Source organism: Hesperophylax consimilis, chromosome 23, assembly GCF_061612785.1.
Source record: "Hesperophylax consimilis isolate HC1 chromosome 23, BYU_Hcon_1.0, whole genome shotgun sequence".
NCBI lineage: Eukaryota > Metazoa > Arthropoda > Insecta > Trichoptera > Limnephilidae > Hesperophylax > Hesperophylax consimilis.
In genome coordinates this window covers 223,849-295,937 of record NC_142858.1, presented here as the reverse complement: position 1 = coordinate 295,937, position 72,089 = coordinate 223,849, and positions in this window count along the sequence as shown.

Genomic DNA, 72,089 nt, shown 5'->3' with positions numbered 1-72,089 from the left:
TCACAAAATCTCCATAAAGTTGTATTTTTAGAAAAATTAGGATTTTTAGTGACGCAAATTTCAGACTTGGGTTCGAACTTTGCAAGCAGTTTTCTCAGGTTTTATGGGACCAAACGGGCTGAAATATTGGAATAGTGATAAGAATCGTTATCCAAATCGAACTCAGTCACAAAATCTCCATTAAGTTGTATTTTTAGAAAAACCATCTTTTTTATTGAGCCTAATTTCAGCCTTGGGTTCGAACTTTGGAAGCAGTTTTTTCTGGTTTTAAGGAACCAAACGGGCTGAAATATTGGAATAGTGATAAGAATCGTTATCCAAATCGAACTCATTCAAAAAATCTTCATAAAGTTGTCTTTTTAGAAAAACCATCTTTTTATGGAGCCTTATTTCAGCCTTGGGTTCGAACTTTGTAAGCAGTTTCCTCAGGTTGTATGGGACTAAATTGGCTGAAATTAAGGAAAAGTGATAAGAAGCATGGTACAAATCGAAATCAGTTACAAATCTCCATTAAGTTGTATTTTTAGAAAAATTATGATTTTTACTGACGCTAATTTCAGACTTGGGTTCGAACTTTAGAAGCAGTTTTCTCAGGTTCTATGCGACCAAACTGGCTGAAATTTCGAAAAAGTCATAAGAATCGCTAACCAAATTGAATTCAGTCACAAAATCTCCATAAAGTTGTATTCTTAAAAAAATTTTAATTTTTTTGGACGCTAATTTCAGACTTGGGTTCGAACTTTGGAGGCAGTTTTCTCAGATTCTATGGGACGAAATTGGCTGAAATTTAGGAAAAGTGATAAGAAGGATGGTACAAATCGAAATCAGTCACAAAATCTCCATTAAATTGTATTTTTAGAAAAATCATGATTTTTACTGACGCTAATTTCAGACTTGGGTTCGAACTTTAGAAGCAGTTTTCTCAGGTTCTATGCGACCAAAATGGCTGAAATTTTTGAATAGTGATAAGAATCGATATCCAAATCGAACTCAGTTACAAAATCTCCATAAAGTTGTATTTTTCGAAAAATCATGATTTTTATGGACGCTAATTTCAGATTTGGGTTCGAACTTTAGAAGCAGTTTTCTCAGGTTCTATGGGACCAAACTGGCTGAAATATTGGAATAGTGATAAGAATCGTTATCCTAATCGAACTCAGTCACAAAATCTCCATAAAGTTGTATTTTTAGAAAAACCATCTTTTTTATGGAGGCTAATTGGAGACTTGGGTTCGAACTTTAGAAGCAGTTTTCTCAGGTTCTATGCAACCAAACTGGCTGAAATTTTGTAATAGTGATAAGAATCGCTATCCAAATCGAACTCATAGTCATAGTCATAGTCATAAAATCTCCATAAAGTTGTAGAAAAATTATGATTTTTATGGACGCAAATTTCAGACTTGGGTTCAAACTTTAGAAGCCATTTTCTCAGGTTCTATGGAACCAAACGGGCTGAAATATTGGAAAAGTTATAAGAAGCATGGTACAAATCGAAATCAGTCATAAAATCTCCATAAAAAAGTATTTTTAGAAAAATTATGATTTTTAGTGACGCAAATTTCAGACTTGGGTTCGAACTTTGCAAGCAGTTTTCTCAGGTTTTAAGGGACCAAACGGGCTGAAATAATGGAATAGTGATAAGAATCGTTATCCAAATCGAACTCAGTCAAAAAATCTTCATAAAGTTGTCTTTTTAGAAAAACCATCTTTTTTATGGAGCCTTATTTCAGCCTTGGGTTCGAACTTTGTAAGCAGTTTTCTCAGGTTGTATGGGACTAAATTGGCTGAAATTAAGGAAAAGTGATAAGAAGCATGGTACAAATCGAAATCAGTTACAAATCTCCATAAAGTTGTATTTTTAGAAAAATTATGATTTTTACTGACGCTAATTTCAGACTTGGGTTCGAACTTTAGAAGCAGTTTTCCCAGGTTCTATGTGACCAAACTGGCTGAAATTTCGAAATAGTCATAAGAATCGCTAACCAAATTGAATTCAGTCACAAAATCTCCATAAAATTTTATTTTAAGAAAAATTATTATTTTGATGGACGCTAATTTCAGACTTGGGTTCGAACTTTTGAAGCAGTTTTCTCAGGTTCTATGGACCAAATTGGCTGAAATTTAGGAAAAGTGATAAGAAGCATAGTACAAATCGAAATCATTCACAAAATCTCCATAAAGTTGTATTTTTAGAAAAATTAGGATTTTTAGTGACGCAAATTTCAGACTTGGGTTCGAACTTTGCAAGCAGTTTTCTCAGGTTTTATGGACCAAATTGGCTGAAATTTAGGAAAAGTGATAAGAAGCATGGTACAAATCGAAATCATTCACAAAATCTCCATAAAGTTGTATTTTTAGAAAAATTAGGATTTTTAGTGACGCAAATTTCAGACTTGGGTTCGAACTTTGCAAGCAGTTTTCTCAGGTTCTATGGACCAAATTGGCTGAAATTTAGGAAAAGTGATAAGAAGCATGGTACAAATCGAAATCATTCACAAAATCTCCATAAAGTTGTATTTTTAGAAAAATTAGGATTTTTAGTGACGCAAATTTCAGACTTGGGTTCGAACTTTGCAAGCAGTTTTCTCAGGTTTTATGGGACCAAACGGGCTGAAATATTGGAATAGTGATAAGAATCGTTATCCAAATCGAACTCAGTCACAAAATCTCCATTAAGTTGTATTTTTAGAAAAACCATCTTTTTTATTGAGCCTAATTTCAGCCTTGGGTTCGAACTTTGGAAGCAGTTTTTTCTGGTTTTAAGGAACCAAACGGACTGAAATATTGGAATAGTGATAAGAATCGTTATCCAAATCGAACTCATTCAAAAAATCTTCATAAAGTTGTCTTTTTAGAAAAACCATCTTTTTATGGAGCCTTATTTCAGCCTTGGGTTCGAACTTTGTAAGCAGTTTCCTCAGGTTGTATGGGACTCAATTGGCTGAAATTAAGGAAAAGTGATAAGAAGCATGGTACAAATCGAAATCAGTTACAAATCTCCATTAAGTTGTATTTTTAGAAAAATTATGATTTTTACTGACGCTAATTTCAGACTTGGGTTCGAACTTTAGAAGCAGTTTTCTCAGGTTCTATGCGACCAAACTGGCTGAAATTTCGAAAAAGTCATAAGAATCGCTAACCAAATTGAATTCAGTCACAAAATCTCCATAAAGTTGTATTCTTAGAAAAATTTTAATTTTTTTGGACGCTAATTTCAGACTTGGGTTCGAACTTTGGAGGCAGTTTTCTCAGATTCTATGGGACGAAATTGGCTGAAATTTAGGAAAAGTGATAAGAAGGATGGTACAAATCGAAATCAGTCACAAAATCTCCATTAAATTGTATTTTTAGAAAAATCATGATTTTTACTGACGCTAATTTCAGACTTGGGTTCGAACTTTAGAAGCAGTTTTCTCAGGTTCTATGCGACCAAAATGGCTGAAATTTTTGAATAGTGATAAGAATCGATATCCAAATCGAACTCAGTTACAAAATCTCCATAAAGTTGTATTTTTCGAAAAATCATGATTTTTATGGACGCTAATTTCAGATTTGGGTTCGAACTTTAGAAGCAGTTTTCTCAGGTTCTATGGGACCAAACTGGCTGAAATATTGGAATAGTGATAAGAATCGTTATCCTAATCGAACTCAGTCACAAAATCTCCATAAAGTTGTATTTTTAGAAAAACCATCTTTTTTATGGAGGCTAATTGGAGACTTGGGTTCGAACTTTAGAAGCAGTTTTCTCAGGTTCTATGCAACCAAACTGGCTGAAATTTTGTAATAGTGATAAGAATCGCTATCCAAATCGAACTCAGTCATAAAATCTCCATAAAGTTGTAGAAAAATTATGATTTTTATGGACGCAAATTTCAGACTTGGGTTCAAACTTTAGAAGCCATTTTCTCAGGTTCTATGGAACCAAACGGGATGAAATATTGGAAAAGTTATAAGAAGCATGGTACAAATCGAAATCAGTCATAAAATCTCCATAAAAAAGTATTTTTAGAAAAATTATGATTTTTAGTGACGCAAATTTCAGACTTGGGTTCGAACTTTGCAAGCAGTTTTCTCAGGTTTTAAGGGACCAAACGGGCTGAAATATTGGAATAGTGATAAGAATCGTTATCCAAATCGAACTCAGTCAAAAAATCTTCATAAAGTTGTCTTTTTAGAAAAACCATCTTTTTTATGGAGCCTTATTTCAGCCTTGGGTTCGAACTTTGTAAGCAGTTTTCTCAGGTTGTATGGGACTAAATTGGCTGAAATTAAGGAAAAGTGATAAGAAGCATGGTACAAATCGAAATCAGTTACAAATCTCCATAAAGTTGTATTTTTAGAAAAATTATGATTTTTACTGACGCTAATTTCAGACTTGGGTTCGAACTTTAGAAGCAGTTTTCCCAGGTTCTATGTGACCAAACTGGCTGAAATTTCGAAATAGTCATAAGAATCGCTAACCAAATTGAATTCAGTCACAAAATCTCCATAAAATTTTATTTTAAGAAAAATTATTATTTTGATGGACGCTAATTTCAGACTTGGGTTCGAACTTTTGAAGCAGTTTTCTCAGGTTCTATGGACCAAATTGGCTGAAATTTAGGAAAAGTGATAAGAAGCATGGTACAAATCGAAATCATTCACAAAATCTCCATAAAGTTGTATTTTTAGAAAAATTAGGATTTTTAGTGACGCAAATTTCAGACTTGGGTTCGAACTTTGCAAGCAGTTTTCTCAGGTTTTTATGGGACCAAACGGGCTGAAATATTGGAATAGTGATAAGAATCGTTATCCAAATCGAACTCAGTCACAAAATCTCCATTAAGTTGTATTTTTAGAAAAACCATCTTTTTTATTGAGCCTAATTTCAGCCTTGGGTTCGAACTTTGGAAGCAGTTTTTTCAGGTTTTAAGGAACCAAACGGGCTGAAATATTGGAATAGTGATAAGAATCGTTATCCAAATCGAACTCAGTCAAAAAATCTTCATAAAGTTGTCTTTTTAGAAAAACCATCTTTTTTATGGAGCCTAATTTCAGCCTTGGGTTCGCATTTTGTAAGCAGTTTTCTCAGGTTGTATGGGACTAAATTAGCTGATATTTGGGAAAAGTGATTAGAAGCATGGTACAAATCAAAATCAGTCATAAAGTTGTATTTTAAGAAAAATCATGATTTTTACTGACGCTAATTTCAGACTTGGGTTCGAACTTAAGAAGCAGTTTTCTCAGGTTCTATGCGACCAAACTGGCTGAAATTTCGAAATAGTCATAAGAATCGCTAACCAAATTGAATTCAGTCACAAAATCTCCATAAAATTGTATTTTTAGAAAAATTATTATTTTTATGGACGCTAATTTCAGACTTGGGTTCGAACTTTTGAAGCAGTTTTCTCAGGTTCTATGGACCAAATTGGCTGAAATTTAGGAAAAGTGATAAGAAGCATGGTACAAATCGAAATCATTCACAAAATCTCCATAAAGTTGTATTTTTAGAAAAATTATTATGTTTAGTGACGCAAATTTCAGACTTGGGTTCGAACTTTGCAAGCAGTTTTCTCAGGTTTTATGGGACCAAACGGGCTGAAATATTGGAATAGTGATAAGAATCGTTATCCAAATCGAACTCAGTCACAAAATCTCCATTAAGTTGTATTTTAAAAAAACCATCTTTTTTATTGAGCCTAATTTCAGCCTTGGGTTCGAACTTTGGAAGCAGTTTTTTCAGGTTTTAAGGGACCAAACGGGCTGAAATATTGGAATAGTGATAAGAATCGTTATCTAAATCGAACTCAGTCTAAAAATCTTCATAAAGTTGTATTTTAAGAAAAACCATCTTTTTTATGGAGCCTAATTTCAGCCTTGGGTTCGAACTTGGGAAGCAGTTTTCTCAGGTTCTATGGGACCAAACTGGCTGAAATTTTCTAATATTGATAAGAATCGCTAACCAAATTGAATTCAGTCACAAAATCTCCATAAAAAGGTATTTTTAGAAAATTTTTAATTTTTTTGGACGCTAATTTCAGACTTGGGTTCGAACTTTGGAAGCAGTTTTCTCAGGTTCTATGGGACCAAATTGGCTGAAATTTAGGAAAAGTGATAAGAAGCATGGTACAAATCGAAATCAGTCATAAAGTTGTATTTTTAGAAAAATCATGATTTTTACTGACGCTAATTTCAGACTTGGGTTCGAACTTTAGAAGCAGTTTTTTCAGGTTCTATGCGACCAAACTGGCTGAAATTTTGAAATAGTGATAAGAATCGCTATCCAAATCAAATTCAGTCACAAAATCTCCATAATGTTGTATTTTTAAATAAATTATGATTTTTATGGACGCTAATTTCAGACTTGGGTTCTCGAACTTTGGAAGCAGTTTTCTCAGGTTCTATGGGACCAAATTGGCTGAAATTTAGGAAAAGTGATTAGAAGCATGGTACAAATCGAAATCTCCATAAGTTGTATTTTTAGAAAAATCATGATTTTTATGGACGATAATTTCAGACCTGGGTTCGAACTTAAGGAGCAGTTTTCTCAGGTTCTATGGGACCAAACTGGCTGAAATATTGGAGTAGTGATAAGAATCGTTATCCAAATCGAACTCAGTAACAAAATCTCCATTAAGTTGTATTTTAAGAAAAACCATCTTTTTTATTGAGCCTAATTTCAGCCTTGGGTTCGAACTTTGGAAGCAGTTTTTTCAGGTTTTAAGGGACCAAACGGGCTGAAATTTTGTAATAGTGATAAGAATCGCTATCCAAATCGAACTCAGTCACAAAATCTCAATAAAGTTGTAGAAAAATTAAGATTTTTATGGACGCAAATTTCAGACTTGGGTTCAAACTTTAGAAGCCATTTTCTCAGGTTCTATGGAACCAAACGGGCTGAAATATTGGAATAGTGATAAGAATCTTTATCCAAATCGAACTCAGTCACAAAATCTTCATAAAGTTGTCTTTTTAGAAAAACCATCTTTTTTATGGAGCCTAATTTCAGCCTTGGGTTCGCATTTTGTAAGCAATTTTCTCAGGTTGTATGGGACTAAATTGGCTGAAATTTGGGAAAAGTGATTAGAAGCATGGTACAAATCAAAATCAGTCATAAAGTTGTATTTTAAGAAAAATCATGATTTTTACTGACGCTAATTTCAGACTTGGGTTCGAACTTAAGAAGCAGTTTTCTCAGGTTCTATGCGACCAAACTGGCTGAAATTTCGAAATAGTCATAAGAATCGCTAACCAAATTGAATTCAGTCACAAAATCTCCATAAAATTGTATTTTTAGAAAAATTATTATTTTTATGGACGCTAATTTCAGACTTGGGTTCGAACTTTTGAAGCAGTTTTCTCAGGTTCTATGTACCAAATTGGCTGAAATTTAGGAAAAGTGATAAGAAGCATGGTACAAATCGAAATCATTCACAAAATCTCCATAAAGTTGTATTTTTAGAAAAATTATGATGTTTAGTGACGCAAATTTCAGACTTGGGTTCGAACTTTGCAAGCAGTTTTCTCAGGTTTTATGGGACCAAACGGGCTGAAATATTGGAATAGTGATAAGAATCGTTATCCAAATCGAACTCAGTCACAAAATCTCCATTAAGTTGTATTTTAAAAAAACCATCTTTTTTATTGAGCCTAATTTCAGCCTTGGGTTCGAACTTTGGAAGCAGTTTTTTCAGGTTTTAAGGGACCAAACGGGCTGAAATATTGGAATAGTGATAAGAATCGTTATCTAAATCGAACTCAGTCTAAAAATCTTCATAAAGTTGTATTTTAAGAAAAACCATCTTTTTTATGGAGCCTAATTTCAGCCTTGGGTTCGAACTTGGGACGCAGTTTTCTCAGGTTCTATGGGACCAAACTGGCTGAAATTTTCTAATATTGATAAGAATCGCTAACCAAATTGAATTCAGTCACAAAATCTCCATAAAAAGGTATTTTTAGAAAATTTTTAATTTTTTTGGACGCTAATTTCAGACTAAGGTTCGAACTTTGGAAGCAGTTTTCTCAGGTTCTATGGGACCAAATTGGCTGAAATTTAGGAAAAGTGATAAGAAGCATGGTACAAATCGAAATCAGTCATAAAGTTGTATTTTTAGAAAAATCATGATTTTTACTGACGCTAATTTCAGACTTGGGTTCGAACTTTAGAAGCAGTTTTTTCAGGTTCTATGCGACCAAACTGGCTGAAATTTTGAAATAGTGATAAGAATCGCTATCCAAATCAAATTCAGTCACAAAATCTCCATAATGTTGTATTTTTAAATAAATTATGATTTTTATGGACGCTAATTTCAGACTTGGGTTCTCGAACTTTGGAAGCAGTTTTCTCAGGTTCTATGGGACCAAGTTGGCTGAAATTTAGGAAAAGTGATTAGAAGCATGGTACAAATCGAAATCAGTCATAAAGTTGTATTTTTAGAAAAATCATGATTTTTACTGACGCTAATTTCAGACTTGGGTTCGAACTTTAGAAGCAGTTTTCTCTGGTTCTATGCGACCAAAATGGCTGAAATTTTTGAATAGTGATAAGAATCGATATCCAAATCGAACTCAGTTACAAAATCTCCATAAAATTGTATTTTTAGAAAAATTATTATTTTTATGGACGCTTATATCAGACTTGGGTTCGAAATTTGGAAGCAGTTTTCTCAGGTTCTATGGGACCAAACTGGCTGAAATTTTGTAATAGTGATAAGAATCGCAATCAAAATCGAACTCAGTCACAAAATCTCCATAAAGTCGTATTTTTAGAAAAATTATGATTTTTATGGACGCTAATTTCAGACTTGGGTTCGAACTTTAAAAGCAGTTTTCTCAGGTTCTATGCGACCTAACTGGCTGAAATTTCGAAATAGTCATAAGAATCGCTAACCAAATTGAATTCAGTCACAAAATCTCCATAAAATTTTATTTTAAGAAAAATTATTATTTTGATGGACGCTAATTTCAGACTTGGGTTCGAACTTTTGAAGCAGTTTTGTCAGGTTCTATGGACCAAATTGGCTGAAATTTAGGAAAAGTTATTAGAAGCATGGTACAAATTGAAATCAGTCATAAAATCTCCATAAAAATGTATTTTTAGAAAAATTATGATTTTTAGTGACGCAAATTTCAGACTTGGGTTCGAACTTTGCAAGCAGTTTTCTCAGGTTTTAAGGGACCAAACGGGCTGAAATATTGGAATAGTGATAAGAATCGTTATCCAAATCGAACTCAGTCAAAAATTCTCATAAAGTTGTCTTTTTAGAAAAACCATCTTTTTTATGGAGCCTTATTTCAGCCTTGGGTTCGAACTTTGTAAGCAGTTTTCTCAGGTTGTATGGGACTAAATTGGCAGAAATTAAGGAAAAGTGATAAGAAGCATGGTACAAATCGAAATCAGTTACAAATCTCCATAAAGTTGTATTTTTAGAAAAATTATGATTTTTATGGACGCTAATTTCAGACTTGGGTTCGAAATTTAGAAGCAGTTTTCTCAGGTTCTTTGCGACCAAACTGGCTGAAATTTCGAAATAGTCATAAGAATCGCTAACCAAATTGAATTCAGTCACAAAATCTCCATAAAATTTTATTTTAAGAAAAATTATTATTTTGATGGACGCTAATTTCAAACTTGGGTTCGAACTTTTGAAGCAGTTTTGTCAGGTTCTATGGACCAAATAGGCTGAAATTTAGGAAAAAGGATAAGAAGCATGGTACAAATCGAAATCATTCACAAAATCTCCATAAAGTTGTATTTTTAGAAAAATTATGATTTTTAGTGACCCAAATTTCAGACTTGGGTTCGAACTTTGCAAGCAGTTTTCTCAGGTTTTAAGGGACCAAACGGGCTGAAATATTGGAATAGTGATAAGAATCGATATCCAAATTGAACTCAGTCACAAAATCTCCATAAAGTTGTATTTTTAGAAAAATTATGATTTTTATGGACGCTAATTTCAGACTTGGGTTCGAACTTTAGAAGCAGTTTTCTTAGGTTCTATGGGACCAAACTGGCTGAAATATTGGAATAGTGATAAGAATCGATATCCAAATTGAACTCAGTCACAAAATCTCCATAAAGTTGTATTTTTAGAAAAATCATGATTTTTATGGACGCTAATTTCAGACTTGGGTTCGAACTTTAGAAGCAGTTTTTTCAGGTTCTATGGGACCAAACTGGCTGAAATATTGCAATAAAGATAAGAATCGTTATCCAAATCGAACTCAGTCACAAAATCTCCATAAAGTTGTATTTTTAGAAAAAACATCTTTTTTATGGAGGCTAATTTGAGACTTGGGTACGAACTTTAGAAGCAGTTTTCTCAGGTTCTATGCAACCAAACTGGCTGAAATTTTGAAATAGTGATAAGAATCGCTATCCAAATCGAATTCAGTCACAAAATCTCCATAAAAAGGTATTTTAAGAAAATTTTTAATTGTTTTGGACGCTAATTTCAGACTTGGGTTCGAACTTTGGAAGCAGTTTTCTCAGGTTCTATGGGACCAAATTGGCTGAAATTTAGGAAAAGTGATAAGAAGCATGGTACAAATCGAAATCAGTCATAAAGTTGTATTTTTAGAAAAATCATGATTTTTACTGACGCTAATTTCAGACTTGGGTTCGAACTTTAGAAGCAGTTTTTTCAGGTTCTATGCGACCAAACTGGCTGAAATTTGAAAAATAGTGATAAGAATCGCTATCCAAATCAAATTCAGTCACAAAATCTCCATAATGTTGTATTTTTAAATAAATTATGATTTTTATGGACGCTTATTTCAGACTTGGGTTCTCGAACTTTGGAAGCAGTTTTCTCAGGTTCTATGGGACCAAATTGGCTGAAATTAAGGAAAAGTGATTAGAAGCATGGTACAAATCGAAATCAGTCATAAAGTTGTATTTTTAGAAAAATCATGATTTTTACTGACGCTAATTTCAGACTTGGGTTCGAACTTTAGAAGCAGTTTTCTCTGGTTCTATGCGACCAAAATGGCTGAAATTTTTGAATAGTAATAAGAATCGATATCCAAATCGAACTCAGTTACAAAATCTCCATAAAGTTGTATTTTTAGAAAAATCATGATTTTTATGGACGCTAATTTCATACTTGGGTTCGAACTTTAGAAGCAGTTTTCTCAGGTTCTATGGGACCAAACTGGCTGAAATATTGGAATAGTGATAAGAATCGTTATCCAAATCGAACTCAGTCACAAAATCTCCATAAAGTTGTATTTTTAGAAAAACCTTCTTTTTATGGAGGCTAATTTGAGACTTGGGTTCGAACTTTAGAAGCAGTTTTCTCAGGTTCAATGCAACCAAACTGGCTGAAATTTTGAAATAGTGATAAGAATCGCTATCCAAATCGAATTCAGTCACAAAATCTCCATAAACTTGTCTTTTTAGAAAAACAATCTTTTTTATGGAGCCTAATTCCAGCCTTGGGTTCGAACTTTGGAAGCAGTTTTATCAGGTTTTAAGGGACCAAACGGGCTGAAATATTGGAATAGTGATAAGAATCGTTATCCAAATCGAACTCAGTCAAAAAATCTCCATAAAGTTGTATTTTTAGAAAAACCTTCTTTTTTATGGACGCTAATTTCAGACTTGGGTTCTCGAACTTTGGAAGCAGTTTTCTCAAGTTCTATGGGACCAAATTGGCTGAAATTTAGGAAAAGTGATTTAGAAGCATGGTACAAATCGAAATGAGTCATAAAGTTAAATCGAACTCAGTTACAAAATCTCCATAAAGTTGTATTTTTAGAAAAATCATGATTTTTATGGACGCTAATTTCAGACTTGGGTTCGAACTTTAGAAGCAGTTTTTTCAGGTTCTATGGGACCAAACTGGCTGAAATATTGGAATAGTGATAAGAATCGTTATCCAAATCGAACTCAGTCACAAAATCTCCATAAAGTTGTATTTTTAGAAAAACCATCTTTTTTATGGAGGCTAATTGGAGACTTGGGTTCGAACTTTAGAAGCAGTTTTCTCAGGTTCTATGCGACCAAAATGGCTGAAATTTTTGAATAGTGATAAGAATCGATATCCAAATCGAACTCAGTTACAAAATCTCCATAAAGTTGTATTTTTAGGAAAATCATGATTTTTATGGACGCTAATTTCAGACATGGGTTCGAACTTTAGAAGCAGTTTTTTCAGGTTCTATGGGACCAAACTGGCTGAAATATTGGAATAAAGATAAGAATCGTTATCCAAATCGAACTCAGTCACAAAATCTCCATAAAGTTGTACTTTTAGAAAAACCATCTTTTTTATGGAGGCTAATTTGAGACTTGGGTACGAACTTTAGAAGCAGTTTTCTCAGGTTCTATGCAACCAAACTGGCTGAAATTTTGAAATAGTGATAAGAATCGCTATACAAATCGAATTCAGTCACAAAATCTCCATAAAGTTCTCTTTTTAGAAAAACCATCATTTTTATGGAGCTTTTCCAGCCTTGGGATCCGACTTTGGAAGCAGTTTTCCCAGGTCGTATGGGACTAAATTGGCCGAAATTAAGGAAAAGTGATAAGAAGCATGGGACAAATCGAAATCAGTTACAAATCTCCATAAAGTTGTATTTTTAGAAAAATTATGATTTTTATGGACGCAAATTTCAGACTTGGGTTCGAACTTTGAAAGCAGTTTTCTCAGGTTTTATGGGACCAAACGGGCTGAAATATTGGAATAGTGATAAGAATCGTTAACCAAATCGAACTCAGTCACAAAATCTTCATAAAGTTTTATTTTAAGAAAAACCATCTTTTTTATGGAGCCTAATTTCAGCCTTGGGTTCAAATTTGGGAAGCAGTTTTTTCAGGTTCTATGGGACCAAACTGGCTGAAATTTTCTAATATTGATAAGAATCGCTAACCAAATTGAATTCAGTCACAAAATCTCCATAAAGTTGTATTTTTAGAAAATTTTTAATTTTTTTGGACGCTAATTTCAGACTTAGGTTCGAACTTTGGAAGCAGTTTTCTCAGGTTCTATGGGACCAAATTGGCTGAAATTTAGGAAAAGTGATAAGAAGCATGGTACAAATCGAAATCAGTCACAAAATCTCCATAAAATTGTATTTTTAGAAAAATTATGATTTTTATGGACGCTAATTTCAGACTTGGGTTCGAACTTTAAAAGCAGTTTTCTCAGGTTCTATGCGACCAAACTGGCTGAAATTTCGAAATAGTCATAAGAATCGCTAACCAAATTGAATTCAGTCACAAAATCTCCATAAAATTTTATTTTAAGAAAAATTATTATTTTGATGGACGCTAATTTCAGACTTGGGTTCGAACTTTTGAAGCAGTTTTGTCAGGTTCTATGGACCAAATTGGCTGAAATTTAGGAAAAGTTATTAGAAGCATGGTACAAATCGAAATCAGTCATAAAATCTCCATAAAAATGTATTTTTAGAAAAATTATGATTTTTAGTGACGCAAATTTCAGACTTGGGTTCGAACTTTGCAAGCAGTTTTCTCAGGTTTTAAGGGACCAAACGGGCTGAAATATTGGAATAGTGATAAGAATCGTTATCCAAATCGAACTCAGTCAAAAAATTCTCATAAAGTTGTCTTTTTAGAAAAACCATCTTTTTTATGGAGCCTTATTTCAGCCTTGGGTTCGAACTTTGTAAGCAGTTTTCTCAGGTTGTATGGGACTAAATTGGCTGAAATTAAGGAAAAGTGATAAGAAGCATGGTACAAATCGAAATCAGTTACAAATCTCCATAAAGTTGTATTTTTAGAAAAATTATGATTTTTATGGACGCTAATTTCAGACTTGGGTTCGAAATTTAGAAGCAGTTTTCTTAGGTTCTATGGGACCAAACTGGCTGAAATATTGGAATAGTGATAAGAATCGATATCCAAATTGAACTCAGTCACAAAATCTCCATAAAGTTGTATTTTTAGAAAAACCATCTTTTTTATGGAGGCTAATTTGAGACTTGGGTACGAACTTTAGAAGCAGTTTTCTCAGGTTCTATGCAACCAATCTGGCTGAAATTTTGAAATAGTGATAAGAATCGCTATCCAAATCGAATTCAGTCACAAAATCTCCATAAAGTTCTCTTTTTATAAAAACCATCATTTTTATGGAGCTTTTCCAGCCATGGGATCCGACTTTGGAAGCAGTTTTCTCAGGTCGTATGGGACTAAATTGGCTGAAATTAAGGAAAAGTGATAAGAAGCATGGGACAAATCGAAATCAGTTACAAATCTCCATAAAGTTGTATTTTTAGAAAAATTATGATTTTTATGGACGCACATTTCAGACTTGGGTTCGAACTTTGAAAGCAGTTTTCTCAGGTTTTATGGGACCAAACGGGCTGAAATATTGGAATAGTGATAAGAATCGTTAACCAAATCGAACTCAGTCACAAAATCTTCATAAAGTTTAATTTTAAGAAAAACCATCTTTTTTATGGAGCCTAATTTCAGCCTTGGGTTCAAACTTGGGAAGCAGTTTTCTCAGGTTCTATGGGACCAAACTGGCTGAAATTTTCTAATATTGATAAGAATCGCTAACCAAATTGAATTCAGTCACAAAATCTCCATAAAGTTGTATTTTTAGAAAATTTTTAATTTTTTTGGACGCTAATTTCAGATAAAATAAAATAAAATACTTTTTTGTTTTAAAACCACGATATTTATTAATTTAAGAACCGACCGGTTTCGCTTTACTTAAGCATCATCAGGGTACCCTGATGATGCTTAAGTAAAGCGAAACCGGTCGGTTCTTAAATTAATAAATATCGTGGTTTTAAAACAAAAAAGTATTTTATTTTATTAAATATGTCAAACCACAAAGTGATTGCTTTCTACAATAATAGCTAATTTCAGACTTGGGTTCGAACTTTGGAAGCAGTTTTCTCAGGTTCTATGGGACCAAATTGGCTGAAATTTAGGAAAAGTGATAAGAAGCATGGTACAAATCGAAATCAGTCACAAAATCTCCATAAAATTGTATTTTTAGAAAAATTATTATTTTTATGGACGCTTATTTCAGACTTGGGTTCGAAATTTGGAAGCAGTTTTCTCAGGTTCTATGGGACCAAACTGGCTGAAATTTTGTAATAGTGATAAGAATCGCAATAAAAATCGAACTCAGTCACAAAATCTCCATAAATTCGTATTTTTAGAAAAATTATGATTTTTATGGACGCTAATTTCAGACTTGGGTTCGAACTTTAGAAGCAGTTTTCTCAGGTTCTATGCGACCAAACTGGCTGAAATTTCGAAATAGTCATAAGAATCGCTAACCAAATTAAATTCAGTCACAAAATCTCCATAAAATTTTATTTTAAGAAAAATTATTATTTTGATGGACGCTAATTTCAGACTTGGGTTCGAACTTTTGAAGCAGTTTTGTCAGGTTCTATGGACCAAATAGGCTGAAATTTAGGAAAAAGGATAAGAAGCATGGTACAAATCGAAATCATTCACAAAATCTCCATAAAGTTGTATTTTTAGAAAAATTATGATTTTTATGGACGCTAATTTCAGACTTGGGTTCGAAATTTAGAAGCAGTTTTCTCAGGTTCTATGCGACCAAACTGGCTGAAATTTCGAAATAGTCATAAGAATCGCTAACCAAATTGAATTCAGTCACAAAATCTCCATAAAATTTTATTATAAGAAAAATTATTATTTTGATGGACGCTAATTTCAGACTTGGGTTCGAACTTTTGAAGCAGTTTTGTCAGGTTCTATGGACCAAATAGGCTGAAATTTAGGAAAAAGGATAAGAAGCATGGTACAAATCGAAATCATTCACAAAATCTCCATAAAGTTGTATTTTTAGAAAAATTATGATTTTTAGTGACCCAAATTTCAGACTTGGGTTCGAACTTTGCAAGCAGTGTTCTCAGGTTTTAAGGGACCAAACGGGCTGAAATATTGGAATAGTGATAAGAATCGTTATCCAAATCGAACTCAGTCACAAAATCTTCATAAAGTTGTCTTTTTAGAAAAACCATCTTTTTTATGGAGCCTAATTCCAGCCTTGGGTTCCAACTTTGTAAGCAGTTTTCTCAGGTTGTATGGGACTAAATTGGCTGAAATTAAGGAAAAGTGATAAGAAGCATGGTACAAATCGAAATCAGTTACAAATCTCCATAAAGTTGTATTTTTAGAAAAATTATGATTTTTATGGACGCTAATTTCAGACTTGGGTTCGAACTTTAGAAGCAGTTTTCTTAGGTTCTATGGGACCAAACTGGCTGAAATATTGGAATAGTGATAAGAATCGATATCCAAATTGAACTCAGTCACAAAATCTCCATAAAGTTGTATTTTTAGAAAAATCATGATTTTTATGGACGCTAATTTCAGACTTGGGTTCGAACTTTAGAAGCAGTTTTTTCAGGTTCTATGGGACCAAACTGGCTGAAATATTGGAATAAAGATAAGAATCGTTATCCAAATCGAACTCAGTCACAAAATCTCCATAAAGTTGTATTTTTAGAAAAACCATCTTTTTTATGGAGGCTAATTTGAGACTTAGGTACGAACTTTAGAAGCAGTTTTCTCAGGTTCGATGCAACCAAACTGGCTGAAATTTTGAAATAGTGATAAGAATCGCTATCCAAATCGAATTCAGTCACAAAATCTCCATAAAGTTCTCTTTTTAGAAAAACCATCATTTTTATGGAGCTTTTCCAGCCATGGGATCCGACTTTGGAAGCAGTTTTCTCAGGTCGTATGGGACTAAATTGGCTGAAATTAAGGAAAAGTGATAAGAAGCATGGGACAAATCGAAATCAGTTACAAATCTCCATAAAGTTGTATTTTTAGAAAAATTATGATTTTTATGGACGCACATTTCAGACTTGGGTTCGAACTTTGAAAGCAGTTTTCTCAGGTTTTATGGGACCAAACGGGCTGAAATATTGGAATAGTGATAAGAATCGTTAACCAAATCGAACTCAGTCACAAAATCTTCATAAAGTTTAATTTTAAGAAAAACCATCTTTTTTATGGAGCCTAATTTCAGCCTTGGGTTCAAACTTGGGAAGCAGTTTTCTCAGGTTCTATGGGACCAAACTGGCTGAAATTTTCTAATATTGATAAGAATCGCTAACCAAATTGAATTCAGTCACAAAATCTCCATAAAGTTGTATTTTTAGAAAATTTTTAATTTTTTTGGACGCTAATTTCAGATAAAATAAAATAAAATACTTTTTTGTTTTAAAACCACGATATTTATTAATTTAAGAACCGATGATGCTTAAGTAAAGCGAAACCGGTCGGTTCTTAAATTAATAAATATCGTGGTTTTAAAACAAAAAAGTATTTTATTTTATTAAATATGTCAAACCACAAAGTGATTGCTTTCTACAATAATAGCTAATTTCAGACTTGGGTTCGAACTTTGGAAGCAGTTTTCTCAGGTTCTTTGGGACCAAATTGGCTGAAATTTAGGAAAAGTGATAAGAAGCATGGTACAAATCGAAATCAGTCACAAAATCTCCATAAAATTGTATTTTTAGAAAAATTATTATTTTTATGGACGCTTATTTCAGACTTGGGGTCGAAATTTGGAAGCAGTTTTCTCAGGTTCTATGGGACCAAACTGGCTGAAATTTTGTAATAGTGATAAGAATCGCAATCAAAATCGAACTCAGTCACAAAATCTCCATAAAGTCGTATTTTTAGAAAAATTATGATTTTTATGGACGCTAATTTCAGACTTGGGTTCGAACTTTAGAAGCAGTTTTCTCAGGTTCTATGCGACCAAACTGGCTGAAATTTCGAAATAGTCATAAGAATCGCTAACCAAATTGAATTCAGTCACAAAATCTCCATAAAATTTTATTTTAAGAAAAATTATTATTTTGATGGACGCTAATTTCAGACTTGGGTTCAAACTTTTGAAGCAGTTTTGTCAGGTTCTATGGACCAAATTGGCTGAAATTTAGGAAAAGTTATTAGAAGCATGGTACAAATCGAAATCAGTCATAAAATCTCCATAAAAATGTATTTTTAGAAAAATTATGATTTTTAGTGACGCAAATTTCAGACTTGGGTTCGAACTTTGCAAGCAGTTTTCTCATGTTTTAAGGGACCAAACGGGCTGAAATATTGGAATAGTGATAAGAATCGTTATCCAAATCGAACTCAGTCAAAAAATTCTCATAAAGTTGTCTTTTTAGAAAAACCATCTTTTTTATGGAGCCTTATTTCAGCCTTGGGTTCGAACTTTGTAAGCAGTTTTCTCAGGTTGTATGGGACTAAATTGGCTGAAATTAAGGAAAAGTGATAAGAAGCATGGTACAAATCGAAATCAGTTACAAATCTCCATAAAGTTGTATTTTTAGAAAAATTATGATTTTTATGGACGCTAATTTCAGACTTGGGTTCGAAATTTAGAAGCAGTTTTCTCAGGTTCTATGCGACCAAACTGGCTGAAATTTCGAAATAGTCATAAGAATCGCTAACCAAATTGAATTCAGTCACAAAATCTCCATAAAATTTTATTTTAAGAAAAATTATTATTTTGATGGACGCTAATTTCAGACTTGGGTTCGAACTTTTGAAGCAGTTTTGTCAGGTTCTATGGACCAAATAGGCTGAAATTTAGGAAAAAGGATAAGAAGCATGGTACAAATCGAAATCATTCACAAAATCTCCATAAAGTTGTATTTTTAGAAAAATTATGATTTTTAGTGACCCAAATTTCAGACTTGGGTTCGAACTTTGCAAGCAGTTTTCTCAGGTTTTAAGGGACCAAACGGGCTGAAATATTGGAATAGTGATAAGAATCGTTATCCAAATCGAACTCAGTCACAAAATCTTCATAAAGTTGTCTTTTTAGAAAAACCATCTTTTTTATGGAGCCTAATTCCAGCCTTGGGTTCCAACTTTGTAAGCAGTTTTCTCAGGTTGTATGGGACTAAATTGGCTGAAATTAAGGAAAAGTGATAAGAAGCATGGTACAAATCGAAATCAGTTACAAATCTCCATAAAGTTGTATTTTTAGAAAAATTATGATTTTTATGGACGCTAATTTCAGACTTGGGTTCGAACTTTAGAAGCAGTTTTCTTAGGTTCTATGGGACCAAACTGGCTGAAATATTGGAATAGTGATAAGAATCGATATCCAAATTGAACTCAGTCACAAAATCTCCATAAAGTTGTATTTTTAGAAAAATCATGATTTTTATGGACGCTAATTTCAGACTTGGGTTCGAACTTTAGAAGCAGTTTTTTCAGGTTCTATGGGACCAAACTGGCTGAAATATTGGAATAAAGATAAGAATCGTTATCCAAATCGAACTCAGTCACAAAATCTCCATAAAGTTGTATTTTTAGAAAAACCATCTTTTTTATGGAGGCTAATTTGAGACTTAGGTACGAACTTAAGAAGCAGTTTTCTCAGGTTCTATGCAACCAAACTGGCTGAAATTTTGAAATAGTGATTTTTATGGACGCACGTTTCAGACTTGGGTTCGAACTTTGAAAGCAGTTTTCTTTATGGGACCAAACGGGCTGAAATATTGGAATAGTGATAAGAATCGTTAACCAAATCGAACTCAGTCACAAAATCTTCATAAAGTTTAATTTTAAGAAAAACCATCTTTTTTATGGAGCCTAATTTCAGCCTTGGGTTCAAACTTGGGAAGCAGTTTTCTCAGGTTCTATGGGACCAAACTGGCTGAAATTTTCTAATATTGATAAGAATCGCTAACCAAATTGAATTCAGTCACAAAATCTCCATAAAGTTGTATTTTTAGAAAATTTTTAATTTTTTTGGACGCTAATTTCAGATAAAATAAAATAAAATACTTTTTTGTTTTAAAACCACGATATTTATTAATTTAAGAACCGACCGGTTTCGCTTTACTTAAGCATCATCAGGGTACAAATTAATACTAGTATTAATTTGTACCCTGATGATGCTTAAGTAAAGCGAAACCGGTCGGTTCTTAAATTAATAAATATCGTGGTTTTAAAACAAAAAAGTATTTTATTTTATTAAATATGTCAAACCACAAAGTGATTGCTTTCTACAATAATAGCTAATTTCAGACTTGGGTTCGAACTTTGGAAGCAGTTTTCTCAGGTTCTATGGGACCAAATTGGCTGAAATTTAGGAAAAGTGATAAGAAGCATGGTACAAATCGAAATCAGTCACAAAATCTCCATAAAATTGTATTTTTAGAAAAATTATTATTTTTATGGACCCTTATTTCAGACTTGGGGTCGAAATTTGGAAGCAGTTTTCTCAGGTTCTATGGGACCAAACTGGCTGAAATTTTGTAATAGTGATAAGAATCGCAATCAAAATCGAACTCAGTCACAAAATCTCCATAAAGTCGTATTTTTAGAAAAATTATGATTTTTATGGACGCTTATTTCAGACTTGGGTTCGAACTTTAGAAGCAGTTTTCTCAGGTTCTATGCGACCAAACTGGCTGAAATTTCGAAATAGTCATAAGAATCGCTAACCAAATACAATTCAGTCACAAAATCTCCATAAAATTTTATTTTAAGAAAAATTATTGTTTTGATGGACGCTAATTTCAGACTTGGGTTCGAACTTTTGAAGCAGTTTTGTCAGGTTCTATGGACCAAATTGGCTGAAATTTAGGAAAAGTTATTAGAAGCATGGTACAAATCGAAATCAGTCATAAAATCTCCATAAAAATGTATTTTTAGAAAAATTATGATTTTTAGTGACGCAAATTTCAGACTTGGGTTCGAACTTTGCAAGCAGTTTTCTCAGGTTTTAAGGGACCAAACGGGCTGAAATATTGGAATAGTGATAAGAATCGTTATCCAAATCGAACTCAGTCAAAAAATTCTCATAAAGTTGTCTTTTTAGAAAAACCATCTTTTTTATGGAGCCTTATTTCAGCCTTGGGTTCGAACTTTGTAAGCAGTTTTCTCAGGTTGTATGGGACTAAATTGGCTGAAATTAAGGAAAAGTGATAAGAAGCATGGTACAAATCGAAATCAGTTACAAATCTCCATAAAGTTGTATTTTTAGAAAAATTATGATTTTTATGGACGCTAATTTCAGACTTGGGTTCGAAATTTAGAAGCAGTTTTCTCAGGTTCTATGCGACCAAACTGGCTGAAATTTCGAAATAGTCATAAGAATCGCTAACCAAATTGAATTCAGTCACAAAATCTCCATAAAATTTTATTTTAAGAAAAATTATTATTTTGATGGACGCTAATTTCAGACTTGGGTTCGAACTTTTGAAGCAGTTTTGTCAGGTTCTATGGACCAAATAGGCTGAAATTTAGGAAAAAGGATAAGAAGCATGGTACAAATCGAAATCATTCACAAAATCTCCATAAAGTTGTATTTTTAGAAAAATTATGATTTTTAGTGACCCAAATTTCAGACTTGGGTTCGAACTTTGCAAGCAGTTTTCTCAGGTTTTAAGGGACCAAACGGGCTGAAATATTGGAATAGTGATAAGAATCGTTATCCAAATCGAACTCAGTCACAAAATCTTCATAAAGTTGTCTTTTTAGAAAAACCATCTTTTTTATGGAGCCTAATTCCAGCCTTGGGTTCCAACTTTGTAAGCAGTTTTCTCAGGTTGTATGGGACTAAATTGGCTGAAATTAAGGAAAAGTGATAAGAAGCATCGTACAAATCGAAATCAGTTACAAATCTCCATAAAGTTGTATTTTTAGAAAAATTATGATTTTTATGGACGCTAATTTCAGACTTGGGTTCGAACTTTAGAAGCAGTTTTCTTAGGTTCTATGGGACCAAACTGGCTGAAATATTGGAATAGTGATAAGAATCGATATCCAAATTGAACTCAGTCACAAAATCTCCATAAAGTTGTATTTTTAGAAAAATCATGATTTTTATGGACGCTAATTTCAGACTTGAGTTCGAACTTTAGAAGCAGTTTTTTCAGGTTCTATGGGACCAAACTGGCTGAAATATTGGAATAAAGATAAGAATCGTTATCCAAATCGAACTCAGTCACAAAATCTCCATAAAGTTGTATTTTTAGAAAAACCATCTTTTTTATGGAGGCTAATTTGAGACTTAGGTACGAACTTTAGAAGCAGTTTTCTCAGGTTCTATGCAACCAAACTGGCTGAAATTTTGAAATAGTGATAAGAATCGCTATCCAAATCGAATTCAGTCACAAAATCTCCATAAAGTTCTCTTTTTAGAAAAACCATCATTTTTATGGAGCTTTTCCAGCCATGGGATCCGACTTTGGAAGCAGTTTTCTCAGGTCGTATGGGACTAAATTGGCTGAAATTAAGGAAAAGTGATAAGAAGCATGGGACAAATCGAAATCAGTTACAAATCTCCATAAAGTTGTATTTTTAGAAAAATTATGATTTTTATGGACGCTTATTTCAGACTTGGGTTCGAAATTTGGAAGCAGTTTTCTCAGGTTCTATGGGACCAAACTGGCTGAAATTTTGTAATAGTGATAAGAATCGCAATCAAAATCGAACTCAGTCACAAAATCTCCATAAAGTCGTATTTTTAGAAAAATTATGATTTTTATGGACGCTTATTTCAGACTTGGGTTCGAAATTTAGAAGCAGTTTTCTCAGGTTCTATGCGACCAAACTGGCTGAAATAATGGAATAGTCTTAAGAGGGTTCCACTGTAAACAGGGTGTATCGGCACGTACCCGACAAACTTTAACCAGCTATTCCTTAGCATATTTGGAGTAAAAAATCTTATGTGCACTTTGCTGTCCGGTAACGTTTTTTTTTAATAAAAAAATTATTATTCATATTTTCACCACATGTCACCACTGTTTTATCCTTTGTCAAAGTTCGAAAACCCATCTGGCAAATATTTTATTCGAATTCCGTTGAATAATGCACGTGTGTGCCTATATTGGTGCACTTCTACAATCACAACGAAATGGCACGGCACCATTCGTCTCATTTTTAACTATTATTATTTAGTGTGTGCGAAAGAGCGAAGACGATCTTCGACATACTTGCTTATAACAGCTGTTGAACACAAAACTCAATTCCAATGACAGTGATGTAGTGTGGAAATTTAATTTTTTTTTGTTTTTAATTGAAAAAAAATGCTACCGGACAGCAAAGTGCCCATAACATTTTTTACTCCAAATATGCTAAGGAATAGCTGGTTAAAGTTTGTCGGGTTAGTGCCGATACACCCTGTATAATTTAAAAAATCTAATATTATAATAAAATTAATACGTACTACATAATTCTAAAATTTCAGTAAATAATATTTTTGCTACCCACCATTTATACGTATTTCATAACTAGGTTACAATTTTGTAGGTTATTTTTTTGTTTTTCATCATTTGTATGGATTTAAATAAATAATTTTTAAAAGTAAATAAGTAATATTTTTTCTTTGTTTTGTTACCCAACATTTAAAAAGGTAAATGCCCGTAAATGAGCAATATTTCAAGGCACTGTCTGGAGAATTTGAACAATTCTTAAAATTTTAGCGTTCATTTTCGGGTTCTGTGAAAGACTTATTCAAGTTCTGTTTTTATATCATTGTAGGCTAGTTGCTTGACAAAACTGAAATTATCACAGAACTTGAAAATGAACGTTGAAATTTGATGAATTGTTCAGATTCTCCGAAACAACCCGTCCTAAGGGCGAGTTGTTTCGGAAAAAATCACGTGTGAAAAAGTCATCACAACGTCAATCCACTCAATTTTCCATAAATTGGGTTGTTTCATCGTCCGTCAAGAGAAAATTCAACGAAATATTCATGAAAATGTGATAATAATAATAATAACTTAAATAATCAACTTATAAAGGTAAGAAAATAGTAATACCGGGCATTTCAATTAAAAGAGGAATTTTTCAAGGAGACTCATTGAGTCCTCTTTGGTTTTGCTTAGCATTGAATCCTCTATCTAAAATGTTAATTAAAAGCAAGTTTGGAATAAAAGTTAAGGGTAATACAGGGGAGAGTAGTACAATTTCGCATTTATTATTTATGGATGACATAAAATTATTTTCGAATTCTGAACAAAATTTAGAGAAAATGATTGAGGTAGTTAAAAACTTTTCAGATGATATCAAAATGACTTTTGGTTTAGATAAATGTAGAACGATCCATATAGAGAAAGGCAAAATTGTAGATGGGGACGAGAGTATATTTAGAAATTTCCAAATTACTAGTATGAAAAGGGATGAGGTTTATAAATATTTAGGATACCCACAATCAAATAGATTAGACCATACTAGTATTAAAAATGATATTAGGATTAAATTTCAAACTAGGACCAGGAAAATTTTAAAATGCAATCTATCTGCTAAAAATTTAGTAAAAGCAATAAATACTTGGGCAATACCTCTATTAACGTACTCATTTGGCATAATTAAATGGTCTAATACAGATTTAGATAACTTAGAAAGATTAATTAGAACTACGCTAACAAAGTTTAATTGCCATCATCCAAATTCAGCTATAGAACGAGTTAATTTACCTAGAAATTTAGGAGGTAGAGGTATAGTCAAAATAACTTCTTCAAAACATAATCAGGTAGAAATGCTAAGAACTTTTTTCCATAGGAAAGCTCATAGCTCAGAAATGCACAAAATAATTTGCAAGGCAGATAGAAATATTACACCTTTAAATTTATACGATGAGAATGCCAACATTTTTATAAATCCCAACCAGGAATTATTAGATTCCTGGTCAAATAAAATTTTACACGCAAAACACTTCAATTATCTCAACCAAACATATGTTGACAAATTTTCGTCAAACAAATGGTTGAGTATTGGAGAGTTGAGCGCAGAAATAGAAGGATTTATGCTTGCCATTCAGGATAGAGTCATTAATACTAAAAATTATAGAAAGCATATAATCAAAGATACAAATCAAATTGATGATTTGTGTAGAAAATGTTTGGCTTTTCCGGAAACTATAGAACATATTATATCTGGATGTTCTATATTAGCACCGTCCGAGTATACATTTAGGCACAATCAAGTATTAAAAATAATTCACCAAAATTTGGTAATTAAACATAACTTGATTGACTGCCGTAATATAGTACCATATTATGAATACGAACCAAATTCATTTTTAGAAAACGAATTTTATAAAATATATTATGATAAAACTATACTAACAGACCGAACGATTAGTCATAATAGACCCGATATAGTTTTACATGACAAAATTAAAAAAATAACTTATATCATTGATGTCGCTATTCCAAATTCCTGTAACATTCAAAAATCTGTTAATGAAAAAATTAGAAAATACACAGATTTAGGAAACGAAATAAAAAGAATTTGGCATTCTCAGACTATAAAAATATTACCATTCGTTATTTCGGCTACTGGCATTATACCTAGCTCTCTCATTAAAAATTTAGGCGTATTAGATCTATCAAAAAATTAATATATAAAGATGCAAAAGTCGGTCATTTTGAATACATGTAGGATAACGAAAGATTTTTTAAATATTTATGTTGAGGGATCAGTAGGATTTATAGGCCCTGTTAGAAGTACTACCGAGCCGAACCCTCTGATATGAATATATCTGGAGTCGGTGAATTTTTTTTCCCATTTGATCTCTGGTGAGTTGACGTGTTGTTGTTCTGGTATTGTTTTGTATTTATTTTACTTATATAATGCACTTGCATAGTGTTGATTGACTAGCTGATCATTTGTGGAAAAGTGAGTGGAAGGGTTTAGTTTTTCCTATGGGGAAGATTTAACCCGGACAACAAAATCGGAAGCATAAAAAAATACAAATAATATATAATGATAGGTTTTCACTTAAACATAAAATTATAATAACAGACTAAGGGTCCAGTACCCATGGGCAAAAATACAAAAGATAAAATAAAATTCAAATAAAATCGGATATGAGAATACAAGTAAATTACAATATACCCCATTAGAGCTCGCTCTATGTAGCGGACTTCTGTATCCTTATGCAAGCTGCAAGCGAAGGTTTAACTCAACAACTTTTCCACAACTAAAGCGAATTCCACTCTAGAATCTGGAAAGAAACGATGTAAAAGAGTTATTAATAAATACAATTTTTTGGTTTATGCAAACATGATAAAGATTGTGTAAGTAGATACTTAAATATAAAGACCTATGTGAAATTGAAATCAAATCAAATGCAGAGTTATACGATTTGTCCAAATAAACTTAACTTTCTCACTGATAATTATTTTTTTCAAATTTGTCAGGCAGGTAGGTGGTACCATAATATTGAAAAAAAATGCAAATACAAAAGTCCAGATAAATACGAAAATTTTACATTAAAAAAGCAATCAAACCATTAAAACGGACATCATCTTGAAACGGAACATGCTAACAAATTTTACAGACAGAAGAAATGCAAAAGATCGAGTTAAATAGGCTACGTTTAGTCAATCACTTTGAATTATATAACCTTCGAAAGTTATTCCAATAAATAGATGATTTATTTATTTATTTTATTGATACATGATTTAGAGAGTACATGTGGTTTTTTATGATATTTCACCCTCCATGCTGGGGATGACCCTGTGTTATGGCGGGTGAATTTTACAGTTTGCGGACATAGAATATATACATTACCATAATATAAAATAGAGAAATTAGAAAAATGAGGTTATAGCTAGTTTGGGTTGCAAAAAGAGGATAGAGAAGTTAGAGAATTATAAGAAGATGAAAAATTTGAGAAATTATCAGTAAATAGATCACATTCATTCAAGACTTGTAGAAAAGTCAACCAGTGTCGAATATAAATGAAAAAATCGTATGGGTATAATTGATACACTATCTGAGCTACAAATATATTGAGGTAGAACATTTTTAAAATAAAAAAAATATAGCAGCAAAAAATGAATTATTTTATGAAAAAAATTATAACTACATAAATAAATAGAAATATGAGACTTAAAAAAAATCGGAAAAATAATCAGGTCTCCTAGCTCAGTGGAAGAGTGTTGGTTTATGTGGAACGAGCTACCGGCATCTGTTTTTCGGGATTTGATAAGAGGTTTTCTATCCATCAAGTCTTTGCGAATACATACGTAGCTACTTCCATATACAACTGCGCGAACAAGAATGTATAAACTATTAATTAAAATGAAATTTGTTGGTATTGTTGCTACTGGTTCTGTTTCTCCCACATTCATACCACCACACCGACTTACATCCCTACATCTCTTCATCCGTATAGCCCAACATACTTAAGTACAGTGGCGGCTCGAGCACTTCTTCGATGGTGTGTACTGACATTTTTTACATGTAGTGTACTGAAATCTCACTTCCCGGAGATTATAATATAAGATATTTTAAACTGAAATGTTCATAGACGAGTCATGCACTCATCGATACATAGACAATGTTTGGTCGACGCGTGCACCTAATCAGACGCCTAAACACAAAATAAATTAAAATTTATATGTTTGTGCTCACATAATATAGTAAAATAAAAATAACGCAATAACTTGCAAGATTATCATCCATTTGATTTCCGTCGCTCGAAACTACGTAACTTTCTTGCAAATTATTATAAGCAATAAATAATTAGTCGCTTGAAATATAATAATAATTTTTATTTTTTTGGAATAACTTTATTGAGTAAAACCTCAAATTGTAATATTTAATTATTGAAGACAATATTAGCGATTTCAAATGAAGACAATGTTTATAGTTCTTATTCGAAGTATGATACAGTTAAATGTGACCGAAGGGGATAGGGTCCCATTAGCTCAGTCGTAAAGAGCGGTGCCCCGGCGAGGCAAGGGTCCTGGGTTCGAGTCCTAGATGTGACCGTATCCTTTTCTGATTTTTCTACTTAAGATTTTCGTTTAGAAATCGCTAATATTGTCTTAAATAATTAAATAATAATAATAATTTGATGACTTGTATAAATGCAAAATCACCTCAAGGGCGCTCCATTCAAATTGAAAATATCTCCCGAGTAAAAATAAATGCCGCCGACGGGAATTGAACCCGCACCTTCTGATGTCCGGTCAGGTGCTCTGAACCACTGATCTACGTCGGCTTATTTTACACGCCAAATAATTCAATATGTACTAGGACTTCAATCAACAATTACTGATTTTTTCACCTGTAATCAACAAACTTTATTTTTAAAAGGAAGGTGCGGGTTCAATTCCCGTCGATGGCATTTATTTTTACTCAGGAGATATTTTCAATTTGTATGGATATTTCACGCGATTAATTATTGCTAATATAAATTTGTTATTTTTTGTGCTATGCATAAGAAATCTTGTCTTATAAACTGATGTTTATCATAAAAAATAGTAACTTTCTTGAACTAAACAAACGGTTCACAAGTACGGCAGTAGGGGATTTAATCAAAACCTTTTATATCTAGGAGGTCTTGATTTAACGGACTTTCCCCACGGCATTTGAAATTTGCGAAACAATCGCAAATAAAATACCCAAATGTCTGAAGTGACATCTCGGATTATCCCCTCTTCACGCTACGTTATGTGAACTGAGAAATGCAACAACGGACGCGCGCATCGGTTGGTCGCTTGTCGCTGGTTCTAGTTACAGACGTGGCGCGGAGCGGTTGCATTTCACTTGAAAATATTATATTTCTATAAATATTAATTGCTTTTATGTTTGTAGAATTCATTTATTTACATGTAGACAAAGCATCGAATGTTTTTTTTATTCTTTTAGTAGGTTTCTGGAATATCTGGTGGGGTTTGTCCCACCGCACGGTGTGCCGAATCCCAATCTAGCTCCCCTTTAATACAAAATTGGTGTATTTCAAATATTTTTTAAATATTCAGCATTGAGTTGTTAAATATCCCAGGTAGATAAAACTGCAAAATATTTTTATTTTTATTGCCTTTGGGGTAGGTTTGATCACATTTAAAGTCCATTGTACTTGAGCCGCCGCGCTGTACCCCAATAAACAGTCTGTTTTGAACGTCTGCGCTGAATGGTTGTGGTTTATTTGTGTGAAATTTTATTATTTTTCTGTGAAATGGAGGCGACAAATCAAGGTATGCATTAATTTTTTTCATCGTGTTAGACCGTTTATATTTTCCAGATTGCATGTAAGATTTAATCAAAAATAACATAAAGCAATATTTATTCATTTATCTGGTTTCAAAAGTTTACATGGTCTGAAAGTTTATTTCTATGCATTTCTATGATTCCAAAAAAATTTTGTCGTAAAGTTGACTCATCTTTATTTCATTTGGTTAAAAATTTTTCTGCATCTGTTTGCGTTTTCATGCCATTTCTTCACATTCCAGTGATACAGCCATCAATTTCTAACCGAACGATATTCGATATTTGGTTACGAAACCCGAAGGAAGACCGAGCAAACAAGATATTACGTCATGTTATTCGACATTTTGGTTTTGTAGATCCTACTGACGATATTTTGAAATCACTTTAACATTCGATTAGTGTAGTGACCATTGGAATTCACATGCGTTGGAAGAAAAGTGGAAGACATGCTCATAAATTTGTGAACAATTATTCCGTTTGGCTCAACAAAGACATTAATTTTAGTGATATTGTTTATGGTGCAATACCTTCTTGTAGTTACAATACAACGTTAAACGTTACAAGTGCTTCCAGACGCGGTCGCCCAAAAAAACTTTTTGGGGATTGTTGCGAAAAAACCACAGCAAAAGAAGTGAAAAAATCCTTCAGTTCTCCAACAAAACACAAATATCCATGGTGGCTCAAGCATCTCTACGGGCTTCTGGTAAAAAAAATGCTGCTTCAATGGTGGGCAAAATATTTTCATCATCGCCGCGATATGCCACAAAAATAAAAAATAAAATAATATACCTTGTTCCACACAAGCAACATTGACGGCAAATCAAGCCCTGTCTTTGATCGTAAATGCTAAGTTAACTACTAATCAATATAAACTTATTAGGAAACAGGCAAGAGAACTAAATAGTCCACTTTATCCTTCATATTATTTAGTTAAAAAGGCTAAAACTGCTTGCTATCCTGACCCTGATACAAGGAAGACTTCCCGGATTGACACGAATATGGACCTCTTGCATATATTGCTAATTTCGTCAGATCCACTAATATCCAGTTTGCGGAAATCACCCAATGGAAAAAGTACGAGATTCTCACCAGATGTGTTGGCATTGCTGTCAACTCCATCCGCTCCTTTGAGATCCGAGACTACTTTATCAGAAGAAAGTGACGACCGGGAATCTGATTGATACCAAAATACACAGATAGGTAAATATTTACATAAATATTATACTAAAACAATTAAGTTTTTGTAGGTACAAACAATATTTAAATTGATGCCTGCCAGTGTAAAAAATAATTAGAAATTTATTATTACACAAAACTCCTTCTTTTTAAACTACATTTAAAATGACGTAAGACTCGAAACATGCTAACTTGTTCACAAAAACGACAATGGAGTAGAAGGGTAAATTATTGAAAGGACAAAAATATTCTAACGTGTATTAATATTAGTATAGTACTTAAAGCGGTGCCTACACTGCCTACCTATATAATATTTTAAGTAATTTTTTTTCTTAAACACTTTCACATTTAATTACCTTCAAAATGACGGAGGTTATAAGGCTATAAGTATCTTATGTTGTTCAATTGAAATTGGAGTATTGGGAAGATTTTTTATTGAAAAGACAAGAAAAATTTAATCTCTTCTTATTCATGCGAAAAGCTTTAAAATTAATGTTTATATACGTTTTATTTTTTAAATACTTTTGTATTTAATAATCTTCAAAATGACTTAAAATGCAAAGTAGTATTAATGATATCTTATTTAAAAATCATAATTCTTTAGAAGTTGTGAAAGAGACATCAACGCACTCCAATACGTATTAATTTGTTCAGTATTAAAATTGAAGCCTTTCTACGTAAATATTTTTTTTAAATTATGCGATTTCTGTAAACTGTTCCTTATTTAATTAACTTTAAAATGACGTATTTTGTAATTCTGTAAGTTTGGTATCTTATAAACAAATGATTTTAGAGTATGGGAATGAATAAAGGGGAGCTAGATTGGGATTCGACACACTGTGCACCGTCCTCCTGTGAGGAACAGCCACTGGTTAAGTGTTTACATTCGTCAGAGACACGAACCACTGAGAAAGTAGGGAAAGAACTGAAAGGAAAGTATGACGAACATGAGAAGGAAATTTGTCTTTAACAATACAGGTTTTTTTTATAACATATAATTTAAGTGAAGTAATGTGGGGTGTTAGTTCTTTAAAAAAGTGTGTTTTGTTGATAGTTCTTTAATTTGCAGAACTAATTTTAAAAGTATTAATTTTAATTATAATTTTTTTTTATAATTAAATTAAATATAATATTTATATATAAATAATATTCTGTACGTAATTTTTACATTTTAAACTTGTTTTACTTTGTTTTACGCGAAAATAAGTGTATCCAGGATAGACCGCCACACCACCTTATTCGAAACACAATCCTTACTTCACGTATAAACATTACAATACAAACGTCTTATTTTATTCTGACTATTGACTGGGCTCAAGTATATGATTAACTTGATCGTGCCATGTCTTTTTATCATACTTCTATCATTCATTTATCTATATCTTAACAGTTTTCCACAAATTTGTCAATGTGATGTTATTTTTTAAAATAATATTTTCGAATGCAATCGATGTAGATAAAATATTATTGTTATGTTAAAATGGCTTAATTTGTAAATTTATTGAAATCTTTGTCAGATTCAATGAAATATATATAACAGTATTGAATGCATTTGTTTGAAAAATATATTTACTTTAAAAATATACCCAACTCTTTAAAAAGCATTGGGGTGCGTTGTTTGTGCGACCGATGGGCTTCGGTTACATTCTGCGCTAGACCAGATGGTTGGGAACACTAACTATGTATTACAATTTATACGAATGCAAGCAGGGGTATCTGGATATGGAAATCTAGAGGGTGACGGCAGACCAATTCCATCTATAACAATCTGACAGAATACAGACTTAAATAATAATCTACACGATGATTTTAAGGAACGACTTCCGACATGGATATTAACATACCAGACTGGGTGTTGGATCCTTTTTCAAATATCAACTGTAATGTATGGAGTATTGTAGCGGGTGAAGGTCGTACACAATAATGATACTTGATCTTGTACTGATATTTATTGGGGAGCTGCTTGTAACAAAAGAGGGCGCACAACTAACGTGCATCGCCTTTTATAGCATCTCGTAAGCATGCTATCTCGCTTGCACTCACACAAATTCATACAGACATCACATAGACACAACAGGATCAACCCAGTTAGAAGAACAACTTATAAAACTGACAACAAACAAAGAATTAAACATTAACTTCAAGAATGGCTACCAAAAACTTTGGCTGGAGAAGCGAATCTATAGTAACATATATATGTTATGGTCGGTTATTCAACGATTTCTAATAGCATTTCCATTGTCGTATTTGTGTGAACGTGGATTTAGTGTTGTTGCAACGTTGCTCACTAAAAAGATAAATCGGCTGTAAATTACAGCTTGTTGTTGCAATGTTGCTTACTAAAAAGATAAATCGGCTGTAAGTTACAGCTTGTTGTTGCAATGTTGCTTACTAAAAAGATACATCGGCTGTAAGTTACTAAGCGCGGCGGCTTGAATGACTGTTTGAAAGTAAATTTGTGACTGATACTAACAAACTCTTTGCATTGTGTCAGATTCATACTTCACCTTAGATACACAGTTTTAAATTCAAAGCCTTCTATTAATTTTAATAAAAACACTTCTAAATATGATTAAGTATAAGTTTTATTTCTTCACATTGAAACATTCTTTGATCTCAGAAATACTTCAACAATATCTAATTCTGAATATATCACACTTATTGTATCACGAACAACCAAAATCGTTATAATATCTGAACTATTCCGCACAAAAATGTGTTAAATACAAATATATAAATGTGTGCCATCTTGGGATTGGAAGGAAGTTTTAGAGTTTGTCAACTGAAAGGCTAAAATCGTCACTAAACAGCTTTTCTCAGAATTTTCACTTCGTATTCTGTACAGATAATAAACAAAATTCTGACAAGGAATATTCTTATGGTATATTTTTAAAGAAGTCATGACACTCGACTCGGGCTCGAATAGCATTTGATATGACAGAGATAGGTGGGTGATATAAAATTAATAATGCTATTGCGAGGGTATTTGAATGATGGGCTAATCGGATAATCGTGTCAACTGTCACCCGTAACTTTTCCTTTCCGATCCGTTGGGATTTCACCCCGATAAATTACTGGGCGATACACTAATTGATTTTTACCGGTTAATTAGAATTAAAACCAAAATAGAATATTCGGGAACATTTTGTTTTTACTTATACCCATCAATGTTATGGTTCTACGATAACTCATCAAAATGACAATTCAACACACCTATAAAATGTGCTATAAAGTTATGAAAGGTGATGAAAAAAACACTAGGTTAAACAGTTACATATGTACCCTATTTAACAAAAACTTGGTTAAATAATTAAATATATAACCTATTTAACAAAAACTAGGTTAAATAGTTGCATATGTAACCTGTTTAACAAAAAAAACTAGATTAAATAGTTACATATTGATTTATTTATTTATATATACGCATAAAAAGGCTTTTACATAGAAGTGATACATGATGCAGTGTACATCGGAGAATATCTATATTATGCAGGAGATACTGACAGTAAATAGATGTAATCCATTGTAAAGAAGGTACAAAATACACAATTGTAAAATTGTGATTACAAGTATAATGAGAAAATATTAAGAAATAACAAAAAAAAATATAAATATAAATATATACATATATATATATCCCGCTACATTCGTTGCGTCCGTCATAATTATATTAATGTCCAAATGGACAAAATTCAATTGTATCAATGTCCAAATGGATAAAGTTCCAATGAATGAATGTCCAAATGGACAAAATTCAATTGTATCAATGTCCAAATGGACAAAGTTCAATTGTATCAATGTCCAAATGGACAAAGTTCAATTGTATCAATGTCCAAATGGACAAAGTTTAATTGTATCAATGTCTAAATGGACAAAGTTCAATTGTATCAATGTCTAAATGGACAAAGTTCAATTGTATCAATGTCCAAATGGACAAAGTTCAATTGTATCAATGTCCAAATGGACAAAGTTCCAATGAATGAAGGTCTAAATGGACAAAGTTCAATTGTATCAATGTCCAAATGGAAAAAGTTCAATTGTATCAATGTCCAAATGGACAAAGTTCCAATGAATGAAAGTCTAAATGGACAAAGTTCAATTGTATCAATGTCCAAATGGACAAAATTCAATTGTATCAATGTCCAAATGGACAAAGTTCAATTGTATCAATGTCCAAATGGACAAAGTTCAATTGTATCAATGTCCAAATGGACAAAGTTCAATTAAATCAATGTCCAAATGGACAAAGTTCCATTGTATCAATGTCCAAATGGACAAAATTCAATTGTATCAATGTCCAAATGGACAAAGTTCAATTGTATCAATGTCCAAATGGACAAAGTTCAATTGGATCAATGTCCAAATGGACAAAGTTTCAATGGATGAATGTCCAAATGGACAAAGTTCCAATGAATGAATGTCCAAATGGTCAAAGTTCCAATGAATGAATGTCCAAATGGACGAAATTCAATTGTATCAATGTCCAAATGGAAAAAGTTCAATTAAATCAATGTCCAAATGGACAAAATTCAATTGTATCAATGTCCAAATGGACAAAATTCAATTGTATCAATGTCCAAATGGACAAAGTTCAATTGGATCAATGTCCAAATGGACAAAGTTTCAATGGATGAATGTCCAAATGGACAAAGTTCCAATGAATGAATGTCCAAATGGACAAAGTTCCAATGAATGAATGTCCAAATGGACAAAATTCAATTGTATCAATGTCCAAAGGGACAAAGTTCAATTTTATCAATGTCCAAATGGACAAAGTTCATTTGTATCAATGTCCAAATGGACAAAGTTCAATTGTATCAATGTCCAAATGGACAAAATTCAATTGTATCAATGTCCAAATGGACAAAGTTCAATTGTATCAATGTCCAAATGGACAAAGTTCCAATGGATGAATGTCCAAATGGACAAAGTTCCAATGGATGAATGTCCAAATGGACAAAGTTCAATTGTATCAATGTCCAAATGGACATAGTTCAATTGTATCAATGTCCAAATGGACAAATTTCAATTGTATCAATGTCCAAATGGACAAAGTTCCAATGGATGAATGTCCAAATGGACAAAGTTCAATTGGATCAATGTCCAAATGGACAAAGTTCAATTGTATCAATCATTGTACCAGGGTCTTGTTTCCACTGCTTGTGAATCTGGTTTCGTTCTTTGATTAATTTTTTTTAATTTGGAATCAAACCACGGAGTATTCAGTTGTACCCGACTTCTTAATCCTGTTTTTGGTGTAGTTGTACCTGATTCTATTGCCTTTTTAATGTGATAATTGAAACTTTTAAAAGGGTCTTCTGAGTTGCTTAAGTTGATCGTGAAATTGTTATCAAGAAGATAGGATTTTACTGACATACTGTTGATGATAGGTCTCGTAATCCGGGATTTGGTTCTATTATTAAAACATTTTTTTAAGTTGTTCTTATAATCAACAATAAGTATATTATGGTCACTAAGTGGATCATCAATATTCGATGTAGTAGTCTGAATGTTTTGCCTATTTGATAAGATGTGATCTATTAAGGTGCAGCTTGTATCAGTGACTCTCGTGGGAAATGTTTTGTTATGTATTGAAAAATTGTAAGATTGTAAGATGTTGCAAAAATTTAATGAAGAGTGTGGGGATATGGATACGTCAATGTTAAAGTCTCCGAATATTAATGTATCTTGTCTACTTTCGTTCAGTATTTTTTCTAGATGTATTAGAAAATCCTGCATATTTGTGTTGGGTTTTCGATAGATAGCATAGATGTTAACTGGTTTCCTATCACTGCTACTAAGCGTTATACCTAAAAAGGAATTTTCATTTGAGAAATTTTCAATAATTGCACACTTCATAGTATCAATCACATATATTGCTACGTCGCCTCCTCCTTCGTTGGGGCGAGAAGCAAAAACACTTTTGTAACCATTCAGGGAGTAAAACTTTTCCTCTCCAATCTTAAGCCACGTTTCCGTAATGACGAGCACGTGTACAATGTACCGCGAACTTCTTACTTTTTCTTCGATCTCATCAAACTTATTACGGATGCTTCTCGCGTTCATATACATTATTCGTAGACAGTTCGTCACGGGATTATAATTCTCGATGGTGAGGCACTTATGCTCATGTATGTTACACTCCATAATCTATAGTTGCAAGGTCGTTCTTGAGTGCAGCAATGTAGGCCGGGCAGTTGTCCCTATCTCCAGTTGAGTGATCAGCAGGATTACCAAATCTGGTGCATGTCGCGCAAACTGGTTTGATGGTGGAATTTGGGCAGGACTCACCAGTATGATTCTGTTGAGCACAATGTCCACATGTGGGTTTGGTATCTCTGCAATACTTGTATGAGTGACCAATCATGTGGCATTTGGTGCAGACAGTAAGGCCAATAAAATCTCGGACGCGGCAAATAGTCCAGCTTATAAATACTTTCACTTGCTCGACTAGAAATTTACGTACGGTAGCGGGTACTGCGTAGATACGGTGACAAGCGTTACCTGTGCGAGCACCAGCCAGGTGACTTAGTTTACAGCCTGCAATAGTTTCTTCAATGTCTTCAACGTTGGGAATACTAGTGAGAGCCATCCTTAAAAAATCTTTGTCGGTCAGGTCCCGGGGAACATTAAAGAATATCAGTCTCGGTAGACGCTTTGACGGTAGTCGGGCCTTCAGTTTGCTCGAGTTGTCGAAGCAAGGTGCATTTAATAGCTTTTGTTGTTCGCCCGTGGTTGCCGTATTGATCAAGATACCTTTATTTCTTATTTTTTTTATTCCCGTGACCCGAACGCCTAGTTCAGATGGCCGAATTGTATCTTCAATCATTTTTTTCGTACCGTCACTGTCCTTTGTGGCGTCCGAATCCGTTGGAAAGATGCAAACGGCAGGTCTTGGTGGTCCGACGCGATGTCCTTGTTGAGTGATTGGTGGGGGTTGGTGAGCATCATATGGCTGTTTTTGGGCGATGTCAGCAAAGGAGAGGGTAGCCTCCGTTGCCACTGCCACTCTCCGCATTACAGGCCCGAGATCAGACTCTAATTGTATGATTTTTTGCTCAAGGTGCCTTTTTTCCCTCTTCTCGTGGCGTATTTTTATTTCTGCCATTCTAAGTTGTGCTGTAACTGTAGCTAAATCCGCCACGCATCGTCTCGCGCTCCAACAACAGCTGAGATACGGATCTGAAAACTTCCGATACGTTTCTAGCGATCCTCAGCTGCTGGTCTTTTGAGACCTTAGATTGCTTCTCTGCTAACACAAGTTGAAGAGCTGTCAAATGTGCTTGGGTTTCATTGAGCACATCTACTCCTGAAGCGCAAGGATATTCCGCTTCGGTGACGTCCGAGCCTTTGGATGACGTAACCGAGCTGTTTTCATCCGCATCCTCAATCGTGACGCACTTTCCTCCTATATCCTCTGGACTAGGAGACATCATGGTGCTTATGTGTCGTTTTTTAGGACGATTCATTATTAAACACTAATTTATAAGGACACATAAAAAAAAAACAATGTTTGAAACAAAGTATTAGGTTCTGTTCAGCTTTGCGCCTGAAATGTATCTACGAAATCCACTATCGGTTCTACCGAAAAGTTTCTGTTTTATTCACGAAATTATCGGATATGTTTTTTTGTAGGTATTGGATAATTTTATTTAAAAGAAAAAATACACAAAAATATACTAAAAAGTATTTTGCGAGATGAGAGTAATCTCTTTCGACGCACAATTGTCACTTTAAAAGGATTTAATACAGATGATTTAGATAGTTTCGATTGTAAACATGGGGTATCACAAATTCACAACACAAACGCAACCAATAGGAGCCCTGAAAGGTGAGCTCATAATTAAAGCGGCCAATCCGCGCACTTTATCCGTTGTACACAACACTTTGGTTTGGGATGCAGTGAATTTTATAGTTTATATTATTAAAAAAAACAATGGTAAAATGTTAAAAAGTCACTGCACCAGCGGTGGTTGGTGGTTGTGAATTTAAGTGGAAAAATATAAACACAAAAATGAGTGTGAACAGCCGTTTATGGGGTATATTTGCACATATCCCGTCTCCAGAGGGCCATCAGAGGGGACTCCATCCAGGCAACCATGGCAGTGATGATTCTGTTACTTGATTGGCGTAGTCTGTGCCATAAGTAGAGATGGCAAAATTTCGTTTTAACTAAAAACGCGAAAAAATATTTATGGTTCGAAAATAGGGCATTTGTAAGTTTTCTTTGCGTTTCAAGGCATTTGAAAGTTTTTCCAGTGATTTCCATTTCGCGAATTAACGCGAAAAACGTGATTTTGGCCGTATTTCAGCTAAATTATTCTATTTAGCGAAATAGGCGCGAATTTCCCGAAAATACCGGGTATTAAAATAATATGTGAGAATTTCAAAAAATCTATATTTACATTACGATTTTTTATAATTTTGTTACTATTTTATGTGTAAATATTTAATATTTTTGTACTGTAGGCTAAAATTGCTTTTTGACATTGCACAAATTGTGCGAAATAAATTACGCCTATTGATGTTAATAGCAATCTGCATTTGTTGTGTTTGTGTTTGACCCGTACTTAGAGTTTCCTTCCTTATTAATTAAATATAAAAATTAATTATTTATTATCTTTCACATGGAAATACTTGCAAATGAAGGTTAAACATATATTTTACCAAAAATACTTAAAATATGCGCTAAAAACATTCAGGAAATACATTTTTTTCTATTTTGCTACAAAACGCTAAATTATGCCTACAAATGCTATAAAACGCTAAATTTCCAATTGTTAATGCTAAAAAATCTGAAAATTAATGCTAAATTTTGCCATCTCTAGCCATAAGCTTCCAATTTGGTATAGCGACATCAATGATATAAGTTATTTTTTTAATTTTGTCATGTAAAACTATATCGGGTCTATTATGACTAATCGCTCGGTCTGTTAGTATAGTTTTATCATAATATATTTTATAAAATTCGTTTTCTAAAAATTTTATCATAATATATTTTATAAAATTCGTTTTCCAAAAATAAATAATAAAAATAATAATAATTCGTTTTCTAAATTTTATTATTATAATTACATATATTTAATATTATTATACCTATATACCTACACACCTTGAGTGATATAAAGTCAAGCGATGAAAAAAACTAACATAAACCTTAACTAATTTTTTTTCACTTTTCAATAAAGGTCTGTTAGCAGTGTTGGATTCGGTCAACCACTTCAGGCCCTACATAGAAGGCGCCCATTTCACTGTGGTAACTGACCATTCTAGTTTACAATGGTTAGTATCACTATCTAATCCAACAGGTAGACTTGCTCGCTGGTCTACTCGTTTGTCACAGTATTCTTTTGACGTTATACACAGGAAGGGTAAATTAAATACGGTTCCGGACGTTCTTTCACGTAAAGACGTTTCCTTGATCTCTACTATTGACTCCGTTCCCATGAGTACAGATACTTGGTATACTTCCTTATTTTCTAATTGTAAATCAAATCCACAACGTTTTAACAATTTTCACATTAAAGAAAATAAACTGTTTCGTCACAGTGTCTCGTTTCGATCTGCAGGAGGACACAGCTTGGAAGCTTGTTGTTCCTTTCGAGGACCGTAGCGCTGTTCGCTCTAAAGAACATGAGTCGGATATTTCCTGTCATCCAGGAGTTTTTAGAACTTACAAAAAGGTTCAACTTCATTATTTTTGGCCAGGGTTGTATAATGACGTCAAAATTTTTGTTAATAGATGTAAAACGTGTAAGGCACATAAAATTAATACTGCTCCGCCGGCAGGCATTTCTACCAACCCGAAAATAGTCACAAGACCTATGCAAATGCTGTCTATTGACCTTGTCGGTCCTCTTTCGCGTAGCTATGCAGGATTCATGTACATTTTGACGGTTGTTGATGTTTTTTCTAAATATACCTGGATTTTTCCACTTAGAAATGCAACTACTAAAAGCATTGTTAAAAACATTGAACAATACATATTCCTTATGCACGGAGTGCCGCAAACATGCGTCTGCGACAACGGGAAACAATTTATTTCAAAAGACTTTAAACAATTGTTAGCAGAGTATAATGTACCTCCGCCTTTTTATAATGCCTATTACACCCCCCAAAATAATGTTGTGGAACGCTTTAACCAAACTATTGGAACTGCTTTGTCTATTTTAACCGAATCTGACCAGCGTAATTGGTCCAGATATCTGCCTCAAATTCAATCAGCTCTCAATAATATGATTAATTTTGCAACAGGTTTCACGCCCTTCTTCCTTATGCATAGTAGGGAACAGATCATTGATGGTAACTTTCATAAAAATAACTTATCTTCTGGTGTCGTAGACACTACGTTGCAGCAATCTAGGAACGAATTTGCTAAAAAGTTGGAAGACTTGGTTCCTATTTATGAACAAGTTTCTAACGCTTTGCTACAAGCTTTTAAGAAAAATGCCCAACACTACAATTTGCGCCGTAAGACGGTTAATTATGAAGTAGGCGACGTAGTTTGGAGGAAGAATTTCGTTCAATCCAGTGGACCGAATTATTTCTCTCACAAATTGGCCCCTAGATTCGTTCGCAATGTTGTTAAAGCTAAAGTCTCTAATTTGGTTCTACACTAGCTGATATGAACGGTAAAATTGTAGGAAATTTTCATGTAAAGGATATTGTTCGGATTGATTAAATATATATTTTTTTTACACTTTATAAGTAGATGAAATCAACGTGATGGTGTGCGGGACTACCAACCCTGCATACTATTCCGTTTGTTTCGTCAGTGTTTTTCTAGTGACTTGCTTTTGAGGCTTGGTACCCTCAAGAGGTTGTGACTAGAATTTCACAAAATTTCCTCATTCTTACTATCTCATATATATATATATATATATATATATGTAGAATAATGTTCTCGGTTTACCCGCGTAAAGTAGTCCTTAAAAGGACTTTTTAATTTCTATAAATATATATTTATATATATATATATTTTTTTTTTTCCCAAATTCTAATGAATTTTTTTTAGGAGACGTCGTTTGTAATGAATGTCGTTTCCTCTGATCCGTGTGATCAGTGGCGCCCATTAATTTAGTTTAGATCTTAATTCTTTATTATCACTTAAACTTTACTGAGATTTATTCTTATTTACGTTTTGAGTAATTTTCATTTTAAATGAGACGATTCGTCTTCTTACTGTTGTGAGCTTATTAGTGCGACGCACACGCGCACACACACGCGCACACACACGCGCACACACACACATTGGTACGTTCCGTCAACATTATGGTTATAAGTTTGGTTGTCATTATCCTTTGGTCTGAACCCTTCTTTCACAAGTTCATTGGAGTTTTCTTATACTTTTGTCAAGTATCGAAGTTTTATTAGTATCCAAAGAGTCTCCAGGGGACTTGGAAAGAAGGATTCTTATTTTTTTTTGTGTGTGAAAGAATTGAGCAATTTTTCATACACAAGATTATATAATTTCTATTTTAGTTGTTCAATGTACTAGTTTTATGGTTAAATATATTTAGTTTAATATATATATTTTTAAGTCTTAGTTTCTTAAGGAAATTCTCAATTGTGTTGTTTCAAACAAAGGGAAGTACATACTGCTTGGCGTGCTTACCTATTAAATAATTCCGTCTGGATATTATCACTTTACCTCTGCTACGTAAGAGTGTGTCTTTGTACAGTTTTGTTAGTCATAAGTACAATTTGGTTAGTTATAAGTAATATATGCATAAGTATCTCATTGCTAGTACCAGTGTTATGCTGTAAATTTTGTACTACAAGTGTCGATCTCTTGAATTGTGCTCGTACACCTCGTAACCTGTGTCAATTATCTAAAGCACATAGTTGAACACCAATTATATTTTGTTTGTCCAAGAAATTTCGACTCTTTGCTTACGTGGTAAGTGAATTTTTTGTTAGAATGCCATCTAGGTTACTTCCATAGTCATATTTCTTGAGCAAGCAATGTTCATTCGAAGAGAATATGCTAGGTATTTTGAAAAAGTAATCCTAATCTAACCAACTTTCGATAGACAAGTATTTATTTGTGTTTTCATAAAACCTGAGCTAAATTTTTGAGGAATAGGTATTTTTTAAAATATGTAAACCCTGATTCAACCACGATAGACAGGTTTATCTTCTGATTGTAAAACCTCATCTAAAATTCTTGGCATTACGTTATGTAAACCCTGCTCTGAACATTTTTTTTTTACATCAATTTTGTATTTGATTTTGTGAAGATCTCTTAGAGATTTAGTGGATTTTATTTTTTTATTTTGTTAAGTTCTATTGTTTCAAGTTTTTGTCTTAGAATGGTAAATTTATTTTATATAAACATAGGCAGAGAAAGAGAGTTTAGGTAGTTATTTTATTTATTTTCTGTTGAAAATATATATGTGTTTTTATTTTCTTCTTCAAAGAATAAAGTGGGAGCTTGAGTTCTCCATACTCACTGGTGTCTCAGAGAGATTGTCTCTCGATAAGTGAGTAAGTGTTTGCGAATCTCATATTAGAGATATAAAAGTGAAGGTACAATCCTCATGTAAATATTGATAATAATAACGGTTGTGCAACACCAATCTGCGAATTGGTTTTCTCTTTTCGTTTTCTTGGTTTATAACTTGTTTAGTTTTATGGTTTTCTGTAAAAACTTATTTATTTCTACTAGCTTTGTCTTTTATGTACATGTGCGGGAAAGAAAGGTATTCGCGTGGGTTTTTTTTTGTTTTGTGGACCTGTGGACCAATTCTACACCTGAGCTATCTATCTAGTACCTAAGATCACTCGATGCGACGATTCGGGTTCCTGGAAAACGGGATGGAGACTCCCCGGGCCTGAGGAGCCCTCCATCTCCCTCCTCATGACATCAGCGTCTGGTCTTGTAGCTCTTTCCTCCCTCTGGCTGGTGTGCGCGTGGACCCTCGACATGAGGTCGGTGGAATCCCCAAATTCTACAAATAAGCGGAAACAAAGATACGGTAATGCGATGTGACGTTTATTCCTCCGCTGTGTAGCTCGAACATGGTCGGATGACTTAAATATCCCGCGGATATGAATGTTACAAAGACGGTATCACCGCCCGCCATTATAACCGGAATTCTGAACCTGAATTTCCCGATAAAACAATTAAATCAGCGCGGTCGCTCCTCGACCGGCTGTAAACTTAACGATCACATGATACTTTAATTAGCACACCGATCCGTATCACTTTATTAATAAAAATCCACATTTTGGTGACCAGTCGGTAACGTGCCGTGCCCTGTCGGCGCGTTCCCAAAAAGTGACCCGAACGACCAATAACCCTCTGGAGTTCAAATCTTAAACTATTCCCGGAGAAAAAGTGCAACTGTTAATAGCCAGTCAATTACCATTAACTGACTGCAATCTACCCGGGGTAATATGAAACATTACTAACTTTACTTACGAAAATAATTATTTATAAAATCAAAGTAATTATTTTCATAACAGAATACCTCCCAAAATTGTTGTTTAATGGGTCAGTGTTATTTGCCTCGGAACTAAAAAATCTGTTAAAATATTTACAGGGAAACCATGGACATTGATACAAATGAACTTTGTCCATTTGGACATTGATAAAATTGAACTTTGTCCCTTTGGACATTGATACAATTGAATTTTGTCCATTTGGACATTCATTCATTGGAACTTTGTCCATTTGGACATTCATTCATTGGAACTTTGTCCATTTGGACATTCATCCATTGAAACTTTGTCCATTTGGACATTGATCCGATTGAACTTTGTCCATTTGGACATTGATACAATTGAATTTTGTCCATTTGGACATTGATATAATTGAACTTTGTCCATTTGGACATTGATTTAATTGAACTTTTTCCATTTGGACATTGATACAATTGAACTTTGTCCATTTGGACATTGATACAATTGAATTTCGTCCATTTGGACATTCATTCATTGGAACTTTGACCATTTGGACATTCATTCATTGGAACTTTGTCCATTTGGACATTCATCCATTGAAACTTTGTCCATTTGGACATTGATCCAATTGAACTTTGTCCATTTGGACATTGATACAATTGAACTTTGTCCATTTGGACATTGATACAATTGAATTTTGTCCATTTGGACATTGATACAATTGAACTTTGTCCATTTGGACATTGATTTAATTGAACTTTGTCCATTTGGACATTGATACAATTGAACTTTGTCCATTTGGACATTAATACAATTGAACTTTGTCCATTTGGACATTGATACAATTGAATTTTGTCCATTTGGACATTGATACAATTGAACTTTGTCCATTTAGACCTTCATTCATTGGAACTTTGTCCATTTGGACATTGATACAATTGAATTTTGTCCATTTGGACATTGATACAATTGAACTTTGTCCATTTGGACATTGATTTAATTGAACTTTGTCCATTTGGACATTGATACAATTGAACTTTGTCCATTTGGACATTGATACAATTGAACTTTGTCCATTTAGACCTTCATTCATTGGAACTTTGTCCATTTGGACATTGATACAATTGAACTTTGTCCATTTGGACATTGATACAATTGAACTTTGTCCATTTGGACATTGATACAATTGAACTTTGTCCATTTGGACATTGATACAATTGAACTTTGTCCATTTGGACATTGATACAATTGAACTTTGTCCATTTGGACATTGATACAATTGAACTTTGTCCATTTGGACATTGATACAATTGAACTTTGTCCATTTAAACCTTCATTCATTGGAACTTTGTCCATTTGGACATTGATACAATTGAACTTTGTCCATTTGGACATTGATACAATTGAATTTTGTCCATTTGGACATTCATTCATTGGAACTTTGACCATTTGGACATTCATTCATTAGAACTTTGTCCATTTGGACATTCATCCATTGAAACTTTGTCCATTTGGACTTTGATCCAATTGAACTTTGTCCATTTGGACATTGATACAATTGAATTTTGTCCATTTGGACATTGATACAATTGAATTTTGTCCATTTGGACATTGATACAATTGAACTTTGTCCATTTGGAGATTGATTTAATTGAACTTTGTCCATTTGGACATTGATACAATTGAACTTTGTCCATTTGGACATTGATACAATTGAACTTTGTCCGTTTGGACATTGATACAATTGAACTTTGTCCATTTAGACCTTCATTCATTGGAACTTTGTCCATTTGGACATTGATACAATTGAACTTTTTCCATTTGGACATTGATACAATTGAACTTTGTCCATTTGGACATTGATACAATTGAACTTTGTCCATTTGGACATTGATACAATTGAACTTTGTCCATTTAGACCTTCATTCATTGGAACTTTGTCCATTTGGACATTGATATAATTGAACTTTGTCCAAATGGACAAAGTTTCAATGGATGAATGTCCAAATGGACAAAGTTCTAATGAATGAATGTCCAAATGGTCAAAGTTCCAATGAATGAATGTCCAAATGGACAAAATTCAATTGTATCAATGTCCAAATGGACAAAGTTCAATTGTATCAATGTCCAAATGGACAAAGTTCCAATGAATGAAGGTTTAAATGGACAAAGTTCAATTGTATCAATGTCCAAATGGACAAAGTTCAATTGTATCAATGTCCAAATGGACAAAGTTCAATTGTATCAATGTCCAAATGGACAAAGTTCCAATGAATGAAGGTCTAAATGGACAAAGTTCAATTGTATCAATGTCCAAATGGACAAAGTTCAATTGTATCAATGTCCAAATGGACAAAGTTCAATTGTATCAATGTCCAAATGGACAAAGTTCAATTAAATCAATGTCCAAATGGACAAAGTTCAATTGTATCAATGTCCAAATGGACAAAATTCAATTGTATCAATGTCCAAATGGACAAAGTTCCAATGAATGAAGGTCTAAATGGACAAAGTTCAATTGTATCAATGTCCAAATGGACAAAATTCAATTGTATCAATGTCCAAATGGACAAAGTTCAATTGTATTAATGTCCAAATGGACAAAGTTCAATTGTATCAATGTCCAAATGGACAAAGTTCAATTAAATCAATGTCCAAATGGACAAAGTTCAATTGTATCAATGTCCAAATGGACAAAATTCAATTGTATCAATGTCCAAATGGACAAAGTTCAATTGTATCAATGTCCAAATGGACAAAGTTCAATTGGATCAATGTCCAAATGGACAAAGTTTCAATGGATGAATGTCCAAATGGACAAAGTTCCAATGAATGAATGTCCAAATGGTCAAAGTTCCAATGAATGAATGTCCAAATGGACGAAATTCAATTGTATCAATGTCCAAATGGACAAAGTTCAATTGTATCAATGTCCAAATGGAAAAAGTTCAATTAAATCAATGTCCAAATGGACAAAGTTCAATTATATCAATGTCCAAATGGACAAAATTCAATTGTATCAATGTCCAAATGGACAAAGTTCAATCGGATCAATGTCCAAATGGACAAAGTTTCAATGGATGAATGTCCAAATGGACAAAGTTCCAATGAATGAATGTCCAAATGGACAAAGTTCCAATGAATGAATGTCCAAATGGACAAAATTCAATTGTATCAATGTCCAAAGGGACAAAGTTCAATTTTATCAATGTCCAAATGGACAAAGTTCATTTGTATCAATGTCCAAATGGACAAAGTTCAATTGTATCAATGTCCAAATGGACAAAATTCAATTGTATCAATGTCCAAATGGACAAAGTTCAATTGTATCAATGTCCAAATGGACAAAGTTCAATTGTATCAATGTCCAAATGGACAAAGTTTAATTGAATCAATGTCCAAATGGACAAAGTTCAATTGTATCAATGTCCAAATGGACAAAGTTCAATTGTATCAATGTCCAAATGGACAAAGTTCAATTGTACAATTTCGAAATGGACAAAGTTCCAGTGAATGAAGGTCTTAATGGACAAAGTTCAATTGTATCAATGTCCAAATGGACAAAGTTCAATTAAATCAATGTCCAAATGGACAAAGTTCAATTGTATCAATGTCCAAATGGACAAAGTTCAATTGTATCAATGTCCAAATGGACAAAGTTCAATTAAATCAATGTCCAAATGGACAAAGTTCAATTGTATCAATGTCCAAATGGACAAAGTTCAATTGTATCAATGTCAAAATGGACAAAGTTCAATTGTATCAATGTCCAAATGGACAAAGTTCAATTGTATCAATGTCCAAATGGAAAAAGTTCCAATGAATGAAGGTCTAAATGGACAAAGTTCAATTGTATCAATGTCCAAATGGACAAAGTTCAATTATATCAAAGTCCAAATGGACAAAATTCAATTATATCAATGTCCAAATGGACAAAATTTAATTGTATCAATGTCCAAATGGACAAAGTTCAATTGTGTCAATGTCCAAATGGAAAAAGTTCAATTGTATCAATGTCCAAATGGACAAAGTTCAATTGAATCAATGTCCAAATGGACAAAGTTCAATTGTATCAATGTCCAAATGGACAAAGTTCCAATGAATGAAGGTCTAAATGGACAAAATTCAATTGTATCAATGTCCGAATGGACAAAGTTCAATTATATCAACGTCCAAATGGAAAAAAATTCAATTGTATCAATGTCCAAATGGACAAAGTTCAATTGTATCAATGTCCAAATGGACAAAATTCAATTGTATCAATGTCCAAATGGACAAAGTTCAATTGTATCAATGTCCAAATGGACAAAGTTCAATTGTATCAATGTCCAAATGGACAAAGTTCAATTGAATCAATGTCCAAATGGACAAAGTTCAATTGTATCAATGTCCAAATGGACAAAATTCAATTGTATCAATGTCCAAATAGACAAAGTTAAATTGTATCAATGTCCAAATGGACAAAGTTCAATTGTATCAATGTCCGAATGGACAAAGTTCAATTATATCAATGTCCAAATGGAAAAAAATTCAATTGTATCAATGTCCAAATGGACAAAGTTCAATTGTATCAATGTCCAAATGGACAAAATTCAATTGTATCAATGTCCAAATGGACAAAGTTCAATTGTATCAATGTCCAAATGGACAAAGTTCAATTGTATCAATGTCCAAATGGACAAAGTTCAATTGTATCAATGTCCAAATGGACAAAGTTCCAATGAATGAATGTCTAAATGGACAAAGTTCAATTGTATCAATGTCCAAATGGAAAAAGTTCAATTGTATCAATGTCCAAATGGAAAAAGTTCAATTGTATCAATGTCCAAATGGACAAAGTTCAATTGTATCAATGTCCAAATGGACAAAGTTCAATTGTATCAATGTCCAAATGGATAAAGTTCAATTATATCAAAGTCCAAATGGACAAAATTCAATTATATCAATGTCCAAATGGACAAAATTCAATTGTATCAATGTCCAAATGGACAAAGTTCAATTGTATCAATGTCCAAATGGACAAAGTTCCAATGAATGAATGTCCAAATGGACAAAATTCAATTGCATCAATGTCCAAATGGACAAAGTTCAATTGTATCAATGTCCAAATGGACAAAGTTCAATTGTATCAATGTCCAAATGGACAAAGTTTAATTGTATCAATGTCCAAATGGACAAAATTCAATTGTATCAATGTCCAAATGGACAAAGTTCCAATGAATGAAGGTCTAAATGGACAAAGTTCAATTGTATCAATGTCCAAATGGAAAAAGTTCAATTGTATCAATGTCCAAATGGACAAAGTTCCAATGAATGAAGGTCTAAATGGACAAAGTTCAATTGTATCAATGTCCAAATGGACAAAATTTAATTGTATCAATGTCCAAATTAACAAAGTTCAATTGTATCAATGTCCAAACTGACAAAGTTCCAATGAATGAAGGTCTAAATGGACAAAATTCAATTGTATCAATGTCCAAATGGACAAAGTTCAATTGTATTAATGTCCAAATGGACAAAGTTCAATTGTATCAATGTCCAAATGGACAGAGTTCAATTAAATCAATGTCCAAATGGACAAAGTTCAATTGTATCAATGTCCAAATGGACAAAGTTCAATTGTATCAATGTCCAAATGGACAAAGTTCAATTGTATCAATGTCCAAATGGACAAAGTTCAATTGTATCAATGTCCAAATGGACAAAGTTCAATTGTATCAATGTCCAAATGGACAAAGTTCAATTGTATCAATGTCCAAATGGACAAAGTTCAATTGGATCAATGTCCGAATGGATAAAGTCGACTATAATCGACTCTGCTAACACAAAAAGTCCCTATTAGGCAAGCCAATTACCAATTTCGTTCCCTTCGCTTTTGTCGCTTTGATAAGATAGGACAGCCTACGGAAAATTCGTGCACTTCGTTCCCGCCAAACTTATGAAAAATGAAAATCTCACTTAACAGAATAGGAATGCCAGACAGATGTGTTCTTTCGGCGACTAACTTCAATCCGCTGTATTAATTCCGCGAAATATGAATGAAATCCCAAGGAGGATACGATAACTTATTGTTAAATAATAAAATTGAAGCATATAATTTACCGTTCTATCCGTTACTACTCTGCCTATAGGTATCTGATTGTTTCGACTAATAACCGTTCGCCGGATTATAAAAACATTGCATTAGTACAATGGTTTATATTTAATAAATTTTTGGACGCTTAATATAACTACCGGAGAATTATTAGAATTCATGTTAAATAACGAAAGGTACCTTACTCGTAAACAATGTCTATTGTTGAATAATCTGCCGGTTATTTTTTTTTGAGTTTTGAAATGGCCGAGTCCCGGTCGGCCCTCTAGGTGATTTATGGCCCTGGCTAAACGGGTCCGGACTATTGTCGTAAGTTCTTCCGTTCAAGACTTTAACATAATTACCTATAGTACTCAAGTTGAATACTCTTACTTCAAAATACAATTGAATTACTTGGTTTACATTAGGGAAATAAGTGTTAATAATTAGATTATAACAGACTTACCGATACATCTTAGTGTCAACAATCCAAACAATTATAAGAAACAACCACACACACATGCAGTAAAATACTCATGCTGTTAGAAAAATCACTCCTTCTACACTAAATGATTTTAGCCGTGTTCGCGCCCCGACGATTAATTCTTGTTGACGCGCTTCCTAGTTTTTACTGACTCGACTATCTTAAAACGCTGACCGATCCTGATTATCCCTGACCGTCTCCCAGACCTTGAAACTCTGACCCTCTAGATTCTATTTGATCGTCTCCCAACGCTTTCAAACTGACTATCTTGAACCGCTTTTTCTAACCACGACTTTCTTCTCCCGCTCTTCAACGCTAACTCTCCCGACCGTCTCTCCGCGCTTTCCAATCCAGACTATCGACTTCCTTCTGCCGTTCTTCAACGCTAACTGTCTCGACCGTCTCTCCGCGCTTTCAAATCCAGACCATCTTCCACCTCCAAGCCAACTCCCCTTTCCCCATGTGGCGACGCCTAATTTATGTTCTTTTGAACTTTGAATGCTTTTTGTATTCAAAAGACAGAAATGCACTAAAGGAACACATCAATTATCATCTCTTAGAACCCGTCACATTAATTTAAATCGTTTCAAAACCAATAAATTGTTACTTCTCAAGTAAAATGTCCAATCCTTTGTTCAAAAGAATGTAACAAGACTCTTCCAGCCCAAATTCGCTCTCCACTGAATAAAATCTAAGAATTCAGACGACCATCACGGAGGTCTGTGACGATACAGTCAATGTTCCTATTTTTTTCTCTACCCTAATAAATCTAAACACTTGTTTCTAAAACAGCTTTAAGGCCAACATCTGGTAATCCCCTATGTCGTGAAATCAACTGAAAAATTCTTTCTAACCGTAATAAATCAATAATAAAAAAATTTTATCCCAGGGCAAGTTCATCACACAAGTAACAGAATCATCACTGCCATGGTTGCCTGGATGGAGTCCCCTCTGATGGCCCTCTTTAGACGGGATATGTGCAAATATCCCCCATAAACGGCTGTTCACACTCATTTTTGTGTTTATATTTTATATTTTTTCACTTAAATTCCGCTTTTTTGTGCCTGTCTGAATCACCTATGTTATTACCTCCCTTATTATTATTTTTATTACTTATTTTGTATATTATTTCAAATATGGAATGTATTGCATTGCACTACCCCTGCATACATTCTGGAATAAATTCTTATTATTATTAAATGTGTTCAGTTATCATGGAACCATTGTTTTATGTTTGTAGTAATTCAAATTATTTTCCATACCCTTTAGTTTGTTATCTTTTGAAGGTTGTACAGTAAACGAGCAACAGAACATATACCAATCCACTCTGCACCTCGCCGCCCGCGCTGGCAACCACCGGCTGGTGCAGTGGCTGCTACAGCATGGGGCAGACCCCAATCCCAGGTCCTGTTCTATCTCCCCCTACATCCTGGCCAGAAGGAATGGTAACATTCATTTTCATATCAGCTCTCCTAACCTAACCTAACCCAACCTTAGGTCCTTGTCCGTCTCCCCCATATGCTGGTCAACTGGAATGAATTTTCATACCATGTTTTCTGAATTCGGCTTATCAAAAATTATTATAAACAAAAAAAATTAATGTAAAATTTTGCGCTTCCATTTATTCATCGCTGTTGGTAAGTAAAAATGCAGTACTTTTTTTTCTATAAGTAAAAACATAGTTTCTTAAAATTTAATGTGCCGTGTTGTTATCTATCATCTTCTCTATTTCTATATTTAAGCGATTAAATATGGACTTAAAAAGCCCTGGCCAGAGCATTATAATTATTATTAAAAAAGTTTTTTATTTGATCTTTCCAAATGCTAAAGAATATTACACTGTAAAATGTCACTGGAGACAAAATGCAATACACATTTTTTGGTTATACCGTATAACTCGTCAAAATGACAATTTAACAGACCTTTATTGAAAAGTGAAAAAAAATTAGTTAAGGTTTATGTAAGTTTTTTTCATCGCTTGACTTTATATCACTTAAGGTGTGTTGAGTTGTAAATGATAATATTATTATATATAATATATGTAAAAGCACCCAATGACAAACTACTTTAAAGTAGTTTATTGGGACTTTTTGATTTTTGTATATTATTTTGATATTTAATAAAAAAAAATAAAAAAAAATTTAGAAAACGAATTATTATTATTTTTATTATTTATTTTTAGAAAACGAATTTTATAAAATATATTATGATAAAATTTTTAGAAAACGAATTTTATAAAATATATTATGATAAAACTATACTAACAGACCGAGCGATTAGTCATAATAGACCCGATATAGTTTTACATGACAAAATTAAAAAAATAACTTATATCATTGATGTCGCTATACCAAATTCCTGTAATATTCAAAAATCTATTAGCGAAAAAATAAGAAAATACACAGATTTAGGAAATGAAATAAAAAGAATTTGGCATTCTCAGACTATAAAAATATTACCATTCGTTATTTCGGCTACTGGCATTATACCTAGCTCTCTAATTAAAAATTTAGGCGTATTAGATCTTTCAAAAAAATTATTTATAAAGATGCAAAAGTCGGTCATTTTGAATACATGTAGGATAACAAAAGACTTTTTAAATATTTATGTTGAGGGATCAGTAGGATTTATAGGCCCTGTTAGAAGTTCTACCGAGCCGAACCCTCTGATATGAAAATATCTGGAGTCGGTGAATTATTTTCCCATTTGATCTCTGGTGATTTGACGTGTTGTTCTTGTATTGTTTTGTATTTATTTTGCTTATATAATGCACTTACATAATGTTGATTGACTAGATGATCATTTGTGGAAAAGTGAGTGGAAGGGTTAACTTTTTCCCTTGGGGAAGATTTAACCCGGACAACTAAATCGGAAGTTGAAAAAAATACAAATAATATATAATGATAGGTTTTCACTTAAACATAAAATTATAATAACAGACTAAGGGTCCAGTACCCATGGGCAAAAATACAAAAGATAAAATAAAATTCAAATAAAATCGGATATGAGAATACAAGTAAATTACAATATACCCCATTAGAGCTCGCTCTATGTAGCGGACTTCTGTATCCTTATGCAAGCTGCAAGCGAAGGTTTAACTCAACAACTTTTCCACAACTAAAGCGAATTCCACTCTAGAATCTGGAAAGAAACGATGTAAAAGAGTTATTAATAAATACAATTTTTTGGTTTATGCAAACATGATAAAGATTGTGTAAGTAGATACTTAAATATAAAGACCTATGTGAAATTGAAATCAAATCAAATGCAGAGTTATACGATTTGTCCAAATAAACTTAACTTTCTCACTGATAATTATTTTTTTCAAATTTGTCAGGCAGGTAGGTGGTACCATAATATTGAAAAAAAAATGCAAATACAAAAGTCCAGATAAATACGAAAATTTTACATTAAAAAAGCAATCAAACCATTAAAACGGACATCATCTTGAAACGGAACATGCTAACAAATTTTACAGACAGAAGAAATGCAAAAGATCGAGTTAAATAGGCTACGTTTAGTCAATCACTTTGAATTATATAACCTTCGAAAGTTATTCCAATAAATAGATGATTTATTTATTTATTTTATTGATACATGATTTAGAGAGTACATGTGGTTTTTTATGATATTTCACCCTCCATGCTGGGGATGACCCTGTGTTATGGCGGGTGAATTTTACAGTTTGCGGACATAGAATCTATACATTACCATAATATAAAATAGAGAAATTAGAAAAATGAGATTATAGCTAGTTTGGGTTGCAAAAAGAGGATAGAGAAGTTAGAGAATTATAAGAAGATGAAAAATTTGAGAAATTATCAGTAAATAGATCACATTCATTCAAGACTTGTAGAAAAGTCAACCAGTGTCGAATATAAATGAAAAAATCGTATGGGTATAATTGATACACTATCTGAGCTACAAATATATTGAGGTAGAACATTTTTAAAATAAAAAAAATATAGCAGCAAAAAATGAATTATTTTATGAAAAAAATTATAACTACATAAATAAATAGAAATATGAGACTTAAAAAAAATCGGAAAAATAATCAGGTCTCCTAGCTCAGTGGAAGAGTGTTGGTTTATGTGGAACGAGCTACCGGCATCTGTTTTTCGGGATTTGATAAGAGGTTTTCTATCCATCAAGTCTTTGCGAATACATACGTAGCTACTTCCATATACAACTGCGCGAACAAGAATGTATAAACTATTAATTAAAATGAAATTTGTTGGTATTGTTGCTACTGGTTCTGTTTCTCCCACATTCATACCACCACACCGACTTACATCCCTACATCTCTTCATCCGTATAGCCCAACATACTTAAGTACAGTGGCGGCTCGAGCACTTCTTCGATGGTGTGTACTGACATTTTTTACATGTAGTGTACTGAAATCTCACTTCCCGGAGATTATAATATAAGATATTTTAAACTGAAATGTTCATAGACGAGTCATGCACTCATCGATATATAGACAATGTTTGGTCGACGCGTGCACCTAATCAGACGCCTAAACACAAAATAAATTAAAATTTATATGTTTGTGCTCACATAACATAGTAAAATAAAAATAACGCAATAACTTGCAAGATTATCATCCATTTGATTTCCGTCGCTCGAAACTACGTAACTTTCTTGCAAATTATTATAAGCAATAAATAATTAGTCGCTTGAAATATAATAATAATTTTTATTTTTTTGGAATAACTTTATTGAGTAAAACCTCAAATTGTAATATTTAATTATTGAAGACAATATTAGCGATTTCAAATGAAGACAATGTTTATAGTTCTTATTCGAAGTATGATACAGTTAAATGTGACCGAAGGGGATAGGGTCCCATTAGCTCAGTCGTAAAGAGCGGTGCCCCGGCGAGGCAAGGGTCCTGGGTTCGAGTCCTAGATGTGACCGTATCCTTTTCTGATTTTTCTACTTAAGATTTTCGTTTAGAAATCGCTAATATTGTCTTAAATAATTAAATAATAATAATAATTTGATGACTTGTATAAATGCAAAATCACCTCAAGGGCGCTCCATTCAAATTGAAAATATCTCCCGAGTAAAAATAAATGCCGCCGACGGGAATTGAACCCGCACCTTCTGATGTCCGGTCAGGTGCTCTGAACCACTGATCTACGTCGGCTTATTTTACACGCCAAATAATTCAATATGTACTAGGACTTCAATCAACAATTACTGATTTTTTCACCTGTAATCAACAAACTTTATTTTTAAAAGGAAGGTGCGGGTTCAATTCCCGTCGATGGCATTTATTTTTACTCAGGAGATATTTTCAATTTGTATGGATATTTCACGCGATTAATTATTGCTAATATAAATTTGTTATTTTTTGTGCTATGCATAAGAAATCTTGTCTTATAAACTGATGTTTATCATAAAAAATAGTAACTTTCTTGAACTAAACAAACGGTTCACAAGTACGGCAGTAGGGGATTTAATCAAAACCTTTTATATCTAGGAGGTCTTGATTTAACGGACTTTCCCCACGGCATTTGAAATTTGCGAAACAATCGCAAATAAAATACCCAAATGTCTGAAGTGACATCTCGGATTATCCCCTCTTCACGCTACGTTATGTGAACTGAGAAATGCAACAACGGACGCGCGCATCGGTTGGTCGCTTGTCGCTGGTTCTAGTTACAGACGTGGCGCGGAGCGGTTGCATTTCACTTGAAAATATTATATTTCTATAAATATTAATTGCTTTTATGTTTGTAGAATTCATTTATTTACATGTAGACAAAGCATCGAATGTTTTTTTTATTCTTTTAGTAGGTTTCTGGAATATCTGGTGGGGTTTGTCCCACCGCGACCGTCCTCCTGTGAGGAACAGCCACTGGTTAAGTGTTTACATTCGTCAGAGACACGAACCACTGAGAAAGTAGGGAAAGAACTGAAAGGAAAGTATGACGAACATGAGAAGGAAATTTGTCTTTAACAATACAGGTTTTTTTTATAACATATAATTTAAGTGAAGTAATGTGGGGTGTTAGTTCTTTAAAAAAGTGTGTTTTGTTGATAGTTCTTTAATTTGCAGAACTAATTTTAAAAGTATTAATTTTAATTATAATTTTTTTTTATAATTAAATTAAATATAATATTTATATATAAATAATATTCTGTACGTAATTTTTACATTTTAAACTTGTTTTACTTTGTTTTACGCGAAAATAAGTGTATCCAGGATAGACCGCCACACCACCTTATTCGAAACACAATCCTTACTTCACGTATAAACATTACAATACAAACGTCTTATTTTATTCTGACTATTGACTGGGCTCAAGTATATGATTAACTTGATCGTGCCATGTCTTTTTATCATACTTCTATCATTCATTTATCTATATCTTAACAGTTTTCCACAAATTTGTCAATGTGATGTTATTTTTTAAAATAATATTTTCGAATGCAATCGATGTAGATAAAATATTATTGTTATGTTAAAATGGCTTAATTTGTAAATTTATTGAAATCTTTGTCAGATTCAATGAAATATATATAACAGTATTGAATGCATTTGTTTGAAAAATATATTTACTTTAAAAATATACCCAACTCTTTAAAAAGCATTGGGGTGCGTTGTTTGTGCGACCGATGGGCTTCGGTTACATTCTGCGCTAGACCAGATGGTTGGGAACACTAACTATGTATTACAATTTATACGAATGCAAGCAGGGGTATCTGGATATGGAAATCTAGAGGGTGACGGCAGACCAATTCCATCTATAACAATCTGACAGAATACAGACTTAAATAATAATCTACACGATGATTTTAAGGAACGACTTCCGACATGGATATTAACATACCAGACTGGGTGTTGGATCCTTTTTCAAATATCAACTGTAATGTATGGAGTATTGTAGCGGGTGAAGGTCGTACACAATAATGATACTTGATCTTGTACTGATATTTATTGGGGAGCTGCTTGTAACAAAAGAGGGCGCACAACTAACGTGCATCGCCTTTTATAGCATCTCGTAAGCATGCTATCTCGCTTGCACTCACACAAATTCATACAGACATCACATAGACACAACAGGATCAACCCAGTTAGAAGAACAACTTATAAAACTGACAACAAACAAAGAATTAAACATTAACTTCAAGAATGGCTACCAAAAACTTTGGCTGGAGAAGCGAATCTATAGTAACATATATATGTTATGGTCGGTTATTCAACGATTTCTAATAGCATTTCCATTGTCGTATTTGTGTGAACGTGGATTTAGTGTTGTTGCAACGTTGCTCACTAAAAAGATAAATCGGCTGTAAATTACAGCTTGTTGTTGCAATGTTGCTTACTAAAAAGATAAATCGGCTGTAAGTTACAGCTTGTTGTTGCAATGTTGCTTACTAAAAAGATACATCGGCTGTAAGTTACTAAGCGCGGCGGCTTGAATGACTGTTTGAAAGTAAATTTGTGACTGATACTAACAAACTCTTTGCATTGTGTCAGATTCATACTTCACCTTAGATACACAGTTTTAAATTCAAAGCCTTCTATTAATTTTAATAAAAACACTTCTAAATATGATTAAGTATAAGTTTTATTTCTTCACATTGAAACATTCTTTGATCTCAGAAATACTTCAACAATATCTAATTCTGAATATATCACACTTATTGTATCACGAACAACCAAAATCGTTATAATATCTGAACTATTCCGCACAAAAATGTGTTAAATACAAATATATAAATGTGTGCCATCTTGGGATTGGAAGGAAGTTTTAGAGTTTGTCAACTGAAAGGCTAAAATCGTCACTAAACAGCTTTTCTCAGAATTTTCACTTCGTATTCTGTACAGATAATAAACAAAATTCTGACAAGGAATATTCTTATGGTATATTTTTAAAGAAGTCATGACACTCGACTCGGGCTCGAATAGCATTTGATATGACAGAGATAGGTGGGTGATATAAAATTAATAATGCTATTGCGAGGGTATTTGAATGATGGGCTAATCGGATAATCGTGTCAACTGTCACCCGTAACTTTTCCTTTCCGATCCGTTGGGATTTCACCCCGATAAATTACTGGGCGATACACTAATTGATTTTTACCGGTTAATTAGAATTAAAACCAAAATAGAATATTCGGGAACATTTTGTTTTTACTTATACCCATCAATGTTATGGTTCTACGATAACTCATCAAAATGACAATTCAACACACCTATAAAATGTGCTATAAAGTTATGAAAGGTGATGAAAAAAACACTAGGTTAAACAGTTACATATGTACCCTATTTAACAAAAACTTGGTTAAATAATTACATATATAACCTATTTAACAAAAACTAGGTTAAATAGTTGCATATGTAACCTGTTTAACAAAAAAAACTAGATTAAATAGTTACATATTGATTTATTTATTTATATATACGCATAAAAAGGCTTTTACATAGAAGTGATACATGATGCAGTGTACATCGGAGAATATCTATATTATGCAGGAGATACTGACAGTAAATAGATGTAATCCATTGTAAAGAAGGTACAAAATACACAATTGTAAAATTGTGATTACAAGTATAATGAGAAAATATTAAGAAATAACAAAAAAAAATATAAATATAAATATATATATATATATATATCCCGCTACATTCGTTGCGTCCGTCATAATTATATTAATGTCCAAATGGACAAAATTCAATTGTATCAATGTCCAAATGGATAAAGTTCCAATGAATGAATGTCCAAATGGACAAAATTCAATTGTATCAATGTCCAAATGGACAAAGTTCAATTGTATCAATGTCCAAATGGACAAAGTTCAATTGTATCAATGTCCAAATGGACAAAGTTTAATTGTATCAATGTCTAAATGGACAAAGTTCAATTGTATCAATGTCTAAATGGACAAAGTTCAATTGTATCAATGTCCAAATGGACAAAGTTCAATTGTATCAATGTCCAAATGGACAAAGTTCCAATGAATGAAGGTCTAAATGGACAAAGTTCAATTGTATCAATGTCCAAATGGAAAAAGTTCAATTGTATCAATGTCCAAATGGACAAAGTTCCAATGAATGAAAGTCTAAATGGACAAAGTTCAATTGTATCAATGTCCAAATGGACAAAATTCAATTGTATCAATGTCCAAATGGACAAAGTTCAATTGTATCAATGTCCAAATGGACAAAGTTCAATTGTATCAATGTCCAAATGGACAAAGTTCAATTAAATCAATGTCCAAATGGACAAAGTTCCATTGTATCAATGTCCAAATGGACAAAATTCAATTGTATCAATGTCCAAATGGACAAAGTTCAATTGTATCAATGTCCAAATGGACAAAGTTCAATTGGATCAATGTCCAAATGGACAAAGTTTCAATGGATGAATGTCCAAATGGACAAAGTTCCAATGAATGAATGTCCAAATGGTCAAAGTTCCAATGCATGAATGTCCAAATGGACGAAATTCAATTGTATCAATGTCCAAATGGAAAAAGTTCAATTAAATCAATGTCCAAATGGACAAAATTCAATTGTATCAATGTCCAAATGGACAAAATTCAATTGTATCAATGTCCAAATGGACAAAGTTCAATTGGATCAATGTCCAAATGGACAAAGTTTCAATGGATGAATGTCCAAATGGACAAAGTTCCAATGAATGAATGTCCAAATGGACAAAGTTCCAATGAATGAATGTCCAAATGGACAAAATTCAATTGTATCAATGTCCAAAGGGACAAAGTTCAATTTTATCAATGTCCAAATGGACAAAGTTCATTTGTATCAATGTCCAAATGGACAAAGTTCAATTGTATCAATGTCCAAATGGACAAAATTCAATTGTATCAATGTCCAAATGGACAAAGTTCAATTGTATCAATGTCCAAATGGACAAAGTTCCAATGGATGAATGTCCAAATGGACAAAGTTCCAATGGATGAATGTCCAAATGGACAAAGTTCAATTGTATCAATGTCCAAATGGACATAGTTCAATTGTATCAATGTCCAAATGGACAAATTTCAATTGTATCAATGTCCAAATGGACAAAGTTCCAATGGATGAATGTCCAAATGGACAAAGTTCAATTGGATCAATGTCCAAATGGACAAAGTTCAATTGTATCAATCATTGTACCAGGGTCTTGTTTCCACTGCTTGTGAATCTGGTTTCGTTCTTTGATTAATTTTTTTTAATTTGGAATCAAACCACGGAGTATTCAGTTGTACCCGACTTCTTAATCCTGTTTTTGGTGTAGTTGTACCTGATTCTATTGCCTTTTTAATGTGATAATTGAAACTTTTAAAAGGGTCTTCTGAGTTGCTTAAGTTGATCGTGAAATTGTTATCAAGAAGATAGGATTTTACTGACATACTGTTGATGATAGGTCTCGTAATCCGGGATTTGGTTCTATTATTAAAACATTTTTTTAAGTTGTTCTTATAATCAACAATAAGTATATTATGGTCACTAAGTGGATCATCAATATTCGATGTAGTAGTCTGAATGTTTTGCCTATTTGATAAGATGTGATCTATTAAGGTGCAGCTTGTATCAGTGACTCTCGTGGGAAATGTTTTGTTATGTATTGAAAAATTGTAAGATTGTAAGATGTTGCAAAAATTTAATGAAGAGTGTGGGGATATGGATACGTCAATGTTAAAGTCTCCGAATATTAATGTATCTTGTCTACTTTCGTTCAGTATTTTTTCTAGATGTATTAGAAAATCCTGCATATTTGTGTTGGGTTTTCGATAGATAGCATAGATGTTAACTGGTTTCCTATCACTGCTACTAAGCGTTATACCTAAAAAGGAATTTTCATTTGAGAAATTTTCAATAATTGCACACTTCATAGTATCAATCACATATATTGCTACGTCGCCTCCTCCTTCGTTGGGGCGAGAAGCAAAAACACTTTTGTAACCATTCAGGGAGTAAAACTTTTCCTCTCCAATCTTAAGCCACGTTTCCGTAATGACGAGCACGTGTACAATGTACCGCGAACTTCTTACTTTTTCTTCGATCTCATCAAACTTATTACGGATGCTTCTCGCGTTCATATACATTATTCGTAGACAGTTCGTCACGGGATTATAATTCTCGATGGTGAGGCACTTATGCTCATGTATGTTACACTCCATAATCTATAGTTGCAAGGTCGTTCTTGAGTGCAGCAATGTAGGCCGGGCAGTTGTCCCTATCTCCAGTTGAGTGATCAGCAGGATTACCAAATCTGGTGCATGTCGCGCAAACTGGTTTGATGGTGGAATTTGGGCAGGACTCACCAGTATGATTCTGTTGAGCACAATGTCCACATGTGGGTTTGGTATCTCTGCAATACTTGTATGAGTGACCAATCATGTGGCATTTGGTGCAGACAGTAAGGCCAATAAAATCTCGGACGCGGCAAATAGTCCAGCTTATAAATACTTTCACTTGCTCGACTAGAAATTTACGTACGGTAGCGGGTACTGCGTAGATACGGTGACAAGCGTTACCTGTGCGAGCACCAGCCAGGTGACTTAGTTTACAGCCTGCAATAGTTTCTTCAATGTCTTCAACGTTGGGAATACTAGTGAGAGCCATCCTTAAAAAATCTTTGTCGGTCAGGTCCCGGGGAACATTAAAGAATATCAGTCTCGGTAGACGCTTTGACGGTAGTCGGGCCTTCAGTTTGCTCGAGTTGTCGAAGCAAGGTGCATTTAATAGCTTTTGTTGTTCGCCCGTGGTTGCCGTATTGATCAAGATACCTTTATTTCTTATTTTTTTTATTCCCGTGACCCGAACGCCTAGTTCAGATGGCCGAATTGTATCTTCAATCATTTTTTTCGTACCGTCACTGTCCTTTGTGGCGTCCGAATCCGTTGGAAAGATGCAAACGGCAGGTCTTGGTGGTCCGACGCGATGTCCTTGTTGAGTGATTGGTGGGGGTTGGTGAGCATCATATGGCTGTTTTTGGGCGATGTCAGCAAAGGAGAGGGTAGCCTCCGTTGCCACTGCCACTCTCCGCATTACAGGCCCGAGATCAGACTCTAATTGTATGATTTTTTGCTCAAGGTGCCTTTTTTCCCTCTTCTCGTGGCGTATTTTTATTTCTGCCATTCTAAGTTGTGCTGTAACTGTAGCTAAATCCGCCACGCATCGTCTCGCGCTCCAACAACAGCTGAGATACGGATCTGAAAACTTCCGATACGTTTCTAGCGATCCTCAGCTGCTGGTCTTTTGAGACCTTAGATTGCTTCTCTGCTAACACAAGTTGAAGAGCTGTCAAATGTGCTTGGGTTTCATTGAGCACATCTACTCCTGAAGCGCAAGGATATTCCGCTTCGGTGACGTCCGAGCCTTTGGATGACGTAACCGAGCTGTTTTCATCCGCATCCTCAATCGTGACGCACTTTCCTCCTATATCCTCTGGACTAGGAGACATCATGGTGCTTATGTGTCGTTTTTTAGGACGATTCATTATTAAACACTAATTTATAAGGACACATAAAAAAAAAACAATGTTTGAAACAAAGTATTAGGTTCTGTTCAGCTTTGCGCCTGAAATGTATCTACGAAATCCACTATCGGTTCTACCGAAAAGTTTCTGTTTTATTCACGAAATTATCGGATATGTTTTTTTGTAGGTATTGGATAATTTTATTTAAAAGAAAAAATACACAAAAATATACTAAAAAGTATTTTGCGAGATGAGAGTAATCTCTTTCGACGCACAATTGTCACTTTAAAAGGATTTAATACAGATGATTTAGATAGTTTCGATTGTAAACATGGGGTATCACAAATTCACAACACAAACGCAACCAATAGGAGCCCTGAAAGGTGAGCTCATAATTAAAGCGGCCAATCCGCGCACTTTATCCGTTGTACACAACACTTTGGTTTGGGATGCAGTGAATTTTATAGTTTATATTATTAAAAAAAACAATGGTAAAATGTTAAAAAGTCACTGCACCAGCGGTGGTTGGTGGTTGTGAATTTAAGTGGAAAAATATAAACACAAAAATGAGTGTGAACAGCCGTTTATGGGGTATATTTGCACATATCCCGTCTCCAGAGGGCCATCAGAGGGGACTCCATCCAGGCAACCATGGCAGTGATGATTCTGTTACTTGATTGGCGTAGTCTGTGCCATAAGTAGAGATGGCAAAATTTCGTTTTAACTAAAAACGCGAAAAAATATTTATGGTTCGAAAATAGGGCATTTGTAAGTTTTCTTTGCGTTTCAAGGCATTTGAAAGTTTTTCCAGTGATTTCCATTTCGCGAATTAACGCGAAAAACGTGATTTTGGCCGTATTTCAGCTAAATTATTCTATTTAGCGAAATAGGCGCGAATTTCCCGAAAATACCGGGTATTAAAATAATATGTGAGAATTTCAAAAAATCTATATTTACATTACGATTTTTTATAATTTTGTTACTATTTTATGTGTAAATATTTAATATTTTTGTACTGTAGGCTAAAATTGCTTTTTGACATTGCACAAATTGTGCGAAATAAATTACGCCTATTGATGTTAATAGCAATCTGCATTTGTTGTGTTTGTGTTTGACCCGTACTTAGAGTTTCCTTCCTTATTAATTAAATATAAAAATTAATTATTTATTATCTTTCACATGGAAATACTTGCAAATGAAGGTTAAACATATATTTTACCAAAAATACTTAAAATATGCGCTAAAAACATTCAGGAAATACATTTTTTTCTATTTTGCTACAAAACGCTAAATTATGCCTACAAATGCTATAAAACGCTAAATTTCCAATTGTTAATGCTAAAAAATCTGAAAATTAATGCTAAATTTTGCCATCTCTAGCCATAAGCTTCCAATTTGGTATAGCGACATCAATGATATAAGTTATTTTTTTAATTTTGTCATGTAAAACTATATCGGGTCTATTATGACTAATCGCTCGGTCTGTTAGTATAGTTTTATCATAATATATTTTATAAAATTCGTTTTCTAAAAATTTTATCATAATATATTTTATAAAATTCGTTTTCCAAAAATAAATAATAAAAATAATAATAATTCGTTTTCTAAATTTTATTATTATAATTACATATATTTAATATTATTATACCTATATACCTACACACCTTGAGTGATATAAAGTCAAGCGATGAAAAAAACTAACATAAACCTTAACTAATTTTTTTTCACTTTTCAATAAAGGTCTGTTAGCAGTGTTGGATTCGGTCAACCACTTCAGGCCCTACATAGAAGGCGCCCATTTCACTGTGGTAACTGACCATTCTAGTTTACAATGGTTAGTATCACTATCTAATCCAACAGGTAGACTTGCTCGCTGGTCTACTCGTTTGTCACAGTATTCTTTTGACGTTATACACAGGAAGGGTAAATTAAATACGGTTCCGGACGTTCTTTCACGTAAAGACGTTTCCTTGATCTCTACTATTGACTCCGTTCCCATGAGTACAGATACTTGGTATACTTCCTTATTTTCTAATTGTAAATCAAATCCACAACGTTTTAACAATTTTCACATTAAAGAAAATAAACTGTTTCGTCACAGTGTCTCGTTTCGATCTGCAGGAGGACACAGCTTGGAAGCTTGTTGTTCCTTTCGAGGACCGTAGCGCTGTTCGCTCTAAAGAACATGAGTCGGATATTTCCTGTCATCCAGGAGTTTTTAGAACTTACAAAAAGGTTCAACTTCATTATTTTTGGCCAGGGTTGTATAATGACGTCAAAATTTTTGTTAATAGATGTAAAACGTGTAAGGCACATAAAATTAATACTGCTCCGCCGGCAGGCATTTCTACCAACCCGAAAATAGTCACAAGACCTATGCAAATGCTGTCTATTGACCTTGTCGGTCCTCTTTCGCGTAGCTATGCAGGATTCATGTACATTTTGACGGTTGTTGATGTTTTTTCTAAATATACCTGGATTTTTCCACTTAGAAATGCAACTACTAAAAGCATTGTTAAAAACATTGAACAATACATATTCCTTATGCACGGAGTGCCGCAAACATGCGTCTGCGACAACGGGAAACAATTTATTTCAAAAGACTTTAAACAATTGTTAGCAGAGTATAATGTACCTCCGCCTTTTTATAATGCCTATTACACCCCCCAAAATAATGTTGTGGAACGCTTTAACCAAACTATTGGAACTGCTTTGTCTATTTTAACCGAATCTGACCAGCGTAATTGGTCCAGATATCTGCCTCAAATTCAATCAGCTCTCAATAATATGATTAATTTTGCAACAGGTTTCACGCCCTTCTTCCTTATGCATAGTAGGGAACAGATCATTGATGGTAACTTTCATAAAAATAACTTATCTTCTGGTGTCGTAGACACTACGTTGCAGCAATCTAGGAACGAATTTGCTAAAAAGTTGGAAGACTTGGTTCCTATTTATGAACAAGTTTCTAACGCTTTGCTACAAGCTTTTAAGAAAAATGCCCAACACTACAATTTGCGCCGTAAGACGGTTAATTATGAAGTAGGCGACGTAGTTTGGAGGAAGAATTTCGTTCAATCCAGTGGACCGAATTATTTCTCTCACAAATTGGCCCCTAGATTCGTTCGCAATGTTGTTAAAGCTAAAGTCTCTAATTTGGTTCTACACTAGCTGATATGAACGGTAAAATTGTAGGAAATTTTCATGTAAAGGATATTGTTCGGATTGATTAAATATATATTTTTTTTACACTTTATAAGTAGATGAAATCAACGTGATGGTGTGCGGGACTACCAACCCTGCATACTATTCCGTTTGTTTCGTCAGTGTTTTTCTAGTGACTTGCTTTTGAGGCTTGGTACCCTCAAGAGGTTGTGACTAGAATTTCACAAAATTTCCTCATTCTTACTATCTCATATATATATATATATATATATATATGTAGAATAATGTTCTCGGTTTACCCGCGTAAAGTAGTCCTTAAAAGGACTTTTTAATTTCTATAAATATATATTTATATATATATATATTTTTTTTTTTCCCAAATTCTAATGAATTTTTTTTAGGAGACGTCGTTTGTAATGAATGTCGTTTCCTCTGATCCGTGTGATCAGTGGCGCCCATTAATTTAGTTTAGATCTTAATTCTTTATTATCACTTAAACTTTACTGAGATTTATTCTTATTTACGTTTTGAGTAATTTTCATTTTAAATGAGACGATTCGTCTTCTTACTGTTGTGAGCTTATTAGTGCGACGCACACGCGCACACACACGCGCACACACACGCGCACACACACACATTGGTACGTTCCGTCAACATTATGGTTATAAGTTTGGTTGTCATTATCCTTTGGTCTGAACCCTTCTTTCACAAGTTCATTGGAGTTTTCTTATACTTTTGTCAAGTATCGAAGTTTTATTAGTATCCAAAGAGTCTCCAGGGGACTTGGAAAGAAGGATTCTTATTTTTTTTTGTGTGTGAAAGAATTGAGCAATTTTTCATACACAAGATTATATAATTTCTATTTTAGTTGTTCAATGTACTAGTTTTATGGTTAAATATATTTAGTTTAATATATATATTTTTAAGTCTTAGTTTCTTAAGGAAATTCTCAATTGTGTTGTTTCAAACAAAGGGAAGTACATACTGCTTGGCGTGCTTACCTATTAAATAATTCCGTCTGGATATTATCACTTTACCTCTGCTACGTAAGAGTGTGTCTTTGTACAGTTTTGTTAGTCATAAGTACAATTTGGTTAGTTATAAGTAATATATGCATAAGTATCTCATTGCTAGTACCAGTGTTATGCTGTAAATTTTGTACTACAAGTGTCGATCTCTTGAATTGTGCTCGTACACCTCGTAACCTGTGTCAATTATCTAAAGCACATAGTTGAACACCAATTATATTTTGTTTGTCCAAGAAATTTCGACTCTTTGCTTACGTGGTAAGTGAATTTTTTGTTAGAATGCCATCTAGGTTACTTCCATAGTCATATTTCTTGAGCAAGCAATGTTCATTCGAAGAGAATATGCTAGGTATTTTGAAAAAGTAATCCTAATCTAACCAACTTTCGATAGACAAGTATTTATTTGTGTTTTCATAAAACCTGAGCTAAATTTTTGAGGAATAGGTATTTTTTAAAATATGTAAACCCTGATTCAACCACGATAGACAGGTTTATCTTCTGATTGTAAAACCTCATCTAAAATTCTTGGCATTACGTTATGTAAACCCTGCTCTGAACATTTTTTTTTTACATCAATTTTGTATTTGATTTTGTGAAGATCTCTTAGAGATTTAGTGGATTTTATTTTTTTATTTTGTTAAGTTCTATTGTTTCAAGTTTTTGTCTTAGAATGGTAAATTTATTTTATATAAACATAGGCAGAGAAAGAGAGTTTAGGTAGTTATTTTATTTATTTTCTGTTGAAAATATATATGTGTTTTTATTTTCTTCTTCAAAGAATAAAGTGGGAGCTTGAGTTCTCCATACTCACTGGTGTCTCAGAGAGATTGTCTCTCGATAAGTGAGTAAGTGTTTGCGAATCTCATATTAGAGATATAAAAGTGAAGGTACAATCCTCATGTAAATATTGATAATAATAACGGTTGTGCAACACCAATCTGCGAATTGGTTTTCTCTTTTCGTTTTCTTGGTTTATAACTTGTTTAGTTTTATGGTTTTCTGTAAAAACTTATTTATTTCTACTAGCTTTGTCTTTTATGTACATGTGCGGGAAAGAAAGGTATTCGCGTGGGTTTTTTTTTGTTTTGTGGACCTGTGGACCAATTCTACACCTGAGCTATCTATCTAGTACCTAAGATCACTCGATGCGACGATTCGGGTTCCTGGAAAACGGGATGGAGACTCCCCGGGCCTGAGGAGCCCTCCATCTCCCTCCTCATGACATCAGCGTCTGGTCTTGTAGCTCTTTCCTCCCTCTGGCTGGTGTGCGCGTGGACCCTCGACATGAGGTCGGTGGAATCCCCAAATTCTACAAATAAGCGGAAACAAAGATACGGTAATGCGATGTGACGTTTATTCCTCCGCTGTGTAGCTCGAACATGGTCGGATGACTTAAATATCCCGCGGATATGAATGTTACAAAGACGGTATCACCGCCCGCCATTATAACCGGAATTCTGAACCTGAATTTCCCGATAAAACAATTAAATCAGCGCGGTCGCTCCTCGACCGGCTGTAAACTTAACGATCACATGATACTTTAATTAGCACACCGATCCGTATCACTTTATTAATAAAAATCCACATTTTGGTGACCAGTCGGTAACGTGCCGTGCCCTGTCGGCGCGTTCCCAAAAAGTGACCCGAACGACCAATAACCCTCTGGAGTTCAAATCTTAAACTATTCCCGGAGAAAAAGTGCAACTGTTAATAGCCAGTCAATTACCATTAACTGACTGCAATCTACCCGGGGTAATATGAAACATTACTAACTTTACTTACGAAAATAATTATTTATAAAATCAAAGTAATTATTTTCATAACAGAATACCTCCCAAAATTGTTGTTTAATGGGTCAGTGTTATTTGCCTCGGAACTAAAAAATCTGTTAAAATATTTACAGGGAAACCATGGACATTGATACAAATGAACTTTGTCCATTTGGACATTGATAAAATTGAACTTTGTCCCTTTGGACATTGATACAATTGAATTTTGTCCATTTGGACATTCATTCATTGGAACTTTGTCCATTTGGACATTCATTCATTGGAACTTTGTCCATTTGGACATTCATCCATTGAAACTTTGTCCATTTGGACATTGATCCGATTGAACTTTGTCCATTTGGACATTGATACAATTGAATTTTGTCCATTTGGACATTGATATAATTGAACTTTGTCCATTTGGACATTGATTTAATTGAACTTTTTCCATTTGGACATTGATACAATTGAACTTTGTCCATTTGGACATTGATACAATTGAATTTCGTCCATTTGGACATTCATTCATTGGAACTTTGACCATTTGGACATTCATTCATTGGAACTTTGTCCATTTGGACATTCATCCATTGAAACTTTGTCCATTTGGACATTGATCCAATTGAACTTTGTCCATTTGGACATTGATACAATTGAACTTTGTCCATTTGGACATTGATACAATTGAATTTTGTCCATTTGGACATTGATACAATTGAACTTTGTCCATTTGGACATTGATTTAATTGAACTTTGTCCATTTGGACATTGATACAATTGAACTTTGTCCATTTGGACATTAATACAATTGAACTTTGTCCATTTGGACATTGATACAATTGAATTTTGTCCATTTGGACATTGATACAATTGAACTTTGTCCATTTAGACCTTCATTCATTGGAACTTTGTCCATTTGGACATTGATACAATTGAATTTTGTCCATTTGGACATTGATACAATTGAACTTTGTCCATTTAGACCTTCATTCATTGGAACTTTGTCCATTTGGACATTGATACAATTGAACTTTGTCCATTTGGACATTGATACAATTGAACTTTGTCCATTTGGACATTGATACAATTGAACTTTGTCCATTTGGACATTGATACAATTGAACTTTGTCCATTTGGACATTGATACAATTGAACTTTGTCCATTTGGACATTGATACAATTGAACTTTGTCCATTTGGACATTGATACAATTGAACTTTGTCCATTTAAACCTTCATTCATTGGAACTTTGTCCATTTGGACATTGATACAATTGAACTTTGTCCATTTGGACATTGATACAATTGAATTTTGTCCATTTGGACATTCATTCATTGGAACTTTGACCATTTGGACATTCATTCATTAGAACTTTGTCCATTTGGACATTCATCCATTGAAACTTTGTCCATTTGGACTTTGATCCAATTGAACTTTGTCCATTTGGACATTGATACAATTGAATTTTGTCCATTTGGACATTGATACAATTGAATTTTGTCCATTTGGACATTGATACAATTGAACTTTGTCCATTTGGAGATTGATTTAATTGAACTTTGTCCATTTGGACATTGATACAATTGAACTTTGTCCATTTGGACATTGATACAATTGAACTTTGTCCGTTTGGACATTGATACAATTGAACTTTGTCCATTTAGACCTTCATTCATTGGAACTTTGTCCATTTGGACATTGATACAATTGAACTTTTTCCATTTGGACATTGATACAATTGAACTTTGTCCATTTGGACATTGATACAATTGAACTTTGTCCATTTGGACATTGATACAATTGAACTTTGTCCATTTAGACCTTCATTCATTGGAACTTTGTCCATTTGGACATTGATATAATTGAACTTTGTCCAAATGGACAAAGTTTCAATGGATGAATGTCCAAATGGACAAAGTTCTAATGAATGAATGTCCAAATGGTCAAAGTTCCAATGAATGAATGTCCAAATGGACAAAATTCAATTGTATCAATGTCCAAATGGACAAAGTTCAATTGTATCAATGTCCAAATGGACAAAGTTCCAATGAATGAAGGTTTAAATGGACAAAGTTCAATTGTATCAATGTCCAAATGGACAAAGTTCAATTGTATCAATGTCCAAATGGACAAAGTTCAATTGTATCAATGTCCAAATGGACAAAGTTCCAATGAATGAAGGTCTAAATGGACAAAGTTCAATTGTATCAATGTCCAAATGGACAAAGTTCAATTGTATCAATGTCCAAATGGACAAAGTTCAATTGTATCAATGTCCAAATGGACAAAGTTCAATTAAATCAATGTCCAAATGGACAAAGTTCAATTGTATCAATGTCCAAATGGACAAAATTCAATTGTATCAATGTCCAAATGGACAAAGTTCCAATGAATGAAGGTCTAAATGGACAAAGTTCAATTGTATCAATGTCCAAATGGACAAAATTCAATTGTATCAATGTCCAAATGGACAAAGTTCAATTGTATTAATGTCCAAATGGACAAAGTTCAATTGTATCAATGTCCAAATGGACAAAGTTCAATTAAATCAATGTCCAAATGGACAAAGTTCAATTGTATCAATGTCCAAATGGACAAAATTCAATTGTATCAATGTCCAAATGGACAAAGTTCAATTGTATCAATGTCCAAATGGACAAAGTTCAATTGGATCAATGTCCAAATGGACAAAGTTTCAATGGATGAATGTCCAAATGGACAAAGTTCCAATGAATGAATGTCCAAATGGTCAAAGTTCCAATGAATGAATGTCCAAATGGACGAAATTCAATTGTATCAATGTCCAAATGGACAAAGTTCAATTGTATCAATGTCCAAATGGAAAAAGTTCAATTAAATCAATGTCCAAATGGACAAAGTTCAATTATATCAATGTCCAAATGGACAAAATTCAATTGTATCAATGTCCAAATGGACAAAGTTCAATCGGATCAATGTCCAAATGGACAAAGTTTCAATGGATGAATGTCCAAATGGACAAAGTTCCAATGAATGAATGTCCAAATGGACAAAGTTCCAATGAATGAATGTCCAAATGGACAAAATTCAATTGTATCAATGTCCAAAGGGACAAAGTTCAATTTTATCAATGTCCAAATGGACAAAGTTCATTTGTATCAATGTCCAAATGGACAAAGTTCAATTGTATCAATGTCCAAATGGACAAAATTCAATTGTATCAATGTCCAAATGGACAAAGTTCAATTGTATCAATGTCCAAATGGACAAAGTTCAATTGTATCAATGTCCAAATGGACAAAGTTTAATTGAATCAATGTCCAAATGGACAAAGTTCAATTGTATCAATGTCCAAATGGACAAAGTTCAATTGTATCAATGTCCAAATGGACAAAGTTCAATTGTACAATTTCGAAATGGACAAAGTTCCAGTGAATGAAGGTCTTAATGGACAAAGTTCAATTGTATCAATGTCCAAATGGACAAAGTTCAATTAAATCAATGTCCAAATGGACAAAGTTCAATTGTATCAATGTCCAAATGGACAAAGTTCAATTGTATCAATGTCCAAATGGACAAAGTTCAATTAAATCAATGTCCAAATGGACAAAGTTCAATTGTATCAATGT